The sequence below is a fragment of the Phascolarctos cinereus genome, unplaced genomic scaffold (assembly GCF_003287225.1).
Source record: "Phascolarctos cinereus isolate Bilbo 61053 unplaced genomic scaffold, phaCin_HiC Scaffold_5;HRSCAF=322, whole genome shotgun sequence".
Lineage (NCBI taxonomy): Eukaryota > Metazoa > Chordata > Mammalia > Diprotodontia > Phascolarctidae > Phascolarctos > Phascolarctos cinereus.
In genome coordinates this window covers 233,976,904-234,048,992 of record NW_027555958.1, presented here as the reverse complement: position 1 = coordinate 234,048,992, position 72,089 = coordinate 233,976,904, and the positions used below count along the sequence as shown (strand labels likewise).

General features: G+C 37.0%; 1 long non-coding RNA gene across 1 annotated transcript; it reads left to right on the top strand.

Moving 5' to 3' along the window:
* The first annotated feature begins 30,861 nt into the window (after nucleotides 1–30,861).
* Nucleotides 30,862–62,333, top strand: LOC110217263 (uncharacterized). Its single transcript, XR_013487531.1, has 3 exons — nucleotides 30,862–31,243; nucleotides 51,818–51,958; nucleotides 62,076–62,333. It is a non-coding gene; the product is annotated as an uncharacterized LOC110217263 (long non-coding RNA).
* The last annotated feature ends 9,756 nt before the right edge of the window (nucleotides 62,334–72,089 follow it).

The window sequence follows — 72,089 nt, the reverse complement described above, 5'->3', positions numbered from 1 at the left end:
TTTAATAGGAATATATACATATAGCCTATATCAGATTATGCACCATCTTGGGGAGTGAAGTGGAGAGGGAGGGGGAGAAAAATTTAAAGCTCAAAAGCTTATGGAAGTGATTGTTGATAAATCAAAATAAATTAATAAAAATAAAATGAAAAAATAAATAAAGGAAGGAAGCCAAGGAAGTCAGGAGGCAAAATTGAAAAGAAACAGCATTCCAAGTATGGGAAATAGCTAGAGAAAATACCCAGAGCTGAGAAAGAGTATTTTGTCCTTGGAAAACCCAGGAGACCAGTGTCACTGGATTGAAGAGTACTTATTAGGAAATAAAGTATCATAATACTTGTAGGAAATACTTGTAGGAAATGTAGGAAACACCTAGTTTATGAAGAGTTTTGAATGCCTGACTGAGCATTTTGTATTGATCCCAGAAGAGAAAGGGCAAAGGTGAAAAAAAAAAAGCAACCCTTAGAGGCAGACTGGATGGTAGGTGGGGAGGTGAGGGGTGCTGTGGGTTGAGAGATAATCAGGAGTTGAGGATGACTCCCAGGGTTGTCCAGACTAAGGAACTGGAAGGATGGCATTGCCCTCTACAGACATAGAGAAGGTGGAATGGTGGGGGTGGGCCTTATAGGGGGAAAGATAATGAGTTCTGCTTTGTACATGCTAAGTTTAAAATGTCTAGTGGATGTCCAATTCAAAATATCTAAAAGGCATCTGGAGGTATGAAATTAGACGTTAGCAGACAGGTTGGGACAGGATAGGTAGATTTGAGAACCATCAGCATAGAGATGGTAACTAAATCCATGGAGCTGATGAGATCACTAAGTGAAATAGAATAGATTCTATAGTCTATTATCAGAGAAGAGAAGAGTGCTCAAGACAAAACTCGGAAGAATATATGTATGTGTGTATATATATATGTATATATATATATATATATATATATATATATATATATATATATATATATATGTATATGTGTGTGTGTATCTGATATATATGTATCTGATATATATCTGACATATATATGTATATATGTGTGTATATATATGTGTTAGTGTGTATATACATACATACACACACACACACATATATATACATATATATATATGTATGTATGTATGTATGTATGTATGTATGTATGTATGATCTGGATGAGGATCCTAGCAAAGAAAAATGAGAGGAGCAATCAGATAAGTAGGAGGGGAAAGAGGTATCTTAAAAACTTAGAGAGAAGAAACTAACAAGTTGAAGAAGACAATTAACAGTGCCAAAGGTTACACAGGAGTCAAGGAGAATGAAGGTTGAGAAAAGGCCATTGGATTTGACAACTAAGAGATCATTAGTAACTTTAGAGAAGGAAGTTTCAGTGGAATGATAACTGCTTTCAGTGGAAAGGGATTAGAAAGAGAGTAAGAGTACAGAAAATGGAGGCATCTATTGTAGATGACCTTTTCAAGGAGTTGAGCCACTAAGGGCAGAAAAGATATAGGATAATAGCTGGTGGGGATGGAAAGATCATGGGATTTTGTTTTGGCTTTTATTTTTAGGATGGAGAGACAAGGTCATGCTTGTTGGCAGAAGGGAATAAGCCAGTAGACAGGAAGAGATTAAAAATAAGTGATAGAATGGGACAATCTGTTGGAGGAGACAGGACAGAATGGGATCACTTGAACAGGTAGAACATTTAGCCTTGATATCAAATAAGACCACCTCCTTATGAGAACTAAGGGTAAAGGAGGAAAAAATGACAGAAGGTATCTAAGTGATAAGAGATGAAGAAGAAGGGAGACGAGGCAGCTCCCAATGAATGGCCTTAATTTTTTCTGTAAAATATGAGAAAAGGTTCTCAGCAGAAAGAATGGTAGGAAGTAGAGCCATGGGAGATTTGAAGAGGAATGAAAAGGTTTGGAAAAGCTTCCACGGAGAGTGGGATAGTAGATTGCTAAGGCAGGTACACAAGGATTTAGAGCAGCTAGTGGGTAACACAGTGGATAGAATGCCAGTCCCGGAGTCAGGAAGACTCATCTTCCTGAGTTCAAGTGTTACCCTGGGGAAGTCATTTAACCCTGTTTGCCTCAGTTTTCTTATATGTAAAATGAGCCGGAGAAGGAAATGGCAAACCACTCCAGCATCTTTGCCAAGAAAACCTCAAATGGGGACATGAAGAGTCAGACATGACTGAAATGACTCAACAACATCAACATAGAAGGATTGCCTAGCAGCAATGAGGGCCCAGCTGAAGTTGAGTGACACAAATTTGGAATGGACCCAGATACAGTGGTTCCATGATTTTCTCCACCTTCATTCAGCAGTGTGTATATGAGAGCAAAGGAGGTGAGAAATGAGAGTTATCTAAGACTAAGGTTTAGCAGGGCATGATTGGCAAAATGATAAGGAATCTGACAATTCAAGAGAGAAGGATAATATAAAGTTAGATTGTTTTACCAAGGGATGAATATAGGAAAAAGAGGAGAGAGTGGTTAATAAAGGGGAAGTGGCCTGAAAGAGAATTGAAGGGTCAAAGCACTAGACCTCACAATATGGACAAAAAGTAAGGTTTTGTAAGGGAAGGCAGAAGGAAAGGCAAAAAGCCAGTAAATTATGGCCAGATAAAGAGATTTCAAAATTCCCAAACATGGACATGGTACATTTGTAGCGATGGCAAGATCCAGGGTGTGACCATCTTTGTGTGTGGGTAGAGGATTATTAGGTCATAGGAAGCTAGAAAATTGAGGAATGAAATGGTTAGAGTGTTTGAGAGAGTCAGTATATATGTTGAAGTCCCCTAATATGAGGACAAGAATTAGGGAGGAAAGAAAAATTGTGAGCTACGTATCAAACTCATTAATGAAGGGCTGTGACCTGTGTATCTGTAGACTATAGCTGCAAGAATTTTGATTGGGTGGTAGATATAAATAGAATAAGCCTCAAAGAAGGAAAGTTTCCTGAGTAATTGAAATAAGGGGAGAAAGTGAAAGAGGCAAGGGGAGCAAAGAGTAGTCCAACTCCCCCTGCCTTGACCAGTGAACCAAGGAGAAGGTACTGCTTCCAAAGTGAAGGTCCCCTTTAGTCTTCATGCCTTCCCCCTGAGACTAGCCTCAAATTATTTTCTGTTATATCTGTTAATATGGAATATTTGAATGTTTTTTGCCCAGGTAGACTGTGAGCTTCTTTTCCCAGCAGGGACCATGTTTTTGCCTTTCTTTGTATTCCCAGCACTTAGGACAGTGTCTGGCATGTATTAGGTACTTAATAAGTGTCATCTGGTTGATTGAAGTACTGAAGTTCACCATTGAATATTTGTATCAGTTGCTTAAATAATTAAGAATGTTGTTTTTTACATGTTATATTTTACATGCAAGTCTTATTTTTCTTATCTTGATTATATTTCTTGCATTATAATCCTATATTAGAATGAAGATCCATTGACTGCTTTATCCATAGAGGATTATAATAGTTATTTTGTCCTTCACAAGTTCTTCTGTTTTTTTCTTAATAGATAAACACTTCTCTGCTTCACAATTTGATAAATATATTACTTTTCCTTCTATTTTAATAGTTTTTTAAAAATGTGTTTGTTTACAATCCAGCTGGGATTTAATGTGGTATATAACTGTGCAGTGTTGATCTAAACTTATTTTTGCCATATTTCTAATAATTTTCCAAACAAAATTTGTAAAATAATGAATCCTTTCGCTGTTTTTTCTTTTAATTAATCAAACACTGATCATTTGCATTTCTTGGGTTGAATGTCTGGTATATCTATTACTTCCCATTTATTGCTCTTTCTATTTTTCACCAGTCAAAGGCTGTGGACATTGTGGTCACTCTCTTTCAATAATTCAAATTGATTTTCAGAACGACCAAACCAATTCACAGCTCCAGTAATAACACATTATCATTTGTGTCTTCACACAACCCCTCCAACATGAACTATTACAATGTTTTGTCATCTTTGCCAATTTGCTGGGTGTGGGTTGAAACCTCAGAAGTATTTTGATTTGCATTTCTCTTATTAGTGATTTTCATCATTCTTTCATATGGTTAATAGTTTACAATTCTTTTGATAACTTTGGTTTGTATGCTTAGACCATTTACTTATTGAGAAAATGGTTTTTGTTCTTATATATTGGTGTTTATTTCCTAAATATCTTACATATCAGAAATACTAGATGACAAAATGAGATCAATTGAGAAATCCACACATGCAATGTGTTTGTGTGTGTGTGTTCTGCTTCTCTCATTTAATACATTTCATATATCCAGTACATCTGATTAACTAAATAGTTCCAAATATGTCATTTTTTTATGTTAATCATTTTATTAGCAGATTTGTTATATAATAATAATGTAGTGTTGAAGGTCTCTACTAAACATAATAAGATTTTTCGATCTGGGACAGAGGTCTTGTATTTTACAGAATATGAAATGCTGTTTTCTACAGTCACACATCCTGGGATTACTACCTGGGATTATTTGCCAATTACTTGTCTCTGCCCTTTTTTAAACTGGGAAATCTTCCAGTTGGAAACAACCATTATTTTAGTCACAAACTTCAAAATCAAAAGTATATTAGATTATGGAAAATGCATAGAAATACCAAGAAAATACATCAGCAGCAAATATCATCTCGTATCACAGCCTTCTCTAACCCCCTGGCTGTAGGGTTATAAGCCTGACCTTTCCTGGCCCTTCATCACTAAAGTTGGGCCAGGGAAGTATAGGCCCAAAATAGGGGAGAAACTGTAGTCACTCAAAGTATTTCCTAAGGAAGCAGACAGCTAAATGCAAGCACAGGAAATAATCGAAGTCACTTTGGCAGTGGATTTGGACCTGACTGTTTATTGGCATTCTCCACCTGGTTTATATGCTACAGAATATCAACCGCTACAAATATTGCAGAACACCAGTTGTTGGCAGGATTCTGTGTTCATTCAGAGTGGGAGTTGGTTATGAAGGACCTAGCTCTCTGGGAATCAGGTCACTATGATGTAAATCAGAGGTTTCTAAACTTATTTGGCCTATTGCTCCCTTTTCAAAAAAAATTACTCAGCACCTCCTTAGAAATCTGCTTTCTTTGTATATTTTTAAATTTGCTCCACTCTAAAAATTTTTCAAAGATATGTAAGTCAGGAAGAATAAGTTGGGTAAAGGATTCTCTAGTTCCTAACAGAATTCATTTAGTCAGTTATTTCTTCCTGGCCTAAATCTGAGAAATCTTTACTTCCATATCCTTTTATACGAAACTTGAAATACCCAAAGCATACTCTCAGTATTCTCAGTTTCTCTGATGGAGAGGGTAGGGTATGGAATTAACTAACTTAATATTTCCTCTTTAGTTTTTACTGAGCATCATCTCTTAGAGTTTTTCTTTGGCTCAGAATAAAACAAGGTGTATTGATTTACTAAAGTCCAAGTTAATCCAGAGATGTGCTATGACTCAAAACTCACTTTATATTTTTCTTTGAAGCTGAGATAATGGAACTAGGCCAAAGAATTAGAAGATGACTTTTAGCTGCAAGATGTCACATGACCAGACTTCCTACATGGGGCTCAATTTTGGTGGGGTTAGAATGTCACAAATCATGTCAGAGTGTTTCAGGCTTTCTGTTCTTTAGCCTCAAGACCTGAGGGTGGCCTATTTTATCTGATGCAACCAGTGAATGTTCTTTTCAGTCAGGAGTGTGCTGGTAACTGTTTAACAACTGGCTCTCTGAAAAGCTTGCCACGTTTTTAAGCTTACTCTGCATTAATAACATTTTCTCCGTCACTTTTTTTTAAGTCTGAGCAATCCACAAAACAATAGACAAAACCCTGGTTTGTAGCATTGGTCAATTTCCAAGGTGTAAATGTGGAAACTCACACTGGCTCTGAGAATTCTTTTAAGCTGGCTCCAGCACACCCCTGTTTTTGGTTCAAAGAAGGATGACATAATGGTATTTTCCATGGCTTCCCTGATAAAGGACTTATTTCAGGAAACCAGATACTTCTATAGATCTGTTCCCCTTTAATGATAAGTGATAGATACTACAAAAGTTTTTCTAAATTGGCTTCAACATCTATTATAAGTCCCTCCAAATCATGTGCCTTAGTAGCCCATAATTAAATGTGGATTGTATTGCTTGCCTTCTCAATGGATAGGGGAGGGACTGTAGGGAGAGAGAGAATTTGGAACTGAAAATAAGAACAATGAATGTGAAAATAGATAGATTAGAAACTTGTTAAAGAAAAATTCCTCATTCCTCTGCTCCTATTCTTGTGTGTGTGTGTGTGTGTGTGTGTGTGTGTGTGTGTGTGTGTGTATGGGTGTGGTCACAAATGAAGTGACTCTTTTAGAACTCTTTCTACATTCATTGATATACTTACGTGGTTATTAGAGAGTTTAAAAAAATACTTTGTTAATATTTGGTTTAGGGACAATGTTTCTTATATTGAACAAGCTTTTATAACCTTAATATAAATCTTGCATGGATATAACGAGTACTTTTTTTAAAAAAGTAATGTTCTATTATCTTAACTAGGATTTCATTCATCATTTATGCATTTGTACTCATTAGGAAAAATGACCTAAAATTATTTTTAAGTCCTTTCTTACCAGGTATCTAATCTAATAATACAGGACTTAGGCTTTAAGCCTTTGAAAAGGTTTCCCCATGACCCAATATGTGCTAGGTATGATTTTTCAGTGCTATTTAAATGGCCCATTTCTTATTGTGCAGGATGAGTCATTTGTATTTTTGTAAATAATCACTAATTTCATTTTGGTTCTTAATTGGTTAGCTTATGCCTATGTTAATATTCCCAATATTCTAAAATTTTGTGTGTATTTGTTTTGATATCTCTTATTTGATGGTTATGGATTTTTCTCTCCTTTTTTGTTGATTTAGGCTCCTTAAGGGCAATAAAATTGTCTCATAGTTTTCTTAGCTCACTTTTTTATTTTATATTCTATTGGTGCTTCTTTACTTTATTATCTCTTGTTGCTTTTTCTTTTTTTGTAATTCCTTTTGGACTCTTTCCTACTGTCTTTAGATGCAAAATTAATTAATTTATTCCTGTTCCTTTATCTCATAGGAATGTAAGCAATCACCAAAATAAGCCTACAAATTTTAATATGTGTTTCAAATGTTTTCTCTAATTCTTCTTATTTCTTCTTTACTCTCATTTGTATGTATAAATATGTGTATATATATATACATATTATTTTGTATATATATTCTATTAACTTTATTTATGTTCTTATTTATTTCTAATTTTATTGCACTATCTAAAAATGCAGTGTTTAATTTTTGTCTTTTTGAACAAATGTGTTCAATATTTATGAGAATTCCATATCTAGATTAAAATAATGCATATTACCTACTTCTCTCATTTCATTATCCCCATAAATCTGATATTTCCAGTTTATTAAGCAGTTCAGATATGTATTTTTTTACTGTTTTTTGCCTAGATTTGTCATATTCTGATAATAGAATGCTGAAGTATTTTATATAATATGCTTTTGATAATTTCTTCTTGTATTGCAGTTAACCTTGCACTTATGAATTTAGCTGTCAGATTGTGTATAAGTTAAGAATTGCTGAATATTTGTTATTCATCTTTCCTTTCATCATTGTATAATGCCCTTGTCATTTACCTTTGATGGTTTCTAGTTTGAATTTAGCACTAAAGATCTCACCATTACTGCTATGCTTGCCTTTTTTAAATGTGCGATTCCATATTTCAGCCAACCTTTCATTTTTATATGATTTTACATTAAATGCATTTCTTGTAGGAAACGTGTTAGTCAGTTTTGTTTCTTGATGTCTTCTGTAACTCATTTCATTTAATGGGGGAGTTCTAACCATTCACACTTATTGCTATAAATATTTAATTTGATATGTCTCCTAATTCTTCTTGCCTGTCATACTTTTGTTCCTCATATCTGAAGAGAGGGAAGTCTCTTAGTATTTTATAACTATTTCCATTATTAAAACTAGATAATGAATAAAAACACATTTCTACTTTTTTAATTACTCACTATGATTCCCTAAAGTTTAATACCTTTTTTGTTATAATTTGAAATTGTCATCTACTTTACTTTTTAACATCACCATTATCATCAGCAACAACAATAACAACCAGAAAAAAATGCATTCTCTGAATTACTATATGCAACACTGTACATAGTTTTTGATGATATAAAGATACTTATCTATACATATATATGTATATACACACAAGTACATATATACACACATGTATGTATATATATGTGTGTGTATATACATATATGTATATGTGTGTATATATACATATATGCGTGTATATATGTGTGTGTGTATATATATATATATATATATATATATATAAAATTTCTGCCCTCAAAGAATTCATATCATAAGGGGGCTATGACTGAAAATAATTTTATACACACAAGATACATACAATATAAAGAAGAGGTAATCTCAGAGGGAAGGCACTAACAACTGAGGATGACGAGGTGGGAAAAGGCTCAGGAAAGGCTTCTTACAGAAGGCAGGATTATCTTTAATTTTAACGGAAGTCAGAGAGTGGAGGAAAACAGTGGAGGTTCCCAGACATGGGAACCACAGAGTTTGGAGATGGAGTATTATGTGTGAGGAACAGCAAGAAGGCCAGTGTAACTGGAGCATAGGCACGTAATGTTAACAAGACCAGAAAGGTAAGAAAGGGTGAGGTTGTAAAAAGCTTTCACAATCAAATAGAAGATTTTACATCTGATCTGATGGAGCCACTGGAGTTTATGGAGTAGGAAGGGATGAAATGGTAATACTTGTACTTAAGGAAAATCACTTTAGCAAATGAAGGGTGGAGAGATTTGAGATAGGGACATTAACCAACAAGCAATTGCAATAGAATGGGAATGAAGTGATGAAGCCTGCAACAGCATGGCAGCTGTGTGATTGGAAGGAAGGAGACTTATTTGAGAGTTGTTATAAAGGTAGAAACAAGAAAACTTAGTAAAAGATTGGCTATATGGAGTGAGTGTGAAAAAAGAGTCAAAGATGACACTGAGGTCAGCCTAGATGACTGGGAAAATGCTGGTGCTCTCAACAGTAATAGGGAAGTTTAGAAGGAAGAGAGGTTTGGTGAAACAGTTAATTAGTTCTGGTTTTGGACATGTTGAGTTTGAGGAATCTATGGGATATCCTTTCAAAATATCTATTAGGTAGCTGTTGACTTGAGTTGATCTGAGACCAGAGGTCAGGAGAAAGATAAGGGCTGGATAAATAGATCTGAGTATCATCAGCATAGAGATGATCACTGAATCCATGGGAGCTCATTAGATCACCAATCAAGAGACTATAGAAGGAGAAGAGAAAAGCACCCAGGACAAACCCTCAAGAGACAACAATGTTTAGCTGGCATGACCTAGAGGAAGATCCAGCAAAGGAGATGGAGAAGGAATGGTCCGGCAAGTAGGAGGAGAAACAAGAGAGAGAAACTTGAAAAAATCTAGATGGAGAAAAGGATAATTAACAGTGTAAAAGGTTATAGAAAAGTTTTAAAAAAGGATGAGGCTTAAGAAAAGGCCATTAGATTTGACAGTTAAGACGTCGCTGGTAACTTTGGAGCAGGTAGTTTCAGTTGATTGATGGGGTCAGAAATCAGAATGCATAGGGTTTAGATGAGAGTAAATGAGAGGTTTGGGCACTTGTAGATGGCTTTCTTAATGAGTTTTGCTATGACAGGTGAGACATTTCATAGCTATAGGATAGAGGCTATATGGCTATATTTGCAGGTAGCATTTTTATCGTTATTTCTTTCCTGTCTTTTTTACTATATAAAGACATATTTTAGCTCGCTTTTAAAAAAAATTGTTAGTCGTAATTCACACTTTGAATCCAAAAAAACTAATCTATGGTTTCTATTATGTAAATAATTTCATTTGATCCATATATGTATCTTATGCTATATACATATTTTCCAAGTTTTACATATGAGGAGACTTGAAGTTTATAGAGGTTAAGTGACTTGTCCATGGTCATGGATGGTAAGTGTTATAGTCAATATGCATACCCAAGAATCTCCTCTCTGAGTTCAATATTCCTTCCACTTACACTATTTTGCCTCTAAAACAAGATAAATAAATACAATCTTGTATCTTCTTATTTGAGTCAAATGATTAAAAGTAACAGACTTAATTTTGCTAAGAATTTACCACTTAATGAGAGGATAGAATGCATTCCAGACATAGTTGGGAGGGGAGGAGACAAAAGACACACTGTTCAAAAGCACACACATAAGAAATGAAATGCCACATGGGAGAAATAAGAAGGTCAGTTTGTCTGGACTATATGAAAGGGAGTCAGGAATATATTAAGACTAGAAAGGCAAATCAAGACCAGATTTTGAAGGGTTTTAACTGCAAAACAGAGGGGTTAATATTTAAGCCTATGGGTAATAAGGAGCCACTTGTGTTTATTAAGTAGGAGAGTGACATGTTCAGATCAGTGCTTCAAGAATATTGCTTTAACTAGGAAAGCAAGGAATAGTTTACCTGTCAGATCTATGGAGAACAGAAGAATTCATGACAAACAGGAGATAGAGAACATTATGAAAAGCAAAATAGATAACTCTGATTACATTAAATTGAAATGTTTTTGCAACTAAGATGAGAAGGTGGAAAATTGGGAAAGAATTTTTACAACCTGTCTCTCTGATACGAGCCTCATTTCTAAAATACATAGAGAATTAAGTCAAATTTATAAGAATACAAGTCATTCCCAATTGATAAATGGTCAAAGGATATGAACAGGCACTTCTCAGATAAAGAAATTAAAGCCAACTATAGTCATATGAAAAAATGCTCTAAATCACTATTGCTTAGAGAAATGCAAATCAAAATAACTCTGAGGTACCACATCACACCTATCGGGTTGGCCAACATGATAAAACAGGAAAATGATAGATGTTGGAGAAGATGTGGGAAAATTGGAATGCTAATGCATTGTTGGTGGAGTTGTGAAATGATCCAACCATTTTGGAAAGCAATTTGAAACTATGCCCAAAGGGCTATAAAAATGTGCATACCCTTTGACCCAGCAATAGCACTTCTAGGGCTATAGCCCAAAGAGGTCATACAAATGGGGAAAGGACCCACGTGTACAAAAATATTCATAGCAGCTCTTTTTGTGGTGGCAAAGAATTGGAAATTGAGAGGATGCCCAGCAATTGGGGAATGGCTGAGCAAGTTGTGGTATATGAATGTAATGGAATACTATTGTGCTATAAGAAATGATGAACAGGCTGACTTCAGAAAAACCTGGAAAGACTTATATGATCTGATGCTGAGTGAAGTGAGCAGAACCAAGAGAACGCTGTACACAAAAACAGCCATGTTATGCAATGACTAATATTGTTAAACTGAACCCTTCTCACCGTTACGAGGATCTAAGACGTCTCCAGAGGCCTCAGGATGGAAAATGCTGTCCACATCCAAAGAAAGAACTATGGAAGTTGAACTGCTATCACTTATTTTTATATTCTGCTGAGTTTTGTTTCATGTTTCTGATGGTTCCTCCTATTAGCTTTAACTTTTTACTTACAACTTCACTAATGTGAAAATATGTTTAATAGGAATGTAAATGTAAAGCCTTTGTCAGATTGTGTGCCGTCTTGGGGAGGAAAGGGGAGAAAAATTTTCAACTCAAAAGCATATGGAAGTGATTGTTGATAAACAAAAATAAATTAATAAAATTTTTAAAAAATTTTTAAAAATTGAAAAACAAATCTCAAGCCCTAGATCCTTCCTAATATCCTTAGTGCTCTAAGAAGTCTTCTTCAAGTTCTGGTATTATCTAGGGTTATTCCTTTCAGCCATCCCACATTCCTGGGCCTCTACATCCAATATGGAAAAGAATTCTATACTTCCTTTTTCATATGCCTAATTTTTCCAAAGTTCAAGGGAACTTAAAAGAATTTTATAGCCCCTAAACAACATCAACACCAGTTAGCTCCAAAAGCTGACGCATAAGTAAATCTCAGAACAAATGTGATAACTATATGAATTTACATTGTAAATAATTTCCTAAATGCTATAACATCTCCCATAAGGAACAATGTTTCCAAAACCCAATATCCATATCCAACTTCATTGCATATATTGCTTTTGGCTTATAGTCTAAGTTTACTTTATCCCCAGTAATCAAAGCCAGACTTTCTCAAGCTTTTCTGCCGTGTTAATATTGTCTGAACCCAAAGGGCACAATCAGAAAATGAGAATAAGAAAAGCCTATAACTCTTCCATTGTCTGTTCAAGTTATCTAAAACCTGTAACATTTTCCCAATCAATAAACCAGTCATAGCATTCAGACCATCAGAGAAAAATTTACCCCCAGTTATATAAATGAACCAGACTTTAAGGTACCACCAACACTGTATAAAACCTAATTAAGGTATAACATATAAAAAAGTAATATGAATCCTGCACTCTAGTTTAGTTTACGTAAATTTGTTTCTAAGTTTTTCACATGGATGAAATGTTCCAATCTGCCACCTTATATTTTTATCATTCCATGTTGTTTGCATTCAAAAGTCACCACAGAGAATAACATCACATTCAATTGTGTAAACAGGTACTGCTTTCCCAATTGACAAACACCCACTCAATATGCCTCAATAATCTATCTAAATTCCAAATGATAAAATATATCTAGGTGGCTTCATGCTAAGTCTAATTTCCTTCCAATTATAATTTCCAGTCCATAAGATTAATAATTAAGAAAATTATACCTGTAAAGAATTCCCATTAACCAACCCAAAATGTCAAATATAGAGAAAGATTAGAAAGCTCAATGGAATTTGCCAAACCATTCTCCCACCTGAAATCAGTCTTTGCACACCCACTCCTTGATCTCTTGAGTAGATAAAAATTCTTCACACCAAAAACTCATATCCTGATAGATAGATTTACCAAAGGCATGTGGCCCTTCACAATTAATTTAAGAGTGAAAATGTATTTTATACTGACGCAGTGCAAGTAAGTTAGCTCAAACTTTGTAATCCAAAAACCCATAATGACCAAATTCAGGGAACCAAAGAATTCCCAGGTTGAATGTGTCCTTTTCCCAGTTCAGCATAGCTAGAATTTCATGACTTTTTTTCCTTTACTTATTGAAAGTGTCAACATTTACTCACTCCTTCGCGTACACAGAATCAGACACCTGATATGATTTATAACTCCCCAAATTTACTCCCACTTTGCCACTGCTAAAGAAAGGGCAATTTCTCCAAACCAAATTAACTCCTTATACACTAGAGGGTATAGATGTGCTTATATCCATACTAAAAACTTTTGAGATATCCATTTGCCAGAGAGGAAGGTTCCAAATCCCTCAAATATAAACAGAAATAATGTCCTGACATGATGAATTCAGCCAGTTTTTCATAATCTGAATCTGTTTCTCAGTGTCTGTAAGATAAGATGTTTGTTTATTTATTTATTTATTTGTTTGTTTGTCTGTTATTAGAAAAATCCTTCTCCTAACACTTTTGTTCTATTCAGGAAATTTACCATTTTGGAGACTGTCTCTTTTCCTGAAAAATACTACCTAGAAAAATCTTGCCACATATTCAGTATCCATATAGTTTCTAAGGACAATTCCTTTCCCCTAGAACTCATTTGACACATCTTCTAGATTCTCTCAAATCCATTTGCTTCCTATCTACCTTGTCCACTGTTCCTGAGAATCATACCAACTTTAGCAGTGACAAAGCCTCCCCTCTCTCCCATAAATCAAGGCTAAGGGGGGAGTCAATCAACAAAATCATCCACTCCACCTAAGGTGAGTGATAGGATGCCCTTTAATGAATGAGAACAACTCATAGTCAATCAGACACCATAGATTAATATTGAAATGGCTGTGGTGGAATTGTAGTAAGGTTAAGAATATTTGGATTGGCTGACGAAATTAAATCATACCTTGCATGTCATCTCTGAAATAGAAGCAAATCGTTGGAGCATCTGGTTGACACTTAGAATCTGGTGAGCAGAAAGAAAGAAGAGGATTTTTTAAATAATCTCTTGAGAAGGGATCCCTGGAGTAAGGATGGTGGAAGGACTTTAGCTTTGAACTTTGTCTTTAATCTTGGTTTTTATCTCCTTTCTCCTTGCTTGAGGGCAGGGGCCATCTTTTGCCTCTTTTTGAATCTCTAGCACTTAGTACCTGACACATAGTAGGTGCTTAATAAATGCTTGTTGAACTGACTGACTTTTTTTTCCCATTTGGCCAATTTGGGCATCGTTGTTCTTACAAATATTGATCCTTTTCAATATTATCAGTTTAATTTGCATGTAACTGTATGTTATAATCTCTTAATATAGTCTTTGTTTCTAATTAATTCATTGTAATTCCCCATCTGATGTCTAAATTTAGTAATCTGATTTTCCTCTTCCTTTTAAAAATTAAATGTGTTAATGCTTTGTGCATTTTTGTTCATCTTTTTAAAAATAGCTATTTTATTTATTAACTTGCTTTTGTAATTCTGGTAATTTCTTGACTTTGGGGGTCAGGAACAAAGTTTTCTCATTGCAAACTCAAGTCAATGTCCAGATATATAAATCTGCCTATCAGTAACAGTCTATAACCCATACATTTTAATAACTATATTGCATTATTATTTTGCATATAATTTTACTTCTCATATGATTTAACACTTCATACAAGTATTATTCAATAAATCATAATTTGATTTCCCTACAGGCCTAAATTGTTGACCATATTTTCCTTGTTAATTGCCATCTTCTTATGGCATTATAATCTATAAATATACTTCATTTTCTGCCTTTATAAATTGATTTATCACTTCTTTGTGTCCCTGAATGTCTTCAGATTTTTGTGAATATTCCATAAGTACTTTTGGGGAAATGTATATTTCTCATTTTTAATCAGTTCTGTTCATACCATGTACATGTTCTTTACTTTTCCTATTTAATCTATAATTTATTTTTATTACTCCACTTATTTGATTTATCAATTCCTATTAGTGTGATGCTGAAATTTAATATTAATTTTTATATCCTTTTTCAAATTCATTATTTTGTCTATAAATTTAGAAACAGTGGCACTGGACCTATAAGTTTTTATATTGATACAGAAATTAATAGGTCTTGTATTGGTGATTTCAATATTGTAGGAAACTGTTGGATGATCCCTTTACCAATTAAAGTCAGTATCTTCTTCACAATTCATAGTCTTATAGAATTTTCTAGAGCATTGACTAGAGCAAGTGGCTTGTGCAAAATTGAATAACCAGTGGATGTCATTAGTGCTCCTTAAAACCAGGTCTTCCTGGCTTTGAGATTGGTTCTCTCTCCATTTCATCAAACTACCTCTCTATTATGTTGATATTGAAATATATTTAAATGTTTGTCTATTTTTGCTTGTTTGTTTTGTCTTTGTATCCTTAGTTCCTAGTACAGTGCTTTCTTCATTTCTTAGGGACTGGAATTGTGATTTCATTGGTGTAGTGAAGAAATTCCTGATGAGGGAAATCCCTCTATCAGTACAGATAAGCAACTAATCTGCAATTTACCATTTAGCCAAGATGCCTGAGTAGCAAGAAGTCCACCCAAGTTCTAGTCAATATCTAGAAAACATACCAGACTAAGTCCTAATCTGGAATTCAAAAAAAAAAAAATCACAAGCAGTCATTCTTCTAACCAAGATCATCATAAAAAGATAAAGAAATCTGAGGAGACTGGTTTATAGCCAGGAATAGCTACTCAGAGGCTTGTAGCAAAAGGACTGCATGAGGTTCTGACTATACCAGGGCATGAACAGGTCCCAGACCCCACAAAATAACCTAATCTTATATATGAAGCATGAACAGGTATCAACTGGCAACTCTGTCAACCACTATTCAGTTCCAGGTCTCAGATCTGGGGCAGATAGGAGGAGGAGACCTGTATCTAGAAGCGGTGGTCCAAAGAGAGAGGAGTCATCACCGTCTGTGTACTGGTCCTACCCTACATGGGCAGGGTACTGAGTAAGGAGAAAGTACAGAAGAATACAGTAGATGTATGGCTGTAACACAGGATCAAATTTGAGGTCTAAGTTCTAGCTACCATCCTAGTCTGAAGCCTGCAGAAGAATAACCAGAGCAGGAATATCAGACCAAAAAGGAGATCATAGTTTCACAGTGGATAGAGTGCAGGGCCTAGAGTCAGGAAGACCTAAGTACAAATGTAGTTGAGTCTCACTTTCATCTAACCTTCTGATACTTACTAGCTACGTGAGCCTGGGCAAGTCACTTAACCCTCGGTTAAGTTTGCTTCAGTTCGTCATCTGAAAAATGATCTGGAGAAGGAAATGGCAAACCGCTCCAGTATATTTGCCAAGAAAACACCAAAAGGGGTCATGAAGAGTCAGACATGACTGAAAATGACTAAACAACAACAGCAAAAGAAGTTTTAGTACTCTGAACCTACAGAACTTTGCAGTGGATGATTTCAGCATCAGTCTCCTAGAATTTACTAGAAGTCTAGTAGAATGCAAACAGGGGGCAAGCCCACAGTTCAAACCCAAACCCAAGCATAGTTCAGACTAGGAGGTTAGCCCTTAGATTTTGCTTTGGATCAGACTACTTTGGATTGACTGGAAGCTTTCAGGTCTCCGATCTGACCTGTCCTTGATATCCTAGAAAAACATAACACTCAATATCCTGAGAAAGTACCATCACGAAATAATAGGACCCAAGAAGACACAGAGCCACCCAGAATCGCAAAGAGCCTGGCCTTTATAGAAAAGAGTAAAGAACTTGGAATACAATATACCAGAATCTAAAAGATATAGATTTACCCAGCAGAACTGAGTATAATCCGATGGGGGTAGGGTGGAAAAATAGATCATTCATGAATTAGAGAACTTTCAAGTATTTCTAATGAAAAGATCAAGAATAAACTTGTATAAGGAAGGGGAAAGGAGAAGGGATAAGTATTTACACTGTGCCAAGCACTGGGCTAATACTTTATTTTTTATACATATTATCTCATTTGATCCTCACAACAACCCTACAAGGCAGGTGCTATTACTATTCTCATTTTGCATTGAGGAAACTGAGATTCAAGAAAGTAAAATACAAACCTAAAAGTCAATAAAAACATTAAAAGGCAAACGTTACCTAGAAATCATAAGGGACTGAAAAAGGATAAACCATTTACTTTTTAACATGGAGACATAATGCATGGCCTTTCTCTCCTCTGACACTGCCACCCCTCTAGTACAGGCCCTCCTCACCTCATACCTCGATTATTGCAATAGCCTGCTGGTGGGTCTACCTACCTCAAGTTTCTCCCTGTTCCACTCCATCCTCCATTCAGCCACCAAAGCAATTTTCCTAAAGTGCAGGTTTCATTATGTCACTCCCCTACTCAATAAACTCCGTGGCTCCCTATTGCCTCCAGGATCAAATACAAAATGTTGTTCATCCTTCAAAGCCCTTCATGACCTAGCCCCTTCTTACCTTCCCAGTCTTCTTAAACCTTACTCACTGACATATACTCTTTGATCCAATGACACTGGCCTTCCGGCCATCCCACAAACAAGAGACTCCATCACTCAGCTCAATTTTATCATCTCCTCTCCAGCTGTCCCCCATGCCTGTTACTCTCTCTCTCTCTCTCTCTCTCTCTCTCTCTCTCTCTCTCTCTCTCTCTCTCTCCAACTCCACCTACTGATTTCCCCATCTTCCTTGATGTTTCATCTTCCATCCCACATTTTACAGGAAGCCTTTCCCAACCCTGTTGATTCTTGTGCCTTCTCTTAGCTAATTATTTCCTAGTTAATATCTCTATATATTTTGTATATATTTGTTTGTATGTTGTCTCCCCATTAGACTGTAAGTTCCTTAAGGTCAGTGACTGAATTTTGCCTCTTTTTCTATTTCCAACCCTTAGCACATTGCCTGTCACATGGTAGGTGGTTAATAAATATTTATTAATTGATTGATTGGCCTATGTCCCCTTAGAACTCTATTATCATTGGAAGTCATAGAGAGGGGGCCTGGAAGTACATTTGTTACATTTTGATGATCTTAAATTAAGACAAGGAAAAAAGGAGTAAAGGAATATACTCAGGGAGGATGGGGGGGGGAGATTATCTCACAAAACTGAAGTGCACAAGTAGAAGCTGTAGAACAAAGAGAGTAGAATATAGTTGAGTTTTACTTTCACCTAAACTGGCCCAAGGAGCTTCTGGGAGCCAAGATGGCGGAGTGAAAAGGTAGTCGCTCTCACTCTCCCCTATCAACCTCTGAAAACCCAGAAATTAGCACCCCAGAAAAAAACCCTGGAACAGCTGAACTAGAAGAAGGACGGGATGCAGCAATGCAACAGCCCAGAAAATGGGTCTCCCAGTGCCTCAAAAAAAATAAGGGAGGCAGAACTACAAGGTGACCTACAAGGTGAAGAAAACAACCTAAAGGCTTCCTAAAGACCCAGCCTTGCTGGTTCCAGCTCGACACCAGATGAGCTGTGGGAGCCCTGCAGCCTCCAATTGTGAAGAAATCCTGAAGCCCAGGTCAGAGAACAGGCAAACACCAACACCTGGACCTCCAAGTGCCTCAGTGAGGTTGGGGGAACCGTAGGAAACCAGCTCAGAAAACCACCAGGTGCCTTGGCACTCTACCGAAAAGGAATCTCCCAGTGCATTAGCAGAAACTAGGGAGACAACACTGCAGGGGGCCCCAGGCAGATAAACACCCTGAAGCACCCATCTAAAAGGAGCTGAAGGAAGCTAAAGGAAAGGAAAAGCAGTCAACCTAGAATTGCCTGAAAGTTCCAGCCTTGCTGATTCCAGCAGAACACAAGGTAAGCTGCCAGAAACCTACAGCCTACAATTGCCAACATAAGAGGCCCCACACAAAGCCAGTGACCAAGACCTAGGCTCCCAACACAAGAAGCTTGGGTCAGTGCCCTCTTCCCCAGCAGGAGAGCTCAGTCTCTTTAAAGGCCAGGGAATAAAGAAACACCATGAGTAAAAAGAAACATACCATAGATTCATATTATGAGAAGAGTGAAGATCAAGACAGAAATTCTGAAGAGGACAACATTGTCAACAAACCCACATCTGCAACAACAAAAGGGAATATGAACTGGTCTGAAGCCCAAAAAGCCTTCTTAGAAGAGCTCAAGAAGGATTTTAATAGTCAAATGAGAGAGGTAGAAGAGTCCTTCAAAAATACAATTGGCCAATTGGAAAAAAAATACACTGAAGAAAACAAGTCCCTAAAAAACACAATTGGCCAATTGAAGGAAGTACAAAAACTAACAGAAGAAAACAATCTGTTAAAAACTAGAATTGGACAAATGGAAACTAATGTCTCTATGAGAGCAAGAATCAGTCAAACAGAAACAAAAAAATGAAAAAATAGATGAAAATGTAAAATACCTCATCAGTAAAACAAATGACCTGGAAAATCGATTCAGGAGAGACAATTTAAAAATTATTGGACTACCTGAAAATCATGATGAAAAAAAGAGCCTGGACAGTATCTTTCAGGAAATCATAAAGGAAAACTGCCCAGAAGTCCTAGAACCAGAAGGGAAAATAACCATAGAAAGAATCCACCGATCACCACCTGAAAGAGATCCCAAATTGACAATGCCAAGGAATATAATAGCAAAATTCCAAAATTACCAGATGAAAGAGAAGGTGCTGCAAGCAGCCAGAAAGAAACAATTTAAATATCATGGAACCACAGTCAGGATTACACAGGACCTTGCAGCTTCTACATTAAAAGACCAGGGCATGGAACATATTCCTAAGGCAAAGGAGCTTGGAATGCAGCCAAGGATCAATTACCCAGCAAAAATGAGCATCATTTTTCAAGGGAGGGATGGATATTCAAAAATAGGAGACTTCCAAACTTTCCTGATAAAAAGACCAGAGCTCAAAAAAATTTGATCTTCAAGTACAGGACTCAAGAAGGATTAAAAAGGTAAATGGGACAGAAAGATACAATATGTTGTTAAGGGGGGCTGTTTAAACCCCTACAAGGGAATATGACACTTGCAACCCTTGAGAACTGTATTGTTATTACACCATGTTAAAGGAGTATACATAAAGAGGGTGGATATTAGTTGACTTTGATGTAATGAAAAAAAAATCTAATCAAGTGGGTTAAATGGATCCAAATAAGTGGATCAATCTGATCTTAGAAAATGTACTGAGAAAGGAGGAGGCAGACAAGGGTAAATTACATTACAGGAAAAGACACAAAATCCTATTACAGCAGAGGGAAAGAAGGGGGGAGCATTGTTTGAACCTTACTCTCATCAGATTTGGCTCAAGAAGGGCATAACATAATCAGTTAGGTATAGAAATCTAACTTGCCCTATAGGCAGTAGGAGGAAAAGGAAAGAAAAGGAGGGGGAAAGAAAAGGGGGGAAAGAGAGGAAGAAGCAGTAAGAGTAAAGGGAAGAAAAGGGAAAGGGATAATAAAAGGGAGGAGGGACTGAAGGAGGTGGTGGTCAAAAGCAAAACACTAGTGAAGGGGAAAGGAAAAAGGAGAAAGAAAAGCATAAATGGGGAAAAAAAGGATGGAGAAAAAGAAACAGATAGTAATCATAACTGTGAATGTGAATGGGATGAACTCTCCCATAAAACAAAATGGATTGCAGAATGGATTAAAAACCATAATCCTACAATATGTTGTTTACAGGAAACACATTTGAAAAAGAGTGACACATACAGGGTAAAGGTAAAAGGCTGGAGCAGAATATATTATGCTTCAGCTGAAGTAAAAAAAGCAGGGGTAGCAATCCTGATCTCAGACAAAGCAAAAGCAAAAATAGATCTAATCAAAAGAGATAAGGAAGGAAACTACATCCTGCTAAAAGGCACCATAGACAATGAAGTAATATCATTACTAAACATATATGCACCAAATGGTATAGCATCCAAATTCTTAGAGAGAAGTTCAGGGAGTTACAGGAAGAAATAGACAGCAAAACTATACTAGTGGGGACCTGAACCTCCCCTCTCTGCACTAGAAAAATCTAACCACAAAATAAACAAGAAAGAAGTTAAGGAGGTGAATAGAACATTAGAAAAGTTAGGTATGATAGACCTCTGGAGAAAACTGAATGGGGATAGAAAGGAATATACTTTTTTCTCAGTACATGGCACATACACAAAAATTGACCATGTACTAGGGCATAAAAACCTCACAATCCAGAAAGGCAAATATTAAATGCATCCTTTTCAGATCATGATGCAATAAAAATTATATGTAATAAAGGGCCATGGAAAGATAGACTAAAAAATAATTGGAAACTAAATAATCTAATCCTAAAAAATGATTGGGTCAAACAACAAATCATAGAAACAATCAATAATTTCATTCAAGAGAATGACAATAATGAGACAACATACCAAAACTATGGGATGCAGCAGAAAGCAGTTCTTAGGGGAAGTTTTATATCTCTAAATGCTTACATAAATAAAATAGAAAAAGAGGAGATTAATGAATTGGGCATACAACTAAAAAAACTAGAAAAAGAACAATTAAAAATCCTCAACTAAACACAAATTAGAAATATTGAAAACCAAAGGAAAAATTAATAAAATTGAAATTAAGAAAACTATTGAACTAATAAATAAAACTAAGAGCTGGTTTTATGAAAAAAAACAATAAAATAGATAAACTTTGGTTAATTTAATTTAAAAAAAGAAAGAAGAAAACCAAATTACTAGTATCAAGAATGAAAAGGGGAAGCTACCACCAAGGAAGAGGAAATTAAAACAATAATTAGGAATTATTTTGCCCAACTATATGCCAACAAATTTGACAATCTTAGTGAAATGGATACATATTTACAAAAATATAAATTGCCCAGATTAACAGAAGAGGAAGTAAAATACTTAAATAACCCCATCTCAGAAAAAGAAATTGAACAAGCCATTGATGAACTCCCTAGGAAAAAATCTCCAGGGCCAGATGGATTTACATGCGAATTCTATCAAACATTTAAAGAACAATTAATTCCAATACTATATAGACTATTTGGGAAAATAGGTGAAGAAGGAGTCTTACCAAATTCTTTTTATGATACAAATATGGTGTTGATACCTAAACCAGGAAGAGTCAAAATAGAGAAAGAAAATTATAGACCAATTTCTCTAATGAATATAGATGCAAAAATTTTAAACAAAATACTAGCAAATAGATTGCAGCAACTTATCACAAGAATAATACACTATGACCAGGTAGGATTTATACCAGGAATGCAGGGTTGGTTCAATATTAGGAAAACTATCAGCATCATTGAGCATATCAACACCAAAACCAACAGAAACCACATGATCATCTCAATAGATGCAGAAAAAGCTTTTGATAAAATACAACACCCATTCCTATTAAAAACACTAGAAAGCATAGGTATAAATGGAGTCTTCCTTAAAATAATAAATAGCATATCTAAAACCTTCAGCAAGCATTATATGTAATGGGGACAGGCTAGAAGCATTTCCAATAAGATCGGGGTGAAACAAGGATGTCCATTATCACCACTGTTATTCAATATTGTACTGGAAACTTAGCTTTAGCAATAAGAGAAGAAAAAGAAATTGAAGGCATTAGAATAGGCAAAGAAGAAACAAAGCTATCACTCTTTGCAGATGACATGATGATATACTTAGAGAATCCTAGAGAATCAAGTAAAAAACTACTTGAAATAATAAACAACTTTAGCAAAGTTGCAGGCTATAAAATAAACCCACATAAATCATCAGCATTTCTATATATTACCAACAAAGCCCAACAGCAAGAGATAGAAAGAGAAATCCCATTTAAACTTACTGTAGACATTATAAAATATTTAGGAGTCTACCTCCCGAAACAAACCCAGGAACTCTATGAACACAATTACAAAACACTTTTCACACAAATAAAATCAGATCTAAATAATTGGAAAAACATCAGTTGCTCATGGGTAGGCCGAGCTAATATAATAAAAATGACAATCCTACCTAAGCTAATTTACTTATTCAGTGCCATACCAATCAAACTACCAAAAATTATTTTATAGAGTTAGAAAAAATAATAACAAGATTCATTTGGAAAAACTAAAAGTCCAGAATATCAAAGGAACTAATGAAAAGAAATGCAGGGGAAGGTGGCCTAGCAATTCCAGATCTTAAATTGTATTATAAAGCAGCAATCATCAAAACTGCTTGGTACTGGCTAAGAAATAGGGAGGTGGATCAGTGGAATAGGTTAAATATGCAAGACACAGTAGTCAATGACTATAGTAATCTATTATTTGATAAACCCAAAGACCCCAGCTTCTGGGATAAGAACCCACTCTTTGAAAAAAACTGCTGGGAAAACTGGAAAAGAGTATGGCAGAAACTAGGCATAGACCCAAATCTCACACCATATACCAAAATAAAGTCAAAATGGGTTCATGACTTAGATATAAAGGCTGATACCATAAGTAAACTGGGAGAACAAGGAATAGTTTACCTATCAGATCTATGGAGAACAGAAGAATTCATGACCAAACAGGAGATAGAGAACATTATGAAAAGCAAAATGGATAATTTTGATTACATTAAATTGAAAAGTTTTTGCACAAACAAAGCCAATGCAACTAAGATTAGAAGGAAGTAGAAAATTGGGAAAGAATTTTTACAACCAGTCTCTCTGATAAAGGCCTCATTTCTAAAATATATAGAGAATTAAGACAAATTTATAAGAACACAAGCCATTCCCCAATTGATAAATGGTCAAAGGATATGAACAGACAGTTCTCAGATGAAGAAATTAAAGCCATCTATAGTCATATGAAAAAATGCTCTAAATCGTTATTGATTAGAGAAATGCAAATCAAAACAACTCTGAGGTACCACATCACACCTATCAGATTGGCCAACATGACAAAACAGGAAAATGATAAATGTTGGAGAAGATGTGGGAAAATTGGAACACTAATACATTGTTGGTGGAGTTGTGAAATGATCCAACCATTTTGGAGAACAATTTGGAACTATGCCCAAAGGGCTACAAAAATGTGCATACCCTTTGATCCAGCAATAGCACTTCTAGGGCTATAGCCCAAAGAGGTCAAACAAATGGGAAAAGGACCCACGTATACAAAAATATTCATAGCAGCTCTTTTTTTGTGGTGGCAAAGAATTGGAAATTGAGAGGATGCCCATCAATTGGGGAATGGCTGAGCAAGTTGTGGTATATGAATGTAATGGAATACTATTGTGCTATAAGAAATGATGAACAGGCTGACTTCAGAAAAACCTGGAAAGACTTATATGATCTGATGCTGAGTGAAGTGAGCAGAACCAAGAGGACTTTGTACACAATAACAGCCACGTTATGCGATGACTAATATTGTTAAACTGAACCCTTCTCACCATTACAAGGATCTAAGACATCTCCAGGGGCCTCAGGATGGAAAATGCTTTCCAAAGAAAGAACTATGGAAGTCGAACCGCTATCACTTATTTTTACATTCTGTTGAGTTTTGCTTCATCTTTCTGATGGTTTCTCCTATTGGTTTTAATTTTTACTTACAACTTCACTAATGTGAAAATGTGTTTAATAGGAATGTAAATGTAAAGCCTATATCAGTGTGTGTTGTCTTCGGTGGGGGAGGAAGGGGGAGAAAAATTTTCAACTCAAAGCATATGGAAGTGATTGTTGATAAATCAAAATAAATTAATAAAATTTAAAAAAAAAAAAGAAAAGTGCTTAGCAGTGTGTCTGGCACATATTAGACACTACACAAATCCTTATTCCCTTCCCAAGGAGACTACAGAATGTATTACTAAGGTTATGCACTATGACCAGTACAAATTTATACCAAAAATGCAGGGCTCATTCAATATTGGGAAAACTGTAAATACAAATGACCATTTTAATAACAAGAACAACTAAAATCATAAGATTATATCAATTGATTCAGAAAAAAAACTTTTAGGAACATACAATACCCATTCCTACTTAAAAAAAAAAAAACTAAAAAGCACAAGAATAAATGGGTTCTTACTTAATATGATAAGTAGTGTCTGTCTAAAACAAAGAGACATTATTATATGTCATGGGAATAAACTAGAAGCCTTTCCAGAAAGATTGGGCATAAAGCAAGGATGTCCATTATCACCATTACTATTCAATGTATCTATAGTCATAAGATAATTGAGGACATGAACATAGTCAAAGAGGAAATAAAATTATTATTCTTTTCATATAATGTAATGATTTACTTAGAGAACACTCAAGTCAACTAAAGAAACTATTTGAAAAAAACTAACAACTGCAGCAAAGTTGCAGGACATAAAATAAATCACTATCACAAATCACTAGCACTTCTATGTATTACCAACAAAATTCACCAAGAAGAGATAGAAAGAAAAACTCCATTTAAAATAATTACAGAAAATATAAAATACTTGAGAATTTGCCTGTCAAAATACACAAGAGCTATATAAACACAATTATAAAAGATTTTTTACACAAATAAAAATAAATTTAAATAATTAGAGAAATATTAATTGTTTCGAGATAAGCTGATCCAATATAATAAAAATGATCTTACATAAATTAACTTACTCAATACTATACCAAACAAAAAGACAAAGAATTAGTTTATAAAACTAGGAAAAATAATAAAATTCATCTGGAAGATCAAAATGTCACAAATATCAAGAAAATTAATTGGGGAGAGGGGGGAGTGGGAAATAAGAGGCCTAGTAGTGTCAGATCTGAAACCATACTACAAAGTGGTAATTATCAATTAACAATGGGATATTGGGGAAGAAATATGTTGATTAGTAAAAAACACTTATGTACATGTTGTACATAATACATAGCAACAATCAATGTAGCCTATTGCTTGATGAACCTGAGGATCCCAATTTTGGGGCAAGAACTCACTATGAAATACTAACTATTAGGAAAACTAGAAAGCATTCTAAAAGAAAATAGTTATAGACCGACATTTCACATTGCATATCAAGATAAACTCCAAATGGGTGTATGACTTATTCATAAAAAGTAACATAAACAAATTAGAGGAAATCATCTGAATAGGAGAAGAGTTCATGACCAAACAAAAGATAGAGAGAACCACAAAAGATAAAATATTTTTTTTTATACACACAAAACCAATGTAGCTAAAATTAGAACAGAAGCGGCTAAATGGGGGACAAGGGCAATCTGTGTAGTAAGTTTCTCTGATAAAGGACTCATTTCTTTTTTAATGGTAATGATTTATTTTTATGATTATATTATGCATGTATGTTATATATGTGATTATATATTTTTAGATTTCAATTTTTTACTAGTTGTTAATTTTTAAACAGCAGGTTTTTTTTTTAAATTTCGAGTTCCAAATCCTCTCTCTCCCCACCAATTGAGAAGGCAAGCAATCTGATATCCATTATACACGTGAAGTCATGCAAAACATATTTCTATATTATGTTGCAAAAAAAAAAAAGGCAAGAATGTAAAGGAAGTGAAAATATGCTTCAATAAGCACTCAGAGTTCCTCAGTTCTCTCTCTTCATCATAAATTCTTTGGAATTTCATGGATCATTGCATTGATCAGAGTACCTGGAGTTTTTTTACAGGAGATCAACATTACAATATTACTATTACTGTATAAATTGCATTCCTGGGTATGCTCACTTCATTTGCATCAATTCATATAAGTCCTCTCAGGTTTTTCTGATACCATTCCCCTCATCATTTCTTGTAGCACAATAGTATTCCATCACAATCATATACCACAACTTGTTCAGTCATTCCCCAATTGATGGGCAATGTCTCAATTTCCAATTCTTTGCCATCATAAAAAGAGCTATTATAAATATTTTTTGCATAGTTAGGTTCTTTTCCTTTTCCTTTGATCTCTTTGGGATACAGATCTAATAGCAATATTGCTAGGTCAAAAGGTGCCCGTAATTTGCTGTGCCCTTTGGGCATATGTTCCAAACTGTTCTCCAAAGTGGTTGGACCAGTTTGCAAGTTCACCAACAGTACATTTGTGTACCTGTTTTCCTATATCCCTTCCAGCATTTATCTTTTTCCTTTTCTGTCATGTTAGCCAATGTGATAGGTATGAGGTGGTGTCTTGGAATTATTTTGATTTTCATTTCTCTAGTTATTAATTATTTAGAACATTTCATATGACTATTGACAACTTTGATTTCTTCTTATGAAAATGGCTCATAACCTTTAACCATTTTATTAGTTGGGGAATGGCTGTCATTTTTTATAAATTTGGGTCAGTTCCTTATATATTTGGGAAAAGAGATTTTTGTCAGAGAAATTTGCTATAAAAAATTTCCCCCAGCTTTCTGCTTTCATTCCATTTTTCACTGCATTGGTTTTGTTTATGAACAACTACTTTCTTTCAGTCTATTTTCCAGTTTTCACAGTAATTTTTGTTCAATAGTGAGTTTTTGCCACAAAAACTTGGATATATGAGTTTATCAGAAACCAGATTACTATGCCAGTTACTACTATGTATTGTGTTCTCAATCTATTCCAAAGATCAACCACTCTATTTCTTATCCCGTAACAGTTTGTTTCGGTGATTACCACTTTGTAATATAATTTGAAGTCTGCTACTGCTAGACTTCCTTCACTTTTCACTCTATCAGTTACCTTAATATGTTTATCTTTTGTTCTTCTAGATGAATTTTGTTGGATGGTTTTCTAGATCTATATAATAATTCACTGGTAGTTTGAATGTTATGGCATTGAATAAATAAATTAATTTAGGTAGAACTGTCATTTTTATTATATTGGCTCAGCCCACCAATGAGCAATTAATATTTCTGATGTTTATGTGGGCTTGCTTTACATCCTACAACTTTGCAAAAGTTAATTGTGTCAGCTAATTTTTAGTCAACTAAGGTTCTCTAAGTATACCAACATATCATCTCTGAGGAGTAATAGCTTTATTTTTTCATGGCCTTTTCTTATTACTTTAATTTTTTTTTCTTATCTTATTGCCATAGCTAGTATTTCTAGTACAATATTGAATAACGGTGGTGATAGTGGACATCCTTGCTTCACCCTTGCTATTACTGTGAAGGCTTCTAGTTTGTCTCCATTACAGGGAATTATTGTTCTTGGTTTTAGACTGATACTACTTACAGGTCTCATTTCTAAGAAACATAGGCAACTGAGTCATATTTATGCAAATAAAAGTTATTCTTCAATTGACAAATGGTTATGAAAAGAAAGTTTTCAGAGAAAAAAATTTAATCCACCGATAGACATTTGAAAAAATACTCTAACTCAGTAGCGTCAAACTCAAATAGAAATAAGGGCCACTAAATTATACATAAAGATCCTTGTGGGTGCATATTGACTTAGAAAAATCACAAATGAATATTACCTATGTCCTATTACAGTTTTATTTATTTTGTTAAATATTTCCTATTTACATTTTGATCTGGTTCAAGTTGTACTGTAGAGTTGTGTAGACTTCAGTGTGGCCCTCAGAAAGTGGTTTTGACACCTCTGCTCTAAATCACTAACAATTAGAGAAATGTAAATTAAAACAACTCTGACTTTCCCCTTATACCCATCAGTTTGGAAAAGTTGACAAATGCTAAATAACAGATGCTGGAAAGGGTATAAGAAAACAAATATGTTAATACAGTGTTGGTAAATCTGTGAACCAGTTCAACCATTCTGGAAAGCAATTTGAAGTATGCCCAAATATTATTAAACTGTGCCTGCCTCTTGATCTGAGTGATACTATTACCAGATAGCCCCAAAGAAATCCAAAAAAAGAAGAAAAGGACTCATTTGTACAAAAATATTCATGCAGCTCTTTTTGTGGTGGCAAGAATTAGAAATAGAGAGTGCCCATCATTTAGAGAGTTAATGAGCAAGTTATAATATATAAATATGATGGAATACTATAGTACTATAAGAAATGATTAAAGGGATAGCTTCAGAAAAACTTAGGAAGGCTTTTATGAACTGATACAAAATTAAGTAAGTAGAATGAGGAGAAAAATTTCTACTTAACAACAATACTATAAAGATAATCTCAGGAAAGATTCAGGAATTCAGATCAACAAAATAACCAGCTACCATTCCAGAGGGCTGATGACAAAATATAGGACATGGCCAACCAAAAAATTTGTTTTACTTGTCAATACATATGTATTACAGAGATTTTGCTTACACATTCAATGCAAGAGAATTGTAGGAAGAAAATTATTTCATAATTTGAAAAAAAATCCTAAATGTTAATTTCCTCAGCCACCAAGAGGTCAGGTGATTTCCCCACAACAACATGACCGTCATTTGTTAAAGGTTCAAGATGAACAGAGACAAGTTTTTTTTTTATCTACTATGCCACACACTCATACTCACTGACATTTTCATATAAAGTTTACATTTACTCACAGTTATAACTTCCTTCAAATTTTCAAACCTTACTATGTTTGCATGTCAAAAACTGCTTTAAGACTACCACATTTTCCAGCATATTCTTGACATCTCTTTTTAAAAATGCTTAGCTATAAAACTGAATTTGGAATAAATTTCAAGTGAATTTTGTCATAAAATTTAAAGAGTTTCATGTATTTTCTGCACATTTTTAGCTGTATGTAAAAACTCATCTCCTTGTCACTATAGTGTTAAATCTCAACAATAATATTTCTAGGTTAGTTAAATTTAGGGATGATTCTTGTTGGCATCCTAAAAATTCTGTCATTTTAGCCATCTGTCCTCTTTTTCAATATTTCTAGAAATTTTCCTGGCACTGTTTCTGGAAATATGGTGATCAGATTCTTCTTTGCCATTTTTAGGAAGCCCACTCATTCTTAAATTTTCTTTTTTTTTTTTGCTCTGCCCTTGAAAATCATCATTTTTATTTGTATAAATTACAAATATTTTTCAAACTGTGCAATTTTAGGGAAATTTTTTCATGTTTCTGTGATTTTATCCTCACATGAAATAACTCTCTTTTTTAGTCCTTTGTCTTATTTTTCCTCAGATATTTCCTTAAAATTGTTTCATCATATCGTCTTGTGAATTCTTGGACTTTCTCAGTCTATAGTATATAGTATAGGGAGTATTGCTGAAGAAGAGGAGGACAAATCACAGACAGGAAAGGAAAGGAGGAAGATGTTTGTATATTTGTTAAAATTTTAAATTATTTTTTCCTACAAACAAGTCATTTTTTTCTAATGTTTTTAAGAAGTCAAGCATGTAATATCTTTTTTCTTTCTCAAGTATTGATTTTTTTAACTTTCTAATTCTGAAATTTAATAAGTACATGGCTTGGGAAATTGTAATTAGTATTTTTCTATGCTAGAATTCTATATATTACCTTCACTTATAGAATTTTTCCTTTCTTATCTGCTCTGGAAAGTCTTATATAAATAGGCCTTCCAGTAGTTTTTAAGTTCTGTTACATTCTGGGTTTGTTCTTCGATTTTGGTATTGCTTGACAATTTGTTAACTGACCATTTAGAGAGGCACTGTGTCAGAGTGAATAGAGTGCTGCCCTCAGGTTTCACAAGACCTGGGTTCAAAATCCACATCTGGAAAAACTGGCTGTATGTGATGCCGAGTCCATTTACTTATCCTTTCAGTGTCCAGGCAATTCTCTAAGTCTGTAAGTTGCAGAACAACTGCTGATTGATTTTCATTGGTAGATGGAGTTTCCTCCCTGGGAGATCCTAACACCAAAGAAATCACAGGACCAGAACGTTCCCTCCTCCTGACCCTCCCTCCCGGCAAAAAAAAAAAAATGTGCCAAGCACTGTTCCAAGTGCTAAGCAGACAAAGACAGAAATAAAAGTGTTTTCCCTTAAGGAACTTATATGCATTTTTATGTGTAGATAGACAGACAGACAGACAGACAGATAGATAGATAGATAGATAGATAGATAGATAGATAGATAGATAGATAGAAAAACAAATAAACAAATGCAAAATATATGCAAAGTATGTTTTGGAGGCAGGAGAGGCACTAGCTTTTGGTGGAACGATATCAGGAAAAGCCCTTAAAGGAGCAGCTGGTGTTTGAGTTGAACTTTAAAGGATCCTAGACATGCTAAGAGGCAGAAGTGAAGGAGGGAGCACATTTTAGGCATGAGATAAAGGCTGTACAAAGGCATGGAGATAGAAGATGGAAAGGCATGTGTTAAGACAACAGAAAAATCCAGATTGGCTTGACTGTAGACTTCATGAAGGAGAAGAATTTGTAATAGGCCTGGAAAGGTAGGTTGAACCAGGTGGTGAAGGGCTTTAATACCAGTTCATTCTCTTATCTGTTAAACCTGTTGATGCTTTTAAATATTGCTACTTTCTATGTCCCCTAATTGTTCCATTTTCTTTTTTTTTTTTTTGCTTCTTATCTTTCAGGATGTCTTTAATATATTATCTAATTCATCTTATTCTTTGGTATTATGTCAAACATATCCATCTGTTTTTCAGTTTGTATTTCAGAGGAAATTTTATGCCTTGGATCTTATTTTAGTATAGAATTCTTTTTGTGCCATATTTTTTCTTAGCTTTTATTAGTATTGCCAATTAGATATGGCAGTGGCTGTGGCTACAAGTTTGGGAAAAGTGTACTGGGTGGCAGTTGGAGCTGAGAATGCAGAAGAAGTTTTAGCATCAGGGAGAAGGGACCTAGGTGACCTTCTTTGGACTTGGAAGTAACAGCTACAAATACAAGAATCTAAGAAAGCTCCAGTCTTAAGGTCAGGAACTTAAAGTGATAATAATGGATGTGGACAGTGTTTGTGGTTGTCTAAATGTATCTGGTGCCTGAAACTATGGAAGTGGGTGGTCAACCTAACAGCTATGGGAGGCCACAGCTGTAGAGAAGAGCAATCAGCTTAATGGCTCCTAGAATCTGGAACTTTGGTGTAGAAACCCACATAGCTCCATAAATGTCAGATTCCAGAGCTCCAGAAGCTTAAAATTAACTTGAGATGAGCACTAAGGTTGTGGTGATGGGTGGTGGGTCTGGTGGCTGCTGTATTATAAAGCTGTGGTTATGAGCTGCAATGGTCTAATATGCAAAGGTGGGAAAATGGGAGACTAGAAATAGGTGTAAGGTATAGGTCAGGGCAAAGTCACCCGTGGTAGCTCAAGGGTAGGAAGGGATCTAACGTCAAAGGTTTGGGGGATCTAAAATTAAGAGTTGGAAGATGGAGGATTTCCATTAAGTGGCCTCAATGCTTAGTTGACTGGATTGGGTTTGAGGATGAACAGCTGCCTTGTTAGGTGAAAGAATGGCCCCCCCTGAGCCATATAGGTGGGAGAAATGCACCAGAACAGAAATGAGTCAATGAAGGCTTGAATGCTGCAAGATAACTGTATCAATAAGACGCTGAAGCAGCAATGTCTCTCCTTACTCTAAATTTCCCAATTTACTTTTTCCTCCATTTCAAAGTTGCGCATTTTTGCCTTTAAGGGAATTTCTATATCACTGAAGAGATTTTAATAACACTGGATCCCCAAAATTCTTTTATCTGTGGGTCCTCCTCACTTGGAAATTTGACATTTATTTCTTGCTATCTTCATATTGTTTAAATAAACTTGATCTAGTTAGCTTCTTGTATCTTTTTGCTCATTTCCCACTCAACCACATTCCTTTAGACTTCTCCATAATGTCAATAAGCAATGAGCTGTCTTTCTTTTTTATATTTGTATCTCTAGCACTTAGCACAGTATCTGGCACATTGTAAGTGCTTAATAAATGTTTATTGACTAACTATTATCTTTGAAAAAACAGACTCAGTAACGATGTGGAGATGAAAACCAGTTTCAAGGGAATGAGATAGGAGTATAGGTGATAGGGCAGTAAGGATAGCAAATATAGACTATTCTACTAATAGCTTGATAGCAAGAAGAAGAAGAGGTAAATTGATAGCTTGGAGGGACTAATACTGTTATGGGAAGGGTTTTTTGTTTTGTTTTGCTTTAGAATAAGAGACATCTGAGTATGGTCCTAATAAACTGGAGGGGGGTGGGGGAGGATGGAGGAGGAAGGAGTGGCAGTAGAGAGGGAGAGATTTAACCCAGAAGAGACAGAAGGAAAGATTAATAAAGGCTATCCCTGAAATAAACAGAAAGGAATGGGATTGAGTGCATATGAGTACAGGGATTATTTGTGGAATGAATAGCTACCACCTCTTCAGAAAGAGGTAGGAAAATAAGATAGATAAAGATAGAGGTTTTGTGGTAAAGAGGGAAGTAAAAGGGCTATGATTTTCTCAGTGAAATAGGAGGCAAGGTAATATACTAAGGTTTTGAACAGGGATGAGAAAAGAAGAATGTTAAGCTACAGGAATTTTAGAAATAATGCTTTGGGCAATATAATAGGGAATTGAGTAAAAGATATAAGTTTTCTGAGTTACAGTGAAGACTCAGCTGAAGTTTTATAACAGCAACAACATACAATGAACAAAATCAGCTATTTTGTGACATTATTTAGTGGTACTGAGCATCCTGGAAGCTAATAGTAGTGGTTTTACACAACTGGGAATTGTCAGAGTAGAAATAGTAGAAAGTTAGGGGGACAAGGGATTTTAGGTAATAGTAAACATATCTGTGTTATAGCTGACTCAGGAATACAGGCTGAACTGTAGGGAAATGAGAGAAGTAAAGTAATAGTGATTGGCTGACAGAAACAAGAGGGCTTGAGGACCTGAAAATCATAAGGTTAAAGACTAGGTTCAGGATGAGTGAAGGGAAATAAAATAGTTCAAAAAGAAATCAAATTATGGGTTATGGAAGATTGTGGAAAGAAGATTGAAGGAGAATCTCAGCATCCAAAATAGGAAGTGTGTATTAATAATAACAACAATAATAATTGTATTCATATAGCATGATAAAGTTTGCAGAACACTTTACAAATATGATCTCATTTTATCAAATAATGACATAATCTAGAATGTGGCCATATTTGTGTGTGACTGAAGTGAAGTAGAATGCATTAAATATTAAATGTGAGGTTCTGGGTCACATGAGCAAAAAGATGACAAACTGGACTTTTATCTAATTACCAAGACCTCTCAAACCTATCTGAGAGAGAAATTATGCACCAAATATAAAAGAACTTCATCTGGCTGCATAGTCTAGGGCACTTAGAATCCAAAAGGAGGTTAAAAACAAAATAGAAACTGATGCTCACTGATCCTAAGATCAATCAGCACCCCTCCCCCACCCACAATGCTACCAGTAACAAGTTTGCATTAGCAAATCCAAGGATACAGTACAGGCTTACATCAAGACCCAACCCTTCACCCTGGCTCCTCTTCCCTCTTTCTAGTGCCATCCAGACCTCAGTTCCAGGTTGCAAAAGTTTCCTTGGGTCTTGACAGCCATTTTGTCCAGAGCCCTTCAGGAACAAAAGTCTGCCAGGAGCTGCAACCTGCAAGCACCAGTTCTGCAAAGCTCTGAGCTGCTTGTACTGGGGAAAGTGGGCTCTGAACTGCTAGTGCCAGACCAGAGAACTGAGGAACAGAGGAAGTAGGACAGGTCACCAGGACAAGAAACCATAAGTGTGGGTAGGTGTGTGGTTCTCCACCAAGCCTGAGAGAAAGAGCTTAGCACCCAGATGGGGCCATTCCGACTACTCAAAAGGGAGACAGGGCAAAGATCTGGGCTGGCAAACTGTTAATTGCTCAATGGGGTGGTGGGGAGGGAAGCTGAGACACTCTGGATCCAGTCCCTAAGAAAACCATAATCAGAGGAGAAGGAATCAGGAAGTGAGCAATAAGGAAAATAAAAGGAGGGAGTGAGTTGAAAATACTAAATATTTCAGGAAAATTCAAAGACCTTGAACATAAACAGATAAATCAATAGGAAAAAAAAACAACACAGGAAAATATGGTCCACTTAATGAGTTTCAAGCATATATGAAGAAATACTGCAAAATAAAGTAAAATGAACCAGCATTTAATAAGGCAGAAGATCCTATGGAATTCAGGGATATTATGGTATAACAACACATTCCTGAGTGGCTTAAAAGAGAAATGAGAATTATGTGAGCAGAATTCATGTCCCGAACAGCAAAAAAGTGACCAGAATTGAAAAACTTGAATCTACAATGGCAAGCCTCACAAAAAAAAAAAAAAAGAGTGAGAAAGAACAATAGATTGGGAATGCAAATATACAGAAATGAAGGATAACTTAGAAGATATAAAAAAAAAGTAAGATAGCTAGGTGGTGCAGTGGATAGAGCAACAGCTCTGGAGTCAGAAGGACCTGAGTTCAAATCTGGCCTCACATTATTAGGGTAGGTGGAGAGAAAATATATATAGATAGATAGATAGATAGATAGATAGATAGATAGATAGATAGATATAGATATATAGACAGAGGGCACAGGCTGAATTGATCAGGAAGGGATGATATCTACAAAAATGAAAATTAAGGAGTGAGAAAGGAATGTACTGGGAGAAAGAGAAAGGGGGAGGTAGAATGGGGTAAATTATCTCACATGAAAGAGGCAAGAAAAAGCTTTTACAGTGGAGGGGAAGAAGGGGGAGGTGAGAAGGAATGAGTGAACTTTACTGTCATTGGATTTGGCTTAAGGAGGGAATAACATGCATACCCAATTGGGTATGGAAATCTATTTTACCCTAAAGGAAAGTAGGGGGAAGGGGATAAGAGAGAGAGGGGTGATAGAAGAGAGGGCAGATTGGAGAAGGGGGTAATCAGAAGCAAACACTTTTGAGGAGGGACAGGGACAAAAGAGAAAATAAAGTAAATGGAGGCCAGGATAGGATGGAGGGAATTATAGTCTTTCACAAGGTTACTATTATGGAAGTGTTTTGCATGACTGCACGTGTGTAGCCTATGTCAAATTGCTTGCCTTCTCAATGAGGGTGAGTGGAGAGGGAGGAGGGGAGACAATTTGGAACTCAAAGTTTTAGAAACAAATGTTAGAAATTGTATTTACATGCAACTGGGAAATAAGATACACAGGCAAAGGGATATAGAAATCTATCCTGCCCTACAGGAAAATAGAAGTGGGAGGGGATAAGAGAGGGGTGGGGTATAATAGAAGAGAGAACAGATTGAGTGAAGGGGGAATCAGAATGCAGGCCATCATGGGGTGGGGGGGGAGGGACAGATGGGGAGAAACCTTGGAACTCAAAATCTTGTGGAAGTGCATGTTGAAAACTAAAAATAAATAAATAAACAAACAAACAAATAAATAAATAAATAAGTAAGTAAGTAAGTAAATAAATGAATGAATGAATGAATAAATAAATAGATAGATGGGTAGATAGATAATAAATAAATAAATAGATAAATGAATGAATGAATAAATAAATAAATAAATACATAAATAAATACATAAAAGTAAAAAGAAAAAGTACTTTAGAAGCAACACAAAGGCATTTTGAAATGAATCATGGGAGGAACAAGGTAAGGGGCCTTATAACAGAATGACTTGAAATGATCAAGCATTATAAAAATGTAAGTTTAATAAAATAATACTACATATTTATAGTAAATTATAACTATTGACAGTAAACATTTTAACAATGTGCTGGTAAGATATAATTAAAAGTGGGAATATAGTGGATGTAGGAATATCCTTGGAGATAGAGCTCATTCCACTGTATCCTTCTGCCCAATGGGATCCAGGTATTGTATCTAATGATTTGAATGTTTCAAATTTTTTTGTTGCTGTTTGCTTATATAAATTCTTTAAAGTAAGCTTGTTGAAGGATGACAATGGTTGGTTTAAAAGAATATACATAATAATTTCTTGTTTGTTAAAAAAAAATCTGGCCTCAGATACTTAACACTTAACTAGCTGTGTGATCCTGGGCAAGTCACTTAACCCCATTTCGTAGCAAAAAAAACAAAAACAAACAAAAAAAACAGTAACATTAAAATATTCCATGCAATAAAGCTGAAATGTCTCATTTTATTCCAACAAGAAACATGAATTAATAGGGGACTTAGCTTGAGTCAGGCCCAACACAAAAAAAAAAAATAGGTGTAATTGTCCAAGAGTGTAAGATAATGAGCATGCTGAAGTGGAGGCTAGGCAGTGCAGATAAAGGCAAGCCTGGATTAGCCTTTATGTTTCTAGCAGTGCTTTTGGTTAGGCCTCTAGTGGGGATGGTTGCTTACTGTGTGGCACCTCCCACTCCTGGGATATTAGAGAATAAACTGTCTGTGGCCATTTAACAAAGAGGGATAGATGTGAATATGCTCTGTGTCCTGAAGAACTATACCCTGCAGATAATTGTGGTAAACTATCTTTTAGGCCCCTTGGCTATTGTCTCCCAAGGACTTCCAGCTTGGTGATTTAAACCTCCTCTTAGTTCTACTCAGACCCCTTCAGCTCAGTTAACCTACAAAGCAGCCAAGAGGAATTGAATTGGGGGAGGGGAGCTTGATGGTGATTTTTTTTTCCCCATCAGTAAAAAGAATAAAAATAAAAAGACAAATATTAAAGGCTGAGATGTGCCCTTCCCTTGCTAGGACTCCATGCCTTTTATTACTAATAACTATTATCACCCAATTGTCTACTGAAAGAAGATTCCTCCCAGCTTTAAGGAAGTCATATTTGTGTGTGAACTGGGAAAGAGCTGCTTGGTTTTGAATGACTTTTTGGAAATGACAGAGAGCTGAACAAGCAATCCTGTTCTATAATTGCATTTAAACATAGCCAAGCAATTGATGGATGGCATAAGGGCACTAACCATAAGAGAATGCAAACTAATGCAGATTCTGAGAATTTTAGAATCATCTAACAGCTGGGCTGAAAGAATCATTTGAGTTTTGTGTATTTGCTTGTTTTAAATTTGTGAGAAGACAATCACAATGTTGTCACATGATGTTTGTTGTGATTATTTGGTACAAATATTTGGGTTACCACAAAAAAGGGCTGCTATCAATATTTTATACATAGGAGACCTTTTTTCTTGCTCTGATATCTCTTGAGTATAAGCCCAACAGTGGTCAAAGGGAAGCTCTTTTTGTGGTAGGGAAACAAACAAACAAAAAAAAAGATTTGAAACCAAGGAAATGCCCATCAATTGAGGAATGACTGAATATGTAGTGGTATGTGAATGTGATGGAATACTAATATGCTATAAGAAATGGAGAAACAGATGATTTTAAAAAAAACATAAAAAGATTTCTATGAACTGATGCAAAGTGAGGTGAGCAGAACATTATAAAGGTGGTGCAGTAGATAGAGTGCTGGGACTGGAGTCTGCAAGTCTCATCTTTATGAGTTCAAATCCCACCTCAGACATTTACTAGCTGTGTGATCCCAAGCCAGTCACTTACCCCTGTTTACCTCAGTTCCCCAACTGTAAAATGAGCTGGAGAAGGAAATGGCAAGTCATTCTAGCATCTTTGCCCAAGAAAACCCCAAAGAAGGTCACAAAGAGTTGGACACAACTGGAAAATGACTGAACAACATCAATATTATAAAAATAAACAATTTTGGAAACTTGTATAAACTGATAAAGAATAAAATGAACAGAACCAGGAAAACAATTGATACAATGAAAACACTATAAAAAGAAATATCTTTAAAAGCTATGAGAACTATAATCAAAACAATTTCATTCATAATTCCAAAGGACCAGTGATAAAACAGGCCATCCATTACTGAGAGGTGATGAATTTAGGATGCAAAATGACACAAATATTTTTGTATGTGGCCATTGAGTAAATTTGTTTTGCTTAAATATGCAAATTGTCACATGAAATTTTTCTTTTTTTTTTTTAATGAGGGAGGTGATGGGAAGGAGAAAAAAAGAGATTTCTGTTCATTTGTTAAAAAGAGAGGTGATGAGTGGTGCAGATGTAATTGTTGAATGCACTTTCAGATGAGGTCCCTAGTATTATCAGTCTTGATTATTTTACTTTGTCACAAGAGACCTCTCACAAAGTGAGAGTGATTTGTAAATGTTTATAAATCTATAAATGTAATATAAAAACAAAACACATCAACAAAACCTTTTTTAAAAAATACTAGAAAAACTTTCTATGTAATTAAACTAGAGATATGTTCAAATTATAAGGACACAATAACAATAGGGAAAGAATACGACAGTTTACAAATTCTGTTTGACATTTGGAAAAACATTTCATTACCAGGGCCCTAATATATTATTTTATATATTTGTGTTTCAAAATCTATCTACTTAAATATACATCAAAACTCTATAATTATACTATTATAACCACAATGACTTAGTAAATAAAAATGCTTTTCCTTTTGGCTGGAAGTATTCTGAAAGCCTTGGAATAGATTATTTTTCTAGTAAATAGGAAGGGAGTAAACAGAGGTAAGAGAGCTAGAGTTACACTTACCTACAGAATGTGTTAAAAAATAAGTTTTTTTTTAAATCAAATAAATTATTTTATCTTTTTACTTAAAAAAATTAGGGGAGGCACTTGAAACAACAATGCTTTTTTTCTTTCTCCCCAAGTGTCCAAAAACATCTCTAGAATTGGAGTCGTGGACAAATGTGCCAATTGCACCCTAGCTAATTTGCTGAGAGTAAGCAGGGGTGCTACATCAGTTTAAAAGTTTCCACTCTCACGCCTGAAATGTGAATTGTGAGTTATAATTATCTCTCTCTGGAGCTTCCAGTGAGAGGAGCTTCTGCAGAGCTTAGACCCCAGGTATTCTCGTCAGCCTCCAGTGGGGGCAAACCCATAAATCTGAGACGTCAGGATCTCTTGGATACCTCATTAGAGCTTTACTGAGAGCAGAAGGAATTCCTTGCATTGGAGAGGTTGGCCACTGACAGAAAAGGGAACCCAATCTTTCAGCATTGCTTTATCTGTCTGGTATGACAGCTCCTAATTTCATCAACTGTGGTGGACCAGCCAGGGCAGGGCAGAGTCAGACCTCAATATTAGCAACACCTACAGACCTCGTGCTGAGCACAGGAGGGCAGCATTAAGGCAGATTGTAGCAACCTTCTACATGACTTGATAGACTCAGGCTTGCCAAAGCAGTGCACAGTTAGGCTTCAGCCATTGAAGCCCAATGGTGCTCAAAACTATGTCAATAGCCTGCCCTAACATAAGGCAGAAAGGCTTATGCCCTGGTGTTGGCAACTGTCCTGCTCCAGCATAAAGAAAAACTTGTGACCCAGGAGTTGCAGGCAATAGGCAGAGATAGGGTAGAGAAGAGAAGTGGGGGAGAGATGGTAGGGACAGGACCTCTGTAGGCCATTGGTTACCATAACATCCCAGTGATTGGCCGTTCTACATTGATATAGGTGCAACACCCAGTGATATTTTGTAACTCCTCCCACAGAGGGCTGGGAGGACCAAAAAGTGACATTGTTGGAAGGGAGCTTGCTTTATGAAAAGGGGGAAGTGAAAGCATCTAACTAGACTCTGCAGAAGAAGGGGGCAATCCTTTAGAGGCAACTTACTACGTAAAAATTTTGCATTTCACCACCACCACTGCCACAGGGTTCCCAGGGAGGGGGAAACCTTGGTTGATGGGCCAGGGAACATTAAGTGAAGGATGGCACAGGGCCTTATCTATGATGGTACAATACTGCCGTATGTATGGTGAGGATCTGTGACAATGCAGGAAATAACATCATCGTTAATGCGGCCCTGGCATTGCTGATAATGTTGTTGCTTGTGGTCGCCTTTTTTACATAGAAAGATTGGCTTTGAATCATAAAGATTTGGCATCACCCACCACGTGGAGCCAATAATTTAGACCCGGGAACAATTCTTCCTAGGACTCTCCCCAATTCAGTCTCTCCTGCTCAGAGCTAATACATTATTTGTTTTGTTTTGTTTTTACTGTATTTCTGTTCTAGTTTTTCTATTCTTCCTTTTGTAGAGTCATTTCAGTCATGTCTGACTCTTTGGGACCCCATTTGGTGTTTTCTTAGCAAAGATACCAGGATGTCTTGTCATTTCCTTCTCCAGCTGTAAGTCAGGTGGATTTTATCATTCTTTATATGAAAGAAACTGATCATAAGATCATGGATCTAGAGACAGAAGGGACCAGAGAGGCCTCATCTGTTCTAACCTTTCATTCAAACCTCTCATTTTTCCAACAAGCAAACTGAAGGCCAAGAAGGTTAAGTGAAGGTCACACAGGTAGTAAACATCAGGGGTAAAATTTGAACACAGGACCTCTGACTTCAGAGTCAATGCTCACTCTACTTATATTTAAATTCTTGCTAAATTTTATTTATCTCTTAATATACTGTTCTGTTTTATCTTTATGAATATATTATTTATGAGCTAGAATATGAGCAATATTAAAATAAAAAATTATCTTCTTAATTTCATTAATAGTAACTCCACTTTAATACACAAACTCATATATTACACTAAATTTTGAAAAGACTGGACATCTTTGCCCCCTTTTCACTCTGAGTCATTAGTAACAATTTTTGATTGTCCCCTTCCACATTTCTTTGCCCTATTCTTTTTTCCTACCATTCTGAATACATAAAATGATTGATTCTCAGCAAGTCCATTGAATCATTTACATCTTTCATAAATGTTCCTGAATTGCTGAGTTTCAACATCATCTTCATTGGATTTTTTTGAGCCACCCTCACGTCTTTTATTTCATTTCATAATATTTTTGCTAATTTTATTTTATTTTTTTTATTCTTTCAGTGTATTATCCATGTTTATTGGAAAATTCTACTTTGGTTTCTAGATCTTCAGCTGATAGCGTTTGAGTGTATTTCTCATATTTTCCCTTCTGTTTTTCTGTAATTGTTTTCATTATATCAGGACTTTTGTTTTTGTATTATTTAAAACAAAAAAGCAATTTGCTGTTGGGTGCTTCTTAGAGTTCTGTTTCTTTCATTTCTCTGGCTATTTTTGAAGAAGATATTGAGAAACTAGAAACTAGACTATCTTGACAACCTCTCAGTCCTCCATCTTACTCAAAGTCTCAAATTATACTTTTTAACTTCCATTCCAATGTTTTCTGCTTAAATTAAACATAGTTCCTATAATAACCTATTCATGGATTTTGCTTTTGATTTGTTCTATGTATCCTTTTCTCCTACTGTGGTAATTCTGAACATAATTAATGTTCAAAATGTTAAATTTTATTTTTTTGCCTTGATATCCCTTGAAGGGAGTTAATCTTATTCATACATAAATATTTAAACTAAATAATGCACCAAATATTTTTCTTTCTTTCAAGTTTCTGGCATATGGCTTGACCTCCTTTTTCCTAAGGTAGACATTTTACTTTGTTATTATTTCTAGTCACGTTTAGATGTCTTTCTGTTATTTTACCTGTCTGGGTACAGCTTAATCTTCCTACTTTTATTAATGCACTTTCAAAAACTCTCAAAGCCCATTCTTTTTAATCCTATTTTATTTACATTATCTTATATCTTACTTCATGATCTTCATGATTTGGGGAGTAATAAGCATATGTTTGTACACATGTATGTAAACAAACACATATTAAAGAATCTGCTATTTCTCCTCAATTTTTTGTCTTCATTTTGAGGTTTCTGTTGCTAAATTCTTCAAGATTGTGTTCGAATGATATTCTTTTGCCATTAAGCAAAATCTCAAATTTACAGAATGAATGATTTTCTGGGCTTGTTATATCCCTTGTGTCTATCTTTGCCAGTTTTGCTAGCCTTTCTTGTGTTATTGAGATGAAAACCAATGATATTCTAATGGTCATATTTTAATAGATTTCTTTTTTCTTTCTCAACATAAATATGTTTCTTCTCTGTAATTTTTAAATTTCACAATTATGTCCCTCAAGCCATGGTTTTTCTCCACTAAACCTGTACTTCCATGCCTTTCTGTGGCATGGATAATAGTTCTTGAAGACTATGCTAACCTAGCACACACTCTGATGATAATGATAATGATGATGATGATTATAATTATTATCATAATTTATAAGCATGTACTAGGTGCTCTGCTAAGCACTTTATCAATTTATCTTATTTGACCCTCACAGCAACCCTGTGAGGGAGGTGCTGCTATCATCCTCATTTTACAATTGAGGAAACCAAGTCAAACAGTAGTTAAGTGACTTATCCAGGGTCACACAGGTATTAAGTTTCTGAGGTTAGTTTTGAACTCTGGTTTTCCTGACTCCAAAACCTTTGTTAGTTCCAAAATAGCTAGAAAACTGGGGGCCTTATGATGCAGTAGGTCTATCATCCAAAGACAATGATCAGAAGAATGGTACGGAACTGTTCACTTCAAGCTTTGTCGCCACTTGAAAATTTCGGCCTCTGCAACTAGAGGAGTGGGGATCTTCATCAGCAGAGGACTCAGTGAATCTTGTGTAAACCCTCATATGGTTATCCTGAAGAAATTGCTGTGTAAGCCTTAAGGTCCAGAGTAAATGTAAGTATTATTGGAGTCTTACAATTTCATCCAGGCAATAATTTCCTGCTGTGGAAACTCCTATCACTGATGTAGATCAAAAACTATGACTCATTAGAAGAATAGACCACTCAGAGGTTTAGTGACTTGCCCAAGGTCACATCAGATATGTCATGGGTAAGACTTCCATCCTAAGTCTTTGTGACTGCAAGGCCAATTTTCTGTCAATCATTCCATGCTGCCTTTGGGGTATTATTTTTAGTATTGTTTGTTGATCTTTATTATTATGTTTTCCTTGCTTTTAATTTTCATTAATTGCTTTATATAGCAATTAATTTGTCTTTTGTCTCTTTCCATGTTTTTTTTATACTGAATTTGGTACTTCTTTTAATTTATTCAGTCGGCTTATCCAATTTAATTTTTTTTTGGTATTTAAAAAAAACTATTTCTAATAGAATTTCAGCGTGCATATCTCTTGTTTAAGTCTTTGGGCTTTTTTTTTTAACCACATGATAACTTGTAGTAATTCCTTTTTCACTTGTAATAAAGAAAAAAAGATTTAAACAAAAACAACTGACAATGCCCAGTGACAAATTCAGCATTTCTACAAACCTGAGTACAGTCTGTACCATGGGCTGGAAACCTTCTGAGGTGTTAAACCTCATTTTAATATGGGTAGAATCTAATACAGCTTTTCATGTATAGTTTCCCTAAATATGATTTATGAAACACAGCTGTCTTCCCTATTATTTCTTAGCTAGTCTGGTTCACTTTGAGTAGGCCTATATTTCTTATTTTTCCTTATTGAAAACCAATGAGGATAGAGTCTGGGTTTAACTGTAGTTAAAGGTCTAAGATGGAGCTTCCAGCTCACCCTAAGAGAAACCAAACCTCTTTTGAAGTTCATGTAAAGAATTAGGGAGAGTGGACTGACATGTTTTGTTTTGGTTTGGTTTGTTTGTTTGTTTGTTTTAGAAGGATGACAGCAGGAAAGATCCCTGTAGAATGTCAGCCACAATTCAGGTATAGAGAGATCATACACACACACACACACACACACACACACACACACACACACACACACATACATACATACACACACACAGAGAATGTAGAGCTGGAATGGCACATCTCTGCTGTTTGCTTGCAGAAATGTGAACCATGGAATCAAACTTTCATGCAAGTGTGTTGCCCACCCACCCGATACTTCTGCAAATGCCCCAGAGGGCTAATACAAACATCTTCGATGCCTACTGCCTCTTCCAGGTTATTTGCTTCGATATGGGTGAAAAGACTCATTTCTGGGATAAATGCTTTGTAGGTTTGGGGCAGTGATCTTCAGTTGATTCTGTTACTTCAGTAATTGTCTCAGGCCTCTGCTGAATGTTGCCCCAGCTGTCAGAGCTGTTTGTGTTCTAGGCACAGACTGCCTTTCAGCTCCTCCAGTTGAATCTGTCCCTTGTTTTTTTTTCCTGGCTGGAAGTCTGTACTGCTCAGCTTCATGTCAATGTTGGAAACATTGCTTTCTGAATTCCATTTTTTTTTCGGTCTCTGACTCTTTTCACTCTAGTTAAAATTCTTTGGCAGATAACTCCATTTTCTAAGATCATCTGGGACTCTCATTCTATATAGGGCTTGAAGAGAATATGCCCTCAATGCTTCCCTCACAAGGCAGTTTAGCACTCATAAAGGTTTATATCAACATGTGTTTGCTTATAACTGAGAATTCTGCCATGAATCTAGGTTTGTTTTTTTCTCCCTAGTCCTTGACCTTCTCTCCCCACCCTGAAGTTGTTTAATCATTTTCAGTCACGTCCAAATCTTTGTGACCCAATTGTGGTTTTCTTGGCAAAGACACTGGAATGGTTTACCATTTCCTTCTGCAGTTTATTTTATAGATGAGGAAACTGAGGCAAACAGGATTAAGTGATTTGCCCAAAGTCACACAGCTAGTACTTGTCTGAGCCAGGTTTGAACTTAGGAAGATGAGTCTTCTTGACTGCTGGCCCAGTGCTCTATCCACTATACCACCTACCTGCCCACCTTACTCCCAAATATTTGTCCTATAAGGGTCAGTTTGATTTTTTTTGTCAAGAATCTAGAATCATTCAGAGCCAAGGCTGATGATAGCAAATCACCAAGGTAGGTTAATATTAGCTTCAGTCAAACATGTTGACTTTATACACTCATATGGAATAACTGTCAGGGGAAAAACATAAGTAGCAACTGTGAGTCCACGGTTCATTCCTTTTACATCAGACAGAATCTCTCAAATGTTCCAGAATTTCTGCAAAACAAAGCTGATTGACTGATCTTGTGGGATGAATTCGGCATGAATAATCATTGAGGTCAAAGAGACACCAGTACTATCTTCACTTGAGACTTTGATACATGCCTTTTTGACCCTTGAGCATTCTGGAGTTGTCACTACAAACTTAATTACTTTGCTTGCAGATAATAGAAACAGTATGTTTTGTCCATGGTTAATCTTTTTTTTTTAAATTAATTCTGTCTTGTTTCCCTTTTAAAATGTTACAAAAAATCTTAAGTCATCACCATTTCAAAATATTACCATTTTCTTAGGCTCTTGCATAGTGTTTAAGTTTTCCTACAGAATGACTTTTTATTGAACTATAATCCTCAGCTATCATTCTCACAGTTAATCATCTATTTGAACATATCTCGTCTCTGACCTTTTCTACATTTTCATCAGTTTTGTGAGTGATTGAATAGCTGCTTTGTGAATCTTCCTGGACATCTTCCTTACAATCTTCAAACCTTTTATGCCAGTTGGATCTCTTACTTGTGACATTATTTCATTCTCAGAAGCTTCTTTTTAACAGATTTAACTTCAAATAGAAGTTGATATTAGTTCTTTTCACTAAATGCTCACTCATGTTCACATTGAACAAAATAAAGATGTTTGCTGCCCCTAGCAGCATAGGAGTCATGGCCAACTTTGACAGTACTGATGCTAGGATGATCCCTGTCTCTACTATCATTTGACACTAGAGATTGGATAACAGTAAGATAAGAACAGCTAAGGGAATAAGCATTGGCAAGAGGGGATAATGATAACCATTATTTGAAAATAATATGGAAGCTTGCTTAGGAAACATAGCAAACAGTAAAAACAAAAAACGAAAAACCACAATAAAAAGCCCTGCTCCTCTAAACTGAAACAGGCACAAACCATCCCTGACAGGATCACATCCCTGCTTTCACAAACAACACACAGGAATCAGTCATATCTTGTATAAACACCATGTCTCTAGGTATTGCACTTAGCCCTATGGTCCCTGAGTTCCTTCACCTCATTTTAGGGGAAACATATGACTCAAGCCTCATTACACTGCAGAGAACTCATAGGCCAGACAGGAACCACAAATCAAATAGCAAAGTATTTAATTGAAACAAACTAGCAAAATAATAAGGGAAACCGATGCAGTAAGACCATTTATGGCATCCATAAACAATCTCCCACAAACTCACATACCAGGGGGGAAATGGAATAAATTCTCCCCCAGAGAAACTCATCTTTTCAGATGAAGAAGTGCCTTGTTAGACTACCTCTCAAAAAGCTTCTTGCCTCCACAGTTGGGTTACTGCAGATACCATGTCAGTCTTCTTAGCTGCCATGTTTCAAGCTCTGCCCTGCTTCTTCTTACTGCTGCTCCTTTAGCTGAGTTTTATCACTCCCTTAAAGCCAGACCACCTAGATTGACTATGGGAAAAGGCGTCACTATTTATTATCTTCTTGGGTCTGTTTTTTATCCACTAAACTGTTGCCACTAAAGCTATTTGTAGGATAGCTCTTCCTCATTCTTCTCAATGTAGAGTCTCCATCCCATTCCTAGTTGAATTAGTATAAATGACTGTTTTTTAATCTCTTCTCAGTTGAAAAGAACAAGAGACAGACACACCCTCCACACCTCTCTCTGTGTCTTTCTTTTTTCTAAATTTTTGTTTTGTTTTTAGGCAATTGGGGTTAAGTGACTTGCCCAGGGTCACACAGCTAGTGAGTGTCAAGTGTTTGGTCTGAGGCCGGATTTGAACTCAGGTCCTCCTGATATCAAGGCCGGTGCTCTATCCACTGAGCCACCTAGATGCTCCTCGCTGTGTCTTTCTGAGGTTCAGGATAAATGCACATCTACTTTTTCTTGGTCTTTTAATTCTCATCGTGCCCTTTACCATTTTTCTTACTATGCTTTGATAATCCTCAAGGAGGTACCAAAAGTTTAGAGAAAGTGTGAATGTGTAGGAGACCGCAGGCTAGTAGTTTCTGATTGCATTCCTGTCCCCACCACAAAGCCCTTACTTATCTCTTTACTCACACACATACACAAAACAGAAATTGATTTATTTTTCAAATGATTGAACACTGCTGAAGTAGAACATGATTTCAAAACGTTGGGAAAATACTTCTGCCATAGAAATTTAAAGTACTTCCTAACCCCACTCCAGGGGGTAAGACCAGTGCCATGAGTCAGGTAGGGGTGGGATTCTCTCTAGGTACTGAAGGTTCATGAGACAGGAAGCTGATAGATTGTGGAGAGAAGGTTCTAGGCCACCAGTGACACATTTGAGTTTGCTTATGGAGGAAGGAAAGTGTTGGGTCAGTACTACAGAGCCAGTAGATCACTTATGAGCAATAGAAAGAGCTAAGCAGAGTGGATGGAGGAAGGAGGCAAGGTCCAGATCTGAAGTATGAGTCAATACCAGAAGATCCACAGAGTTGAAGATGTGACTTTGGATCAGATAGAAGTTTCAGATAATAGAAAAATAAAGAAGGTATGAATTTTAACAAACAATTTAAGAGCACTTGTTATATTTAACTTATAACAGCATCATTCATATTTTAATATCTGGGCACCCAAAGCCTCTAGCTTTCCCTTAATGAGTTTCAACTGATCTCATCCTCTTTTCCCCTAGCATTCCCCTTGGAGGAACAGCTATTTGTAAACCTCATTGAACAAGAAACTTTTTTGCTCCTTTTGCTCCTGCCCCCACGAACATTACATGACTCTTTTTGGAAGTTATCACTCCAAGTCAGGCTATTTCCTAATTGATCTTGTTTACACTGAGAGGGAAATACATATTTCACTGCATAATCACCGCACCCTAATTGTTTTTCAGTCAAAAAATTGGTTTATAATCTTTTATTGTGTAACTGTCACATGGCATAATTCTGTTCATCATGCCACTTAAAAGATAAACAGAATAGCAATGTATTCACCAGTGGCATATGGATATGCTTTTATCTCTTGTGCATTGTGAGCTGCAAGCCTAGAATTCTCAGAGCACACACATTGTCAGTATTCAATTTTTACATATATTCACAAGTATTCCATGCATTCTAATCTTGCGTCAAAGACAGTTTAGTAATAAATGGTTTTTAAGTAATACTGGTACAATTTTTTAAGCTTAATAATGGTCACACCCCACTTTTTTGTAAAAAAAAAAATTTGGCACAAAATCTGTGACAATGATGTGGTGAAATACAGTAAAAGCAGTAAAACTAGTACAAGTCACTGCATTATCAGGGTTCTGTCCTTACTGTTGGTACCATGTATTTATTCTTGTCCCTATTTCCTTATTTCTTGTGTACCTCCTGGGTCCTCACTGATTGGTTGATCATCTGACTGTTCCTTCAAGCTTTGCAAAGCCCAGAGAAGCTGTTGGTTAGATTTGGGTTCCCCTGTACTGCTCTGCCCTCTGCTATATGTGTCCTGTTGATATGTGCTTACTTATCTATCTATTGACACTACCATTGCTCTCACTGACCCCTCTCTCAGTTCAGGTATGCTCTACTTTTCCAGTTCTGGCTCCTTGCTCAGGCCCCTTGACCTGCTTCTACTTATGACCCAGCATAAAACCAATTAACAGAAAACTTTGTAAATACCACATGGTATATACTTAGCTACCTCTGCTCTGTTAATTTTAGCATTCTTGTGGGCTACCTCAGGGCTTTTTCACATATCATCATTATCTGCCTCAGACTGCCAATCAGCACAGTAATCATTATCCTTACTCATCTATGTTGTATTTAGATATGAGGCCTGGTGGTCTACCTAATTCAATAATATTCATTCTCTGACTGTCCAACTGCTTTTTTATCCTAATTGAATTCTGTTGCTATTTATGGTGGAATCAATAGGTGTGGGAAGGCATAATGAAAAATTATCACGCAGTGGATAGAAGCACTGGCCCTGAAGTCAGGAGGACCTGAGCTCAAACCCGACCTCAGACCAAACACTTGACACTTACTAGTTGTGTGACCATGGGCAAGTCACTTAACCCCAATTGCCTTAAAAAAAATTATCATAGGGCTAAGAATCTCACCTTATGACCTCACTACCTAAATGTAAGCCCTATTCAAACACTATCTTAAATTCCATGAAATTCCTCTGAATATCAGACCTTTGCTTACTGCCTGAGATCCTGCACTGACCTGTAGCTACCCTCGTGGACCAGCAGGATTTGGTTATTGCTTATTCTCACAATGAAGAAGTACAATGTCATAGAGTCTTAAAGCTGGAAGAGACTTTGGGAGTCATCCAATCCAACCCATACCTGATGCAGTAATCCCCTCTACAATAGCCCTGATCGATGATGGTCCAAGCCTGATCAAAGCCTTTTATTGGGGGGCTCTCACTACCACTTGCAGAATCCCACTCCATTTTAGTATAGCTATATATTACATTGAACTCAAATCTGCCTTTCTGCAGTTTCAACCTATTATTGCTAGTTCTGCCCAATTGGGCCAAGCAGAATAAGCCCAATCTCTTTGCCACATGACAGCCTTTCAAATACTTAGAGACAGCTATTATTTCTACCTGAAGTCTTCCCAGACTACACATCCCTACTTTATCCTATTACCACCTTAATCCAGCAGACCAGAACTGCTTTGTGAACTTGGGAAAGAGCTTTTATGCGATGCTTTGGGCAGAGAAGGGATATGGCTCTTTGGCCACATCCCATTGGTATCAGTTTGAGGTTTCTTGTGAATGAGTCAGCCCCTGCTTAGGGTGCTAGTGTAGGACAAAAAGCTATCATGTGTGAGGATGGGGAAGCTAGTCTTTTCGAAAATTCTAATTCTTGGGGCAACTGGGTGGTGCCGTGGATAGAGTCAGGAGGACCTCCGTTCAAATCTGGCCTCAGACGCTTGGCACTTACTAGCTGTGTGACCCTGGGCAAGTCACTTAACCCCGATTGCCTCACCAAAAAGAAAAAAGAAAATCCTGACTCTTCCATTGATTGTAAATTGTGGGGATAGAGATCAGAACAATTATAGCACCACATTTGTTTTTATCCTAAGTGCACATGAGGTAGGGCCTAGAGATTTCAACCTAATGCTCTCCATAAGCTAGTGCCCTCTCTTATTGTTTCTGATCTCCTCTTAGTCCACCTTGGGATCTAGTGCTATCAAGGATTTAACTCCTGTCTTCTTTTTCACTGTTCTCCCAGATAGGAGTCCTCAGGCTAGATACACTGGGAATTTGTCTCCTTGCCTTTACAGAAATCATAAAGTCTCCCTAGGACTGGCTCAGTGTGTAGGTCTGTCTTGCTGCCAATGTCCCATACCTATGACCTAAATTTCTGGCCTTGATTCTAGCTTCCTATTATCCAGATACTATTCTTAGATTCCAGCCCTTTTGCTAGTTCCAATATTCAAACCTGTCACTGTCTCTTCTGACCTTCAGTACCAGCCTGATTCTTCAAGTCATGTCTGAATCTATTTCTAAAAGCTTATTTAGTTCTGTAACTCTGCCTTTATTATCAGGATCTAGACCTCTTCTAGGTTTGGCCTGCTCCCATGTTTGTCCCCTAGACTGAGCCCATGCCTCAATTTACCTAATTCTGGCTATTCTTCCTGTAGCCAGAGTGATTGTTACAGGTCCAATGTAAGTGGTCCATATCATGTGACATCAATCCCACAGACATACAGACCTTGTTGGCTGTCCATCAAACAGAAATTGGAGCTCCAAACAGAGTCCTCACCTACTAGAATTTATCAACCATGGACTCCACACTCAATGTTGTTTCTTGATTCTGTAGCTGTCTCAGAGCTCAGTGTTAACATAGTCTACTTTCAGAATTTCAGAACTGCCTACTGTAATGGAGGTGAGACACAAGTGTAAATACCATCCATTTTGCTAACATAGTGTCATCTATGTGGAAGATGCTAGGGACCTGTTTCTAGGAGAATCTAATGAGGAGTAGAGCATGCATGGACATTCTTCAAAAGCTTACCATGTAGTTAGGAGCAGTCGTTTTTCACTGGCTACATGATTGGTACTGCTGGCTTCTTTAAAATGTCCTAGCTCAACACTAGTATGGTAGTTTTCTTCTGCATTCTTATCTGAGATTGAAAGTCACTCATTTACTAGCAGTGAAATCATACTGCAAGGAGAAAATGACCATAAGATCCTGAAGCCATGTGGTTTTAAAAAATTCGATCTTTTCATTCATTCTTTTCCTTAATAGGTAGAGGGAGTGGAATCTCCAATCTGGCTCAGGAGCTCAAGCCTCAGGAATTCAGGAGTCTAGGAATCCAGACTGGGTGTCATAGCCAGTCTAGCAGTGACATCCTAAGGAAAAGGAGCCCAAGGAATCTGCCCATCAGAACCTGGTACCATTGACTTTGTACTTAGACTTGGTGGGACTAATGCTATGTAGGAATTGATCTAAGTTGTAAACCTAACTCTCCTCAGCCCTCCAACCTAAACCAAGAAGGGGAAGAGGGGGTTGGAATTATGCCCCTGAGGTATGATAGAAAATATTTGTGTTTGTTCTTGTTATGTAATTGAAGCAAATATCACTTTGTAAAAGCTAATCCAATGTTAAGTAAGTAGCTAAATGCATCTGGGGTGCTAGTCACTAATCCTATAAATGGGGAGGAGCACAGCTAGTGAGGGATTAAACAGGTGGCAAAGTAGACATTCCTCAACCTCTACAGGGCACCAGAGAACCCTGAAGGGAATTAAAATGTAAAAGACCTAGTTCTGAGAAATTGGGTCCAGTGGAATTATGCTGTACTTGGAGGGCTCTATCTTGAGAATTTTGTAAAAACCTACCAGTGTAATATCAGAGCCAGGCCATTTTAACAATGCCAGGGTCCAATGGCATGATGTCAGAGTCTATTATGCATGAAACAGATTCATCCTTATTGGGTGAGACTTATCTTTCCATGGGAATAAACTTAAAAAAGATTTCCTTGGATCCTCTGGTATCAAGATCTCAAGCTTATCGGTTGCCAGAGTTCTTTTGCCACTGACATAAGCAAACCTGACACAATAGCAAGGGGCCTAGACTAGGCTGAAGCTAACCTAGTGCTACAAGTCACCATTGCCTGGGCTTTCTCTGTTTTTCTATATGCCTACAAACATCCTCTATGGGAGAAAAGGACCTATCCCCTCAGTAGGACTATTAGCATTGACTGTTACTGCTTTCTTGCTGACACAGCTCTACCTTCCTGAGAGGACTGACATGATTTAATTCTATATTAATAAAGGGCATCCAGAAAATGATGATAATGAAAGAATGGACTAAGCATAGATTTGAATGAAAATAAGTCATAATTATTCAAGAGAAACAATACAACAGTCATACACCTACTGCCTGTGGCAAAACCAGTCTAGAAAAACTTACCAATCAATGCATTGAACATAGTACCATATTAGCCCCTTGTCCCTGATATTGTTAGTGAATCTGGTATGTGGAGAACTGTATCTACCACCAGTGCAAAATAAATATCACCTAAGAAAATTAAACTTGCTTTCATGGTTACCACCTGCTTACTTAGCAATGCTGATGCAGTAGGACATCTCCACAAAAGACATTGGACCTGACAACAGCCTTATGGATAGTGAAACACATATTGAAGTAACTCTCTTTGGTAGAGAGATTGAATGTGACAGTGTTTATTGTCAATTCCTGTTGACTTGAGGCAATTCTAGTGAGCTCCGTATTTCCCATGGAGATGGCATATGTCACAAGCCTTGCTGTTGGTAGCCCTGACTTGTCGGAAGAACCAATACCTGCCACCAAAGTTGAATTTGAGGGATGTCAACTGGAACTGCTTAATAATGAATCCACATTTAGGAAATACTCCTTGAATGTAAATGGGTTAATTGTGATAAATTTAAAGAATCCACCCCAAATGTTCACATGGACTGTTTGTGCCTGACCTTTGATAGAGCACTCTGAGCTCACATTGGTCTGCTCAGCCACAGTCAGATACACTGTCATTTGGCTCTAACATAGTGATGTCATCTTGGTCCTCTTCCAGAACGAAGGATAATAACCAATCAACTGATATAGCTATATAATCTCTGGATATAAATCCATACATATATACATATGTATGTATGTAGATACATAAGAATATGCTTTGGATGAAAGTCTGAGGTAACCTAAGAAGAAAACTTCTTGTTATTTTGAGTCAAATATATGTGTATGTATGTTATATATGTGTGTGTATATGTATGCATGTGTAGTTCACATATATACACATATACTTTTTATATAGTTTATATAATAGATATAATTTTAGTTCCCAACATGTCACATTGAACCAGATTAGGGTATTTGAATGAGCAAGTCTGATATTACCCCAGAAGAAAGAGATGGATACTTCTCTGGACCACTCTCTACCAGATTGGATAGAAATGCCTCCTACCAATGAGAAAATGAGTAAACTTTTTCTGGGCACAGAGCCAAATCCAGCAATTATAATAAATATAATCATCAGTAGAAAGGGTAGGTGTAAAGGTGGGTATATACCCTGGCAATGGGTCTTTTCTTGGACTGCTCTTTTATTATCCACCTCCTTCCCTGCTCACTCTAGCCATGTACTTGCATTTACCTCCACCTACTAGTCAAGTCTAGCCACAATTGGGGAAGCCCATCTTTCAAGAAATCTGGTCTGTAGCCGGATCTACTATTGGGCTGTCTCTGTGTTTGGGCTCCTGGTTCATACTTGCCTTATCGCCTAGACAATTTTCATAGATTATCTATTTTTTTTAATATGGATGTTCAAAATCTACTTGCTTATCTTTGCCAACTTCTTGAATGGGATAATGGAAAAGTCACTATTCTTAAAGTCAGGGGACCTGGGTTGAATCCCAGTTTTAACCCTGCATAACCCTAAACAAAGTGTTTAACCTGAGTCTATTTTCTAGTCTGTAAAAGGGAGATTATAACATTTGCATTATCTTAAAGCACTCTAGAAACATGTTAGTATGTTTCACAAGGTTATCGTAAGTAAATATTTTGTAAATCTTAAAGCACTCTAGAAACATGACTTAGTATTTTTTGGATTCCTAACCACCTTCTGGTTTTGACCTTCAATATCTGCTCAGCCTTCTCCCCAGTCAGAATCTCTCAGTTCCAGATAAAGATCGTCCTTGACTTCTCCACCAGACCCCATCTTCTGCCCTGGTCTGTTGGGACTTCAGTTCTCCTAGTGCCATCTCTCTTAGTATACCCCCCTCACCAATCAACCTTCCCCAACCTGTCCCCTGTATAATAACTGCTTCCTGCAAGACACAAAAAGGAGATTAAGCCCAAAAGAGACTGTGATATAAAAAGAAAGAAGAGTAAGAACAAACATAACATGAGATAAGGGTAGGAGGAGAGAAAGATTAGAAAGCACTGAAAACAAAAAGAGAGAAAGATGAGAAAATTGGAAGCAGGAGGTCCAAAAGACAAAAGTACGAACACATAGCTGCCAGATGCTGCCAAAGCACATTAAAGAGGACAGGTCAGCCTGGGCAGCCATGTTTCAAAACAAATGCCAAACAGCAGAACTCCAGGCAACCAGTTTTAAGACTGAGCATTGCAAGGTCCTTTACTGCCTTTTCCTTAATCTATCTGGGGTCCCTATTATATTTCCTGAACCCTGGTTTGTTTACTGATTTAAAGACTCTGGACTGCCCTTCAGGCTCCTGTACTGTTAGTGACCTTGGTCTGTTTACTTGTTAATGACCTTGGATTGATTGCTGAGCCTTCTGTGTGTGCTAAACTGTGGCCATTTGACTGATTTAATGCCTTGGGACTATCCCCACAGGCCCAGGCCATGACAGGGTAAAGAGTGAAAAGCCACCAAGTGTCAGATTATGAGACATAAAAGACGAAAGGAAAGAACTGGGGCTGTAGAACAAGTCCACTTTCCTCTGGGATTCTTTGATCTCATGAAACTTCTTGAGTGCAGACAATGGATTTGGGTTCTATAGCTATCCCTTAGTAAGTAGGAAAAAGTGAAAAATCTAGAGAAAGTGTTGTGTGAGGTATGGAAAGAGGGGTTAAATGAAAAGATAGAAAGCAGAAGGAAGTGTGCATCCAACAAAAATTTGGCACAGAAGTATAAACTTTAAAAGTGGGATTGGACACCTATTCAGAAAGAGATTAGAGCAGACCCCTATGATGGTACTAGGTACAGGGCTGGTACTATTTGATGACTCCATTGTCCACTAACCAGCTCTGGGTTGTAGTTCCAGGGTGGAGAGGAGAGCTTATGATCACAAAAGAGTAGGAGTTCTAGCTCCAGTTCCAGACCCGAGGGGAAATAGGGGATCTAGTTCCTGGTTTCAGTTTCAGGGAAAAGGAGAAGTAGTGCTTACCGTTACAAGGGAGTATGTTTCCTACCTGGGAACTAGTCACAGTTCCAGGAAGGAGAGGAGTTGTGGTCTCAAGAGAGCAGGGTTTGTACCTGGGTAAGACTAGAAGTGGGTCAGAAATCTGAAATCAGCTGTTTGACAAGACTGTAGAAGTTTCTGTTGAGGCGTTTAGTTGCTCAGGTAGAGTAGTTGTTTTGACCACTTTTGTTGAGGTACAATAGATTTCCTTCTCTTCAGTCAGGAATCTTCAGTATAGTGTCTGAGAAGAGACTTGACTATATTTGTGGACTTCGCTGAGGTGTCAGTTCCCAAGCTAGAAAGCCAATCTTCGGTCATTGCAGATCATTCTTGTCTTCCATGAGCAAAATGCCTTCCAAGGCCGAAATACTAATTCTTCTACAAAGAGCTTTTCTGTCACTTCCAGGCACTTCAGGGCATACCTGTGGATTCAAATGATTAGTTTATGTTGCCAAGTCAGACCCAGGTAAACTCATGTGGTAGTATGCTATGCCATGGCACAGGACTTTGGTCAGTCTTTCTTACACATTGGCTTTGGATGCTTGAGACAGGGTAGAAGAATTTCTTAAGTGTCACTAAGCCTGGGACAGACACTACATCTGACCACAGCTGCTCATCATGACCAATGTCTGCTCATTTTAAACAGGGATATCTAAATGCCTGGGACCTCATTTACTAGCAGTAAGACCCTATCATGGAAGGAGATGGACTCTATCCTAGCCAGAGAGAACTAAGTTTAAGGAGGGATATGATCATATATTAAGGAGGAGTAGTCAGGACTGAGGACATATCTAAGTACCAAGTCTCCATCCAAGCTCATACAAAAGGTACCAGTTGGAATCAGGCTTTTGTGTCAGAGAGTATTGGACGGGAGAATCCAAATGGGGAATACTTAGCTTAGGAAGAGATAGCAAGAAAAAGTGTAAAGAGCACCAAATTAGGGACCAAGGGATGGTTCCTTTTTGCCAGCTCTATCACTACTTGCCTGTGTGACTTTGGGTAAGCAGTTAAACTGCTCTGAATTTCAACTTTTTCATCCATCCAATGATTGGTTTTACTTTCCCTACATATATCACAGGGTTGTTTTAAGAATCAGAGATAATTTACATGAAGGTGATATATAAAATAGAAAATAGTATATAAAGACAAAAGATTATTGATTGGGATGTCATTTCTTGGCAATGCTTTGAACATACCTGATTGACTTCTTGGGTGCCTTTTGTATCATCATCATCATCATCATTTTAACGAAAAACATTAAATATTTAGGTTACCTAAGTGGTATAATGGATGAGTGGTAGGCTGGGAGTCAGGAAGAATTGAACTCCAGTCCAGCCTCAGGCATTTATTAGTTGTGTGACCTTAAGTATGTCGCTTAACTTCTATTTACCTCAGTTTCTCCCACTGTAAAATAGAGTTAATGATAGCACCTTCCTCTCACAGTTGTTGTGAAGATCAAGTGAGCTAACATTTGTAAAGTGCTTAGTACAATGTCTGGCACATAGTAGGTGCTATATAAATGCTTATCATCATCATCATTTGCAAAACACTGAAGACACAAAGATGAAAAAAAATCATTTCGATTTACAATGAGCTTCCTATCCAACAGAGGGGATGTTACATGGTAGGATGTGCCTACCATCTTTTTTGAGGGAATGATCTGCACCTGTGATTTAACTGATACAGGGAATTCCTACCAATGCTGATCTAAAACTCCTCTACAAATTAATAGTCTTAGAGAGTGTGAGGTGGCAGGAACACACAATTTATCACAACCAGTACTTGAACCCACAACCTGAATCTTACCCTAAAGCTAGTGGTTTATCATCTATGCTCTCTCTCTGCCTGGCACATCATAGTCACTCAATAAATGCCTGTTGATAGATTTATATGCACCATGTGTGACACAACTTTTGCTATTCAGTCATTTTTCAGTTGTGCCCGACCCTTTGTGACCCCATTTGAGGTTTTCTTGGCAAGGATATGGGAGTGGTTTGCCATTTCCTTCTCCAGATCATTTTACCCATGAAGACACTGTGGCAAACAGGGTGAAGTGACTTGCCCAGGGTCACACAGCTAATAAATGACTGAGGCTGGATTTGAACTCTGGAAAACGAGTCTTCCTTACTCCAGATCCAATGCTCTAGTCACAAGGAAGGTTCATCACCCTGGAAGTTCACTCTGCTCCTGGACTACAAACACAAATACAAAATATTCTGCCCTTGAAGCCCCTTCCTCTGATTGTCTGGTTCCTCCCAGAAACTCCCAGGGCAGCTAGGTCTTCATTCCTCTCCAATCTCCACTCCTGACTCTCCAGACCTACTTAACTATAACCTGGCCTGGGTACTTTATACTCCTCTCCCTCCCAGATTTTCAGCTTCCTTTTATGTGTTGTATTTTCCTATTAAAATGTAAGCTCTTTGAGGGCAGGGGCTGTCATCTTTCTGTTTGCATTTGTATTCCAGCATTTAACACAGTACCTGACAAGTAGGAAGCACTTAATAAAATACTCATTAGCTTGACTCGAACTGAATTGACTTGAAATGAGAGAAGAGAATGATTTCCACAAGTGGAGATGTATATCCAAGGACGAATGAGTTTGGAGCTCTAATAGATCATATATCCAGGCTTTAATGCTTAGGTTTTGGCTTAGGTTAGTATTTCCTGGTTGGAAGGCAAAATATAGTTAGGCAACAGAGTTTTGTGTTTCTCCTCAAATCTCAATGAAACATGGCCAATTGCCAAGATCTGTACTGAAAGACAAGAGGACATTCCCTTCCATATTCAGCTTTTACCTTTTATGACCGTCAGGTGGGTGAATATAAGATTATTAAGAACTATTAAGAAGGGAAATAGGATTATAATCAGGGTGAACCTGGTTAAAAATAACATGTGGTTAGGTCATCTATTCTCCTGCCTGGAGTAAAATTATTTCTCTGCTTTCAAAGATTTCCAAAACACTTAATCAGTGACCAGACAAATATAAACCCAAAGATAAGTGGCCCAAATTCAAGGATAAGAGATCCAAGCGACTGACATTAGTTTATTGTTGTTGTTGCAGGATGGTGTAAATCAGGGTGAATCTGCTGTTGGAAGAAGAAAATTTATAGATGGATGGAGAGAGAGAGAGAGAAGAGAGAGAGAGAGAGAGAGAGAGAGAGAGAGATGGATAGATGGATGGATGATAGATAGATAGACACATACAAACACACACATATATAACATATACACTCACACATATATACACACATGACTGAACAACTGAAAAACAACAATGTATGTATATTTAGGGATATGTAATTGCAACTATGGTTCACCATGAAATTTAATTCAAGATATTAAAGTGACTCTCCTGAAGGATTATGTTGGAGCCATCTCTAAGGCTTGCAAAATGCAATTGTTAAATTTACCTCAGAAATTCCCAGTCACTACACTGGATTTATTGTTTGCTCATTTCTAGACTTTAAAAAGTGTTAATAATGCAGATGAAACTTGAAAGGTATGTGTACACATTTTTTATTTTTAAATATTTACCAGCACACCCCTGTATTGCTCTATAAACATTGCTTGAGCTCTACAGGACTACAGTACAAGGTCCAGGGACTGAAGTCAACACAAGATCGGATGCCTGGTTGCCACACAACAATAATAACAATAATGGTGATGTGATGATAACTAACATTTATATAGTGCTTTAAGATTTGCAAAGTGCTGTACATCTATTATCTCATTTAATACTCATAATGTCCTTGCCCCCCTGAGATATAACTAAGTACCTGAGCGTTAGTACCAAAGAAAACAGTACAGCTGAGCTATGGAGGCAGCTCTAGCTAACAGGGGTGGTGGGGTGGGGGGTGCACCAGATTCTCTCATTGCTCTGGCTTTCAGTCAACACATATTAGCAGAAACAAGCAGGGCTTTTACTGCTATTATAAATGACACCAGCTTTAATCCTACACCCTTATGCAAAACATTTTAATGCTCAGAAAAGGATGTGCTTTCTCTGGTTCTGTCAGTGATGGAAAAGAGCCTCTGACCCCTTGCTAAATGGCATGCTTGACAGAGCAACCCTTATGGGTCCCTAGCTCCCTGTGATAGGTGTGTATCCAAGACAATTGAACCAGGAGGAGCTGGCCACTTAATAGACTTAAGAGGAACTATGGAGAAAAGCTTTGACCCCTCTTCATCTCTTAAGCTGCTAGAATCTCTGCCAGCTCTTCCTTTGATTTTTAGCAACCAGGGAGGAATGGAATTGCTCTTCTCTCCCACCCAGGCTGCCATGGTTACTATAAGTACATGACAGCAAGAATTCATGCTTTCCTAGGAGAGTCTGACACTATACCTAGACCTTATGTCTCTTCTTCTTTGCATTCCTTTCCTTACGAACCATGATCAGATGGATGTTTGCAGTCTTGGCTCATGAGAGGTCAAGAGTTCCTAAGTCAGCAACAACTGATTACCAGCAGGAAGTATCTTCTGCAACTAGTTTACTCCTCAGAGGAAAAGATGCTTTAGTGCCTGAAGGATTCTGAAATCAAAAGAACTAAGAAAGCCCAACCCTCATTCTCCTTGAAACTCAGACTGATGAGTTGCATACACAGTACAAGTCAGAAGGGAGAGAAAACATTTGTCCAGCAGTCTCACAAAATGCCTTTTAACTTTTGAGAGAGCATAATAAGTAACTATTGTTCCATGTCTTAGGTATTAGTTAAGGTGTGCTTCTGAATCTTGTTCTTCAAGCATTTCTTTTGAAGAAGAGGAAGTAAATAGCTGGCCAGTATCCATCCAAACATGGTATGCTAGAGATAGCTTGTACTGATTCAAAAGACAATTGTTAAAGTTTCAGCATGAGCATTTATGCCTCGGAAATTGGCAAATGATACAAATCAGGACTTGATTTATTGTTCTACTGACTTTGTAAACTTAAAAAATGTCACTAAAAGTCTCAATGCAAATGAAACATAAAAGTGTGTCGTGGTACTTTTTTTTTCCTGGAGAGTTGATTGTTAAACATTTACCAGCACATCCTTGTCTATATCTGATATTGACTTTGTACAGAGTACTTTTTTTTCTTGAAAGTACCTTTTTGGGGCAGCTAGGTAGCACAGCGGATAGAGCACTGGTCCTGAAATCAGGAGGACTTCAGTTCCAATATGGCCTCAGGACATTTGACATTTACTAGCTGCGTGATCCTGGGCAAGTCATTTAATCCTGATTGCCTCTTAAAAAAAAAGTATCTCTTTTAGGTGAGATCCTAGGCATGAGCCTAAACTTTCAAGATAGCATATGTGGCTCTAAGAGTTCCATTCTAAAAGGGTTCTTCTACTTGTGATTCACAGAAAGTGGGTTCAATCCTTAAAGAGACTGACCCCAAAAAGAAATTATCAGGATTTTTTTCTTATACTCTTTGGCTCTTTATCCTAAACCTCGAGTTTCAAGGAAAATCTCTTAAACAAAGTAGAAGTATAGCTCATGTCCTTGAAGCCACCAACTGCCGGGGGAGGAAGAGAAAGAAATCTTCCTGCCCTTGGTGGAAGTGCAAGGGAAAGCTGGCAAAGTCCCAAGAAAGTATTTAGAAAACAAAAAGAAATAAAAAAATAAATAAAAGGTGAGTCTTTTCTCCTCAGGTCCTCTAAAAGACTACTGAGTAGATGCTTTTCCTGGTTCAATCATCAGTCCTTTGTTGCTCATTAGTCATAGGGACCAAGGGATCAATTGGAGTTTCTGTGTCATATAAACCCTTTAACAAAAGGTTTGCATGCACCTGTCCTATACCCCATGGAGTTAGAATGATCATGTCCATGTCCATGAGAAGTACCCCATTCTAGCAGAGCAAGGGACTTCTCAATCACCTGTTACACAGGTAGAACCTTCTACTATGGCAAAATGGTTATGGGAGTTGGATGTCCCTGGGTTCACCTTCTCTTTGAGTATGTGGTTATATTTATCTAATTCTGTGTGTTCCCAGGGAGTTCTTGTGTGTAAAACTATGCCACCTGAGTTCTTAGACACATGAAATACCAAAGGAATTAGCTATAATGATTTTATGCCACATGGTTACTGAAAATTAAGTCTTTAAAGATAACTTCTGTGCTATTTCTAATCTCCTAGGAAAAGTCAGGACCAAGATGCAGGACACTCTCACTTTGAAGCATGAGGGGCTAAGACTGGTTTTTGGGAAGACAAGAATGCTAAGAACAGCAAACAATCTCCACCCTGAACCCTTGAGTGAATGTGACTTGGAAATGTCCCTGTATTTTTAGAGCTCTACAAAGTGTGAGAAAGAAAAAAATGTGACTGAGAGCACAATAGCCATTGATCTCATCTTTGTTAGTTTGTATTCGATATTAGGAAGGCTACAAGAATAAAAGAAGAAAAATAATTGGAGAGAGATTGATTGCTCATGGCTTTGCTGGGATAATATAATCAAAATTATTATACCACCTACATTTATTCATAGATTAAGTGCCATGCCAAACTAACAAAGGGTTATTCTACAGAATTAGATCAAATGATAACAACATTTATCTTGAGTAACAAAAGACCAAGAATCTCAAAGGAAGTCATGGGACAAAGAAAAAGGCATAAAGGAGATCTAATAGTACTAGATTTCAAACTACATTATAAAGCAGTAATCATTAAAACTATTTGTAAAATAGAAAAGTTGATCAATGGAAGAGATTTAGTAAGTAAGACCCAGAGCAATCAACCATAGTAGCATGGTATTTGGTAAATCCAAGGATACCAACAACTGGAATAAAGACTCCTCATTTAAAAAAAAAAAGAGAGAGAGAAATTCAGAAAGTAGGTTGGCAGAAATGAGTGTTGAACCAATATCTCACACCACATATAACAACAAGCTCCAAATAGATACATAATAACCTAAATACAAAAGGTCATATCTAAACAAATTAAAGGAGAAGAAAAGGAAATAGTTTTGAGAAAAATGGATAAATGAAGAGTTCTTGACCAAACAAAGGATATAGAGGATCACAGGTTATATAATATGTGTGATTTTGAGCATCTAAAATTGAAACATTTTTGCATAAACAAAATCAAGGCAATTAAAATTACAAGTGAAATATTTAACTAGGAAAAAAATGTTTACAGTGATATGCAAAATATATAGGGAATTGATATAAATATATAAGAACAAAAGCCATTGCCCAGTAGACAGTCAAAAGATATGAACAGTAAGTTCTCGAAAGAAATGTAAACTATCAATAAAAATATGAAAAATGGTCCAAATCACTAGAAATAAGGGAAATGTAAATTAAAACAGCTTTTAAAATTCCACCTCACACCCATCAATTTGACAAAGGTGATAAAAAAGAAAAATGTGAATGGGCAAAAATATTAATGCATTGTTGGTAGAGTTATGATGGTCCAACCATTCTGGAAAGCAGTTGAGGATTTAACCAACAAGCAAACATTTATTAATCACCTATTATGTGTAAGGCAGTGGTTATACACTGGAGATAAAAAAAAATGAAACTCCAGCTCTTACATTTTTATGGAGAAATTTACATTCTAACTACTCAAACAGTTACTCAGCTATGTATAGCCTTTTATCCAGCAACACTATTGTTAGGCTTACACCCCAAAGATCAAAGACCAGTAAGCACAAAAAATGTCTGTAATAACAATCCTTATTGTAGCAAATAACTGGAAATATCAAGTGGGGGAGAGTTGAACATGATAGAATAATATTGTACTTTTAGAAATTATGAAAGGAATAGATTAAGAAAAACTTAGGGAGACATGTGAACTGGTACAAAGTAAAGTGAGCTGAACCAGGAGAACAATTTACATTACTAAAATAATGTAAAGGAAAACAACTTTAAAGACTTAAGAATTCTGATCATTGAAAGAACCAATCACAACTCCAGAAAACTGATCATGAAGCATTTCTCACCTCTTAGCAAAGAGGTGATAGACTAGACAGGGTAGGGAACCTGTGGCCTCAAGATCACATGTGGCCCTCTAGGTCTCAAGCACAGCCCTTTGACTGGATCCAAACTTCACAGAATAAATCCTTTCATTAAGGGGATTTGTTCTGTAAAACTTGGACTCAGTCAAAAGGCCATACCCAAGGACCTAGAAGGCCAAGTGTGGCCTCAAGGCCACAGGTTCCCCACCCCTGGACTAGAGGTACAAGATATGACATATATTTTCAGATATGGCCAATGTACAGATTTATTTTGTTTGACAATGCTCATTTGTTAAAAGGGATGGCTTTTATTTGAAGGGACAGAGTTTATAGATAGTTATAATGATTTAAAAACAGAAAGAAAGAAAAGAGCTAAATGAAACACTTTAAAGTACACAAAAGAAGAGAAGAAAATTCAATCAATAGGTATTTTTTAAGTGCCATCTATGTGCCAAGCCCTGTACTAAGACCTGGGGATACAAAGAAAAATAAAAGACAGTCCTCTGACTTTCAGAAGTTCACAAATTAATAAGGGATACAATAAACAAACTACTATGTACAAATAATCTTTATATAGGATAAATTGGAAATAATCTGAAGAAGAAAGGCATTAATATTAGGAAGAATAGTCTATCATCTCTTTGCTAAGAGGTGGGAAATGCTTCATAATCAGCTTTCTGGAGTTGTGATTGGTTATTTCAAGGATCAGAATTCATGTGGAATGTGGGATTTTAGCTGGGACTTGAAGGACATTCAGACAGAGACAAACAAGCATGGAATTTTTGTTTTTGACTATAGTGTTAAATTTAGTGTATACTTTAAAAAAATAGAATTTTATAGCTTTATATACCTCTTTCTGGTCTTTGGCCTTTGAAATACTCATGTTTGTTAGCATTTAAATTTATCATAAATTTTTGAATTTAAAAAATTAGGCAGAATACTCAGTATCAAACACATTGCCTATTTTGCTAAGAACATATTATAGCTGGGAGAAGGTCACCCTGTGAAGTTACCTTGCAAGGGCTACAAAGCTCAGTTTATATGTTGTTTCCAAAGCTAATCCCCATTAGAGGTTAGGGGCAGGACTTCAATTGATGTAGCTTCAGGAGGTAGGATATAGGGGTACTTATGACTCAAGCTATTCCATAGAGTGTTAGCTGTCTGGATTGTAGCCTAAGACATACAATAAATAACCTGTTTAGGGAAAGCATATTTTCTTCTAAAAGTTTTTTTTCCCCCTCTCAAACTTGGAAAACAGCATTTCCATATACAAAGAAATGAACTATGGCATTTCTGAACAGCATACTAAGAAGCAGAGACGTCACTCTGCCAACAAAACTTGTACAGTCAAAGCTATGGTTTTTCCAGTAGCAATATATGGCTGTGAGAGTTAGACTATAAGGAATGGTGAGTGCCTTAGAATCAACACTTTCAAATCATGGTACTGGAGAAGACTTTTGAGAGCCCTATGGACAGCAAGAAGATCAAATCAGTCAATACTTAAATAGATTAATTCAGACTATTCAGTGGAAGGTCAAATATGGAAGCTGAAGTTTAAATACTTTGACCATGTAATAAGAAGACAGGACTCATTGCAAGACTCTGATGTTGGGAAAGATTGAAGGCAAAAGGAAAAGGGAATGGCAAAGGATGAGATGGAGAGATAGGGTCATGGAAGTGATGAATATGAGCTTGGACAGACTTTGGGAGACACTGGAGGATAGAAAGGCCTGGCATGTTATGGTCCATGTGGTCACAAAGAGTCAGACATGACTGAATGACTGAGCAACAACATGGAAAGCTGAGACTCAGCACTAAGAAAACCATAGCGTGGAGACGGCAAAGGAAGGAGGCCTGCTATATTGCTAACATGTGAAGTTGGGAAGGTTGATGTTAGATCAGAGAGCTTTCACAATGATCACCTTGTGTGGAGTGGCCTTTTGATTAGTGATACCAGCTATTCTTTGACCATCCTATGACTTTGCCTTATGAGTGTCAGGAAAACCGGATTCTAGGCCCAGTCCACCATTGACTAGTTGTACTCTGTGACTCTGGGCAGTCATACTTGCATTCTCCAAGCCTCTACTTCCACATATGTAACATGAGCCAGTTGGAGTAGATGACAGGCTTTAAAGCCTCTTCAGCTCAGACACTCTAGGATTCTGCTTGAATCTGTTTGTAGGTACAGAATGGATCAGGACAGCTACCAGGCTGCTATGTGCTATGTGCTATACCTGGTAGCTGTATGGGCCAGGGAGTACCCCAGCCTTCTGACATTTGTACTACATTGTCTGAGGTTTCTGGAAGTTTCTTCTGCCTCCTTTCTTATTAGATTACCCGTGCATTCAGCTTACTTTGTAACAGCTATTCTGGGAATCTGTTATCCATTCTCTACATATAGTTGTCCTTAGAAAATTAGACTGTCCTTCCTAGTTTCTTCAATACTAGGAGGATTTGAGTTAAGGGAATGAAAGAGGAAGGGAGGAAATATGCATTTATTAAGCACCTCCTATTTGCCATGCACAGTGCTAAGCACTTTGTAAATATAGTCTCATTTCATCCACTGAGGTAGAGGTAAGGTTGGGGAAGCACTGGTCTCCAGCCTTTGTGATTTTGTTGTTTTATGGTCAGGATTAGAAGAAGCTAGAGGGCAGCTAAGTGGTACAGTGCATAGAGCACAGACTTGGAGTCAGGAAGACCTAAGTTCAAATCCAGCCTTAGACACTTACTAGTTGTGTGACTCTAGGCAAATCACTTAACCCCAATTGCAGAGAGAGAGAGAGAGAGAGAGAGAGAGAGAGAGAGAGAGAGAGAGAGAGAGAGAGAAAGATTAGAAGAAGCTGAAGGAAATTCTGAGAATTCAAGGATCTAGGTAGAATGTCCAGAAGAGAGCCTAATCTTTGTCTTTTTGGAGGCTAGGCATCTTTTCTGTCTCACAGACCTTCAGTTTGGATTAATGCTCCATACTCTACTTGAGATAAACATGATGACCCAAAGGCAACGTAACATTAAGGAAAGACTTCCAGGATTGAGTCAAGACACCTAGACTCTACTCAGAGTCCGTCCCTAAATTGTGTGATCTTGAGCAAGTCATTTCATTTGCTTCCCCATCTGTAAAATAAGGGATTAGGTGGCATCTAAAGTACCTTGTGGCTCCCAATTGACCTTCTAGAATTATTCCCCAAAGGAAAAACTACTTTGTGGCTTTGTTTGTGGGAGTCTTTCAAACCCCTCACCCTTCTGCTCCAGGCAGTCTCATGAAACAACTTTATCCTACAGAAGACTTTTAAGGAGGATTTGGCAATGTGTATCCATGAGACATTTAAAACTTCGCTCATCAGTTTTTGGAAATCATTCTCATTTAAATTGTCACAGCTCAAGAGCCCTGGGATTTAAACCTTGAAAAGGGTAAGACTTGTCAGCAAAATTCCTGTGTTAATTTGTAGAGACAGAATATTAAAACTTCCCAGCTGTAGAGTAGGCAGTGGGGGCAGAAGGAGGGAGAGAGGTGAGGCTGAATGGAGAAAGACCAACCAAATGCTCAAACCAGCTTTGCCACAGGTCTCCCTAACCTGCTCAAGGTCTTTTCCCAGGGTAGAGAGTGGGAAAAGAGAGAAGGGGAGGAGGAAGAAAAGGGACAGCTTGGGTAGGACAGGCTGCCTAGAGCCAAAAGTTAGGCACCATAGGAATTAGAATGTTACACCTGAGAGGAACCTTAGAGACCATTCAGTCCAACCCCTTCATTTTCCTGGGGAAGTTAGAGAAACTGAGGCTTAGAAGGGTGAAGTGACTCTCCATGATGTCCAATCTTGAAGAGAAGTCTTAACAAAGTCCTCTGTCTAGGCTCAGATGCTATGGCAGTTTCACACAATACAATGAGTTATCTGGACTCCAAAGAACCAGACTTTAGTGATCATAAGCAAGTTATTTCTCTTTTTGAAGCCCATTTACTGTGTAAAATGAAGGGGATGGACTAAAGGATCTCAAAGATCCCTTCCAGCTCTGACATTCTATTACGCTGGCATAGGATCCAGGGAAGGGCTGGCTTAGAAATGGTAAAGGAAACTACCTATGTGTTATGATCAGGGGAGATTAAGAAAGCTTCTTGGTTCCTTGTTGCTACTAGGTGTCACAATGGGTAGAGTGCCCAACTTGGAGTCAGGAAGACCTGAGTTCAAATTTGGCCTCAGATACTTACTCACTGTGTGATCCTGGGCAAGTCACTTAATCTCTGTTTCCTTCAGTTTCCTCATCTGTAAAATGGGGAATCATAATAGCACCTACCTCCTAGGGTTGTTGTGAGGATCAAATGAGATAATAATTTAAAGTGTTTCATCAGCATAGTACTTAATGCTTAGTAAGCACTATATAAACATTAGTTGTTATTGTTATATGCATATACGTGGACATATACACGTACATATGCATATACATACACATACACATATACGTATACATGTACATACACATACACATACATACACATACACATACACATATACATAGGATACACATATACATATACGTATACGATATACGTATACGTATACATATACATATACATATACATATACATATACATATACATATACATTACATCTATTACATATACATATACATATACATATACACATATACATTATACATATACATATACATATACATATACATATACATATACATATACATATACATATACATATACATATATAGCACAAGACATCTGTCCCAAAAGTCTTAGTGTGGTTGGAAGCTTAAACAGCTTCAAATGGCACCAAGACCACTGGGACACTTTTACGCAAGTGCTGAATTTGCAGTACAGATAATCAGTACCTTGCACAGAGCAGGTTCTCAGTAAATTGCAGGTTTCATTGTTTGACTATATATAATGATTAAACACAGATAATAAATTATGTAGGAGCTTGGAGGAGGGAGAGATCAGGTACAGCTAGAGTGGTCATGGAAAGCTTCACTGAGGAGTTGAGCTAAGTTGGACTTTTAAAGAATAAAAATAATTGGAAAAGGAGAGGGCATCCTTCAGGGAATGCCATAGGAAAGGTATTATTGGGATTGATCATGGTGTTGGGAGTCAGAGGGGAAAATAGCAGAGTCCAGCCTTCCCAGAGCAGAAATTGTTAGGGAATAGTGACATATGAAGTAGATCTGGTTGGATCTATTTGTCCACCCCTTCTTACCCCTTCTCACAGGTACACTAACCACTGTGTGAGTGAGTTTACATTCTTCAATGTATCCTAAAGACAGCAACAAGTTTCCCCTTGCTCAAACAAAGCATTATTCACATCTCTCTCTAGCACAGAGATTTGCAATGGGTCCCTGTTGCTTATCTTACTTCAAGTCTCCAAAGATCTATGATTTCACCTGTGTGGACACTCACTTCACAAAAGCAGATCTAAACCCCTCTTCAAAAGGCCTTTGCTGTTCCCAAAGCAAATTCATTACTGGGTCACCAGTAAAGAAGCTCTTTATATTTACCTGGGCTAGCTCTTAGAAAATGGAACCCACCTCAAAAATCTTCTCAGGTTGGTAAAACCTGACAGAATTTGCTTGCTGAAGGTAGAGCCTTTAAGAGAACCATCAGCATGTCAAGATGAGACAGAAGTATGTAGCTAGTACCAGAGTCTGGCTTACATTTGCATCCATTTGAAGGCTGGAGAATGGGTAGCTACCCAGTCCATTCATGCAGCCTGAAAAACAGGAAAATACTTTCTTCTTGCTGCCATGTCTGGGAGTCTCTTTTTTTTCATCTTCAAGACCTGCCCATCTAATGACTTGTGTGCATAACTTCAACTACCAATAAACACTTATTTAGCACTTACTATATCCCAGGTACTAAGTCAAGCACTGGGGATACAAATCCACAAAAGAAAAACAATCTGTGCCCTCAAGGAATTTACAATCTAAAGAGGAAAGACAAAACACAAAATGAAGCTGAAAGGGAAAGGGGCAGGGGAGGAGGGGGGGAGAGTGGAAGGTACAAGGCAGTTGGAAAAGTCCCTAAGTAATGCAGCCAAGTGAGCTGAGCTCAGAACCAAGTCTTAAGGGACCCATGTACTTTGTCCCAAAGCTTTCTAGAATATATAGTCCAGAGGACGGGTGCTTGCTCTACCAAATATAAATCTTTTCTTCTAGGATTCCTACTCTGCTCCAATCAATCAACGTCTGTCTTCTGGACACACCTGGCTCCTTCTTCCTTTGACTACAGTATTCCCTCAACTTGAAACATGTTTCTTATTTCTCTCCTCCAAATTATCCCTCTCGTTTAATATTCTGCTCAAATCTCACCTCGTCCACGAAGCTGCCATATGGAGTTGGTGAATAAGTTCCAAAAGATCCCAGAATGATGGATCAAATTTAATATGACGTCATTTTAGCCGATAAATTTAAAATCCTACATCTGGATTAAAAAAAAAAAAAGCCTGTTCAAACACAGGATAGAAGAAGCAGACTAGACAACAGTTTTATTAATAGGCCCAGGGAATTTTAGTGTTTTGCAAGCTCGGTCTGTCAATAATGTGACAAAGCAGCAGCCCAACATGCTAATGTGAACTTATTGCATCAGTGATGTCATATGGAAGAAGGATTACACTTGTTCTTATTAGCTCCAGAAGACAGAACTAGGAGTAGGGTTTGAAGCCGCAGAGTTGCCTGAATAGAATGAGATGTTTACTGTTGTGAAAACGTATCAAATAGCCTTCTACCTTCGCTTTAAAAATGATGACCCTAGATAAGTACCATATTGGTGTGAATATTAAAAGACAGACAAAAACTGAGAGAGAGAGAGAGAGAGACAGAGAGACAGAGAGAGAGAGAGAGAGAGAGAGAGAGAGAGAGAGAGGAGAGAAAGAGGAGAGAGAGAAAGAGAGAGGAAAGAGAGAGATTGAGAGACAGAAAAAGAAAGAGGGAAGGAGCAAAGTGGGGAGGGAGAGAGAGAGAGAGGTCACATTTTAAAAAAAAGTAACACTGACTTTTTAAAAAAAATAACACTGAGTTGCACAACAGTTTTATATAAACCAGACTTGGCTGTGTGGTGGCCCACAGGTCCCCCTATTCTTCCCCATTTGCACCTGCACCCATCTTCATTATAAGATATAGGACTAAAAGTCTGAATTTTCTCCCATTCAATACTAGAATCATTCTGGTGATTCTCATGCCCTAAGGGCACTTGGAGATAGAGAGGTTAAAAATATCTTTCTCATGGGTTTCACAGTTTATTGAATAATCTTTAAACTGCTATTTTTATTCCAATCAATCAGTAGTACTCAGTTTAGTGTGATTCCATAGGGGTGGTGATTATTAGTAATTATTGGTATTATATTTGTCTATCAGTATACATTTAGTCAGTCTAGTCAACTAACATTAATATAGGAATTACATATATTAGCACATGTTATACATATATTATATTTAGGGATAATTAGATGAGGTTAGATGGACAGATTCTTTCTTATAGGCCTACAAGTTAGAAGTTCAATTGCTTGTTATAAAGTTCACTTGCCTAACCACAGAATGCTGAGTAGAAGACCTCTACCCTTTGGACCTCATGAGTGAATGATCAAGGCCAGTGTGGATGAAAGGATCTCTGGATCTCCACCCTCTTTTCCTAATCATCATGACCAAGCCCTGCTAGGGTGACCTAATGATATGGAAAATCCTCCAACTTCATTTTGTACCTCCAGACCACCCTCCATTGTCCAACATGAGGAGGTACCCATCCTATGCTCACTTAATCAGTAGGGATGACCATTGGCTTGCCCATCCTGTGACCACTCACATAAATGCATCTTCTCAGGCCCTTTGGAGAGCCAATGTATAGGTCTGGAGGAAGAAGGCATAGGTCTGTCAACCAATGAAATTCTGTATTTTACTCTGCTTTTTCTGTATCATGCTGGTATCAATCACTATAAAACTAAGGCCCTGGAGGAAGGAGGCATCTCAGATCATGAGGAAAATCTGAGGGGGTCTGTCCCTTTAATAAATGGTTTTTGGCTCAGATCTCTGCCTCAGTGTCTTTTATTGCAGATTGGACAACAGACAGTCTGGAACACTGAAAACCACACTATTTTTGTGAGTGGGGGGGAGGGCCTATCCTGATAGTGACCCAAGGCACAACCTTTCATAAGCAAAGACTCCAGGGCTATGTAATTGTTGACAATGCCTATACCACTGTAGACCCC